Source organism: Sarcophilus harrisii, chromosome 2 (genome assembly GCF_902635505.1).
Source record: "Sarcophilus harrisii chromosome 2, mSarHar1.11, whole genome shotgun sequence".
Classification (NCBI taxonomy): domain Eukaryota; kingdom Metazoa; phylum Chordata; class Mammalia; order Dasyuromorphia; family Dasyuridae; genus Sarcophilus; species Sarcophilus harrisii.
In genome coordinates this window covers 238,605,612-238,677,700 of record NC_045427.1, presented here as the reverse complement: position 1 = coordinate 238,677,700, position 72,089 = coordinate 238,605,612, and positions in this window count along the sequence as shown.

Genomic DNA, 72,089 nt, shown 5'->3' with positions numbered 1-72,089 from the left:
TTTCAGATGATGAAATTGAAACTATTACCACTCATATGAAAGAGTGTTCCAAATCATTATTAATCAGAGAAATGCATTAAGACAACTCTGAGATACTACTACACACCTGTCAGATTGGCTAAGATGACAGGAAAAAATGATGAGGATTGTTGGAGGGGATGCGGAAAAACTGGGACACTGATACATTGTTGGTGGAGTTGTGAATGAATCCAAACATTCTGGAGAACAATCTGGAATTATGCCCAAAAAGTTATCAAACTGTGCATACCCTTTGATCCAGCAGTGCTACTATTGGGCTTATACCCCAAGGAGATACTAAAGAAGGGAAAGGGACCTGTATGTGCCAAAATGTTTGTGGCAGCCCTGTTTGTAGTGGCTAGAAACTGGAAAATGAATGGATGCCCATCAATTGGAGAATGGTTGGCTAAATTGTGGTATATGAATGTTATGGAATATTATTGTTTTGTAAGAAATGACCAGCAGGATGAATACAGAGAGGCTTGGAGAGACTTACATGAGCTGATACTAAGTGAAATGAGCAGAAACAAGAGATCATTATATACGTCAGCAACGATACTATATGAAGATGTATTCTGATGGAAGTGAATTTCTTTGACAAAGAGACCTAATTCAGTTTCAATTGATCAGTGATGGACAGAAGCAGCTACACCCAAAGAAAGAACACTGGGAAATGAACTGCTTGCATTTTTTTTTCTTCCCAGGTTATTTTTACCTTCTGAATCCAATTCTCCCCGTGCAACAAGAAAACTGTTTGGTTCTGCACACATATATTGCATCTAGGATATACTATGACATATTCAACATATATAGGACTGCTTGCCATCTAGGGGAGGGGGTGGAGAGAGAGAGAGGGGAAAAATCGGAATAGAAGTGAGTGCAAGGGATAATGTAAAAAATTACCCTAGCATGGGTTCTGTCAATAAAAAGTTATTATAATAAATAAAAATAAATAAATTTTTAAAAAATGTATGCTGAAAACTGTTTTACATATAATTGGAAAATAACACAAAATATTATTTACAAAAAACAAACAAACAAACTAATAAATCAAGTGGAAGAGGGAGGGAGAGAACTTTACCTGACTACTTAACTGAAAGGGTAAAAAAAAAAAAAAAAAAGACGATAAGTAAAAAGGGGAAAAAAAAGGAAAAATGAGTTAATGAATTAAACAGAAATTCAAAGCTAGAAAAAGTTATCAAATAAGATTTTTCATTGCCTTTTGATTGCCTTTGAGCATAGTGCCAAAATGCTCTCTTGAATGACAATCAATTCACAACTCCAACAATACATTCTGTTAAAGCTTAACTTGAGGATGAGAACAAGAGACCTAGAGAGAATACCTTTTTTTAAAAGAACCTACAGAGAGGATTCTGAAAAGATCGTTGAATAGGTTTAAAAAAGTCAAAGATCTTTAGATTCTTCCCATATATATGATAAAATTGCTAATCAGTGTGAATGTAGAGCAATAAAAAACAAATACTAGTTTGGGCAGAACAGTGGTTTTGGAACAATAACAACAAAAAAAAAAAAAACTGGAAAAAAAATAGCATGATGGAGGTTTGGTCATGTGAATATAGTATCACCAAGCTAGTTCCCCTGAAATAGCAAACTCTGGGTTTAGCTTGGATAAGAGGTAGCCTTGGCCAAGTCACAGGAATTACTCTCCCAGACAGTGTGAGGAGTCTGGTATCTCAGTCATAAAAGACTAAGGGAACTTCTACTGATAAAGAACACCAGCCTTGGTGGTACTGCTAAAATGGTACCCCAGGAGATATGGAAGTAGCACAACTGGTGCTACCAGTACAAAAATGCAGAAGCAGTGGTGTAGAGATGCTGCTGTCTGTGGGTACTCATAAAAGGAGGAAGTTGTTTTTTTATTTTAGGTTCCAGGACAAAGGGGAGACCTGAAGGAAGAACTAAGGCCAGAGGCACCATCCTCCAAACCTTAGAGGGTGATTACACCAACAATTTACTATAATTTTTTTTAAGCAGGCAAATGAGCAATAACCCAACTATAATAAATTACTATGATAAATAAGGAAGATCGACATTCATCTTCAAGGGAAGATACTGAACTAAAAATTAATCTCTCCTACCCCAAAGAGTAATATCAAATAAATACCTGATCAAAAAGAATTCATGGAAAAACAAAAAAAAAAGTACTTTAAAAATCTAATGAGAGATTGAGGAAAAGCTAAAAAAAACTAAGAAAAACAAGATTTTCAAAATAAAGTCAACCAAATAGAAAAGGATACTGAAAACCTTAAAGAATAAAATGACTTATTGAAAAATTGAATTGGACAAGGGAATACCAGAAAATTTATGACTGAAAAATAATAAAACAAAATATAAAAAATGAAAAAAATTGAACAGAATGTGAGATGTCTCATAAGAAAAAGAATTGATCTGAAAAACAAATCGAGAAGAGAAAACATAAGAATAATTGGACTACCTAAAGGCTATGAATGGAAAAAAAATGAAATATATAAATATATATATGCATGTGTATATGTATGAATATATATATTTATTTAAATTGTACTCAACTATTAGAACAGGAAGGGAAAGTAGAAATAGATAAAACCCATCATTTCTCTAAGAGCCTCCTGCTAAATTCCCTGTGCTGCATTGCATTCCCCTCCCTTCACACTTCTGCCCAAGGGATACAGACCTTTACTGAAGTCCTTCCAACACAGATTAAGGTGGAAAATTGTTTTACTTCAAATGTTTGTGAGTTCTGTCACTCCAGAATACATTCAGAGACTTGATCTGCATTAATTCCTTTTTTAAAGCTTTTTTTTTTTAATTTTCAAAACATATGAATGGATAATTTTTCAACATTGACTCTTGCATAGTCTTGAGTTTCAGATTTTCCTCTTCTTCCCCATCTCTCTCCTCCCCTAGAAGACAAGCAATCCAATATATGTTATATGTGTTAAAATATACATTAAATCCAATGTGTGTAAACATATTTATGCAATTCTTTTGCTGCACAAAAAGGAAAAAGAAATGAATAATAAAACAAAATGCAAGGGAACAACATCAATTAAAGTGAGTTATGTTGTGATCCACATTCATTTCCCACAGTCCTCTCTCTGGGTGTAGATGGCTCTCTTCATCATAAAATCATGGGAACTGGCATCAATCATCTCATTGTTGGAATGAGTCAGGTTCATCAGAATGGATCATCATATAATATTGATGTAGCCATGTGCAATGATGTCCTGATTATGCTCAATTCACTTCATATCATTCATATAAGTCTGTCCAGGCCTCTATAGAATAATCCTCCTCATTTCCTGTAGAAAAATAACATTCCATGATATAAATATACCATAATTTATTCAGTCATTCTCCAGTTGATGGGCATCCACTCACTTTGAAGTTTTTTGCCAGTACAGAAAAGGCTGCCACATTTTTTTTTTTTGCATATGTGGTTCCCTTTCCTTTCTTTAGGATCTTTTTGGGATATAGGCCCAGGAGAAACACTACTGGATCAAATAGTGGGCACATTTTGATGAATTTTTTAGCATAATTCCAAATTGCTCTGCAGAATGTTTGGAGGCACTCACAGCTCTACCAACAATGTATTAGTGTCCCAGTTTTCCCACACCCCCTCCAACATTCTTCATTATCTTTTTCTGTCACCTTAGCCAATCTCAGAGGTATGTAGTGGTGTCTCAAAGTTGTCTTAATTTGCATTTCTCTGATCAATAGTGATTTGGAGTACCTTTTGATATGACTACAAATAGTTTCAATTTCTTCATCTGAAAGTTGTCTGTTCATATCAATTGACCATTTATCAATTGGAGAATGGCTCAAATTGTTATAAATTTGAGTCAATTCTCAATATATTTTAGAAATGAAGCCTTTACCAGAAGTTTTAAATGTAAAAAAAAAAAAAAAAAAGTTTTCCCAAATTGTTGCTTTCCTTTTGATCTTGTCTGCATTGGTTTGCTTGTACAAAAACTTTTTGACTTAATATAATCAAAATTATGAATTTGTTGTTCAATTATGAGTTCCAGGTCTTCTTTGGACACAAATTTCTTCCTTAGCAGATTTGAGAGGTAAACTGTACTATGTTCTTCTAATTTGCTTATAATATCATTCTTTATGTTTAAATCTGAATCCATTTTGACCTTATCTTGGTATGTTGGGTTAGGTGTGGGTTAATACCTACTTTCTTCCATATGAATTTCCAATTTTCCCAGAAGTTTTTATCAAATAGTGAGTTCTTAGGCCAAAAGCTGGGGTCTTTAGGTTTGTCAAACAGTATATTGCTATAGTTAATGACTATTTTGTCTTGTGATCCTAACCTATTCCACTTATTGACCATTCTTTTTCTTAGCCAGTATGGTTTTGATGACAACTGCTTTATAATATAGTTTTAGGACTTGAACATTTAGGATAACTTCATTGGCATTTTTTTTTCATTAATCCTCTTGAAATTCTTGACTTTTTTTTCTTCCAGATGAACTTAGGATGATTTTTGTCAAAATAAAATAGTAATATTCTCATTTTTATTATATTCACTCAATAAAGCCATGAGCACTTGATATTTTTCCAACTGATTAGATCTGACTTTGTGTGGAAAGTGTTTTGCACTATGTTCATATAGTTTCTGTGTTGGCACAGGATAGATAGATTGGCAGATAGATTCCCAAATTTTTTATACTATTGAGAGTTACTTTGAATGGAATTTCTTTTTGTATCTCTTGCTGCTACACTTTATTTTTAATATATAAAAATGTTTATGATTTATGTGGATTTATTTTATATCCTGCAACTTTGCTAAAGTGAGAATTGTTTTAGCAGTTTTTAGTTTGATTCTCTAGAATTCTCTAAGTATACCATGATATCATCTGCAAAGAGAGATATTTTGCTTTTCTCATTAATTGCTCTAATTCCTTTAACCTCTTTTTTATCTCTAATTGCCAAAGCTAACATTTCTAATATAATATTGAATAGTAATAATGATAGTGGGCAGGCTTGTGTCACTCCTGATCTTATTGAGAATGGTTCTAGTTTTACCCCATTACATATGCTGTTTGCTGATGGCTTTATATAGATGCTACTTATCATTTAAAGGAAAAGGTCATTTATTCCTATACTTCCTAGCGTTTTTAGAAGGAATGGGTGTTGAATTTTATCAAATGTTTTTTCTGCATCTATTGAGATAATCATATGATTTTTGTTAGTTTGCTTATTGACATAGTCAATTATGCTAATAGTTTTCCTAATATTGAACCAGCCCTGCATTCCTGGTATAAATCTTTTTTGATCATAGGGTATTATCATGGGGATAACTTTATGTAATCTCTTTGCTAATGTTTTTTTTAACATTTTTGCATGAATATTCATTAGGGAAATTGTTTTATATTTTTTTTCTCAGTTGTTGCCCTGTCTGGTTTAGCTATCAACGCCATATCTGTGTCATAAAAAGACATTGGTAAGACTCCTTCTTTCCCTGTTTTTTTCAAATAGTTTATATAGTATTGTAAATAATTGGTTTTTTTAAAAATGTTTGGTAGAATTTACATGTAAATCCATTTAGCCTTGGAGATTTTTCCTTAGGGAATTGATTAATAAAATGTTTTATTTCTTTTTCTTAAATGGGACTATTTAAATAATTTATTTTCTCTTCTGTAACATGGGCAATCTATATTTCTGTATATATTCATGCATTTCATTTAGATTATCAAATTCATTGGCATATATTTGGGCAAAACAACTTCTAATTATTGCTTTAATTTTCTCTTCATTGATAAAAAGCTTTCCTTTTTAATTTTTGAGACTAACAATTTGATTTTCTCATTTCCTTTTTCTAATCAAATTAACTAAAGGTTTACCTATTTTGTTGGTTTTTCCATAAAACCAACCCTTAGTTTTATGTATTAATTCAATAATTTTCTTATTTTAAATATTATTATTCTCCCCTTTTATTTTTAGAATTTCAAATTGGTATTTAATTGAGGATTTTTAATTTGTTCCTTTTCTAGATTTTTTAGTTGTTAGCTCAATTCATTGATCTTCTCTTTCTCTATTTTTGCAAGTAAGCATCCAGAACTATAAAATTTCCCCCAAGAACTGCTTTGGTTGCATGCCACAAATTTTGATTATGCTGTTTCATTATTGTAATTCTCTTGGATGAACTTCATGATTGTGTCTTTGATTTGTTGTTTCATCATGCATTCTTTAGGATTAGATTATTTAATTTCCAATTAATTTTTGGTCTGTTTTCTCTTGGCTTTTTATTGCAAGTTATTTTTATTGTATCATGATCTAAAAAATGTATTTATTATTTCTGCCTTTCTGCATTTTATTTTGAGGTCCTTATGCCATAATACATGGATAATTTTGATAATAATTTCATGAACTGCTGAGAAAAAAGTAAACTCCTATCTCTCTCCTTTCAATTTTCTCCAAAGATTTTTATGCCTAATTTTTTTTATTTAATAGCCTTTTATTTACAGGTTATATGTATGGGTAACTTTACAGCATTAACAATTGCCAAACCTCTTGTTCCAATTTTTCACCTCTTACCCCCCACCACCTCCCCCAGATGGCAGGATGACCAGTAGATGTTAAATATATTAAAATATAAATTAGATACACAATAAGTATACATGACCAAACCGTTATTTTGCTGTACAAAAAGAATCATACTCTAAAATATTGTACAATTAGCTTGCGAAGGAAATACAAAATGCAGGTGGGCATAAATATAGGGATTGGGAATTCAATGTAATCGTTTTTAGTCATCTCCCAGAGTTCTTTCTCTGGGCGTAGCTGGTTCAGTTCATTACTGCTCCATTAGAAATGATTTGGTTGATCTCATTGCTGAGGATGGCCAGGTCCATTAGAACTGGTCATCATATAGTATTGTTGTTGAAATATATAATGATCTCCTGGTCCTGCTCATTTCACTCAGCACCAGTTCGTGTAAGTCTCTCCAGGCCTTTCTGAAATCATCCTGCTGATTGTTTCTTATAGAACAATAATATTCCATAATATTCATATACCACAATTTATTCAGCCATTCTCCAACTGATGGGCATCCACTCAGTTTCCAGTTTCTAGCCACTACAAAGAGGGCTGCCACAAACATTCATGCACATACCGGTCCCTTTCCCTTCTTTATGATCTCTTTGGGGTATAAGCCCAGTAGTAACACTGCTGGATCAAAGGGTATGCACAGTTTGATAACTTTTTGAGCATAATTCCAAACTGCTCTCCAGAATGGTTGGATTCGTTCACAACTCCACCAACAATGCATCAATGTCCCAGTTTTCCTGCATCCCCTCCAACAATCATCATTATTTTTTCCTGTATTTGGAGATAAATTTTTTTCCAGATCTGCTCTTTTCTTCAGAAATAAATGAAATTCATCTATATCATTGTATGCCCATCTTCTTTCCTGAAAAATAATGCTCATTTTAGTTGGATAGCTTATTCTTGGCTATAATCCAAGTTTCATTGTCTTTCAGAATATCAGATTCCTGGCCCTTCCATCCTTTATGGTGGAAACTGCTAGGTCCTGGGTAATTGTGATTGTGGCTCCTTGGTATTTATTATTTCTTTCTGGCTGCTTGGAATAACTTTTCCTTGGTGAGACACTTCTCAAATTTATCCATGATATTTCCTAGAGTTTTCTTTTTGGAGTCTCTTTTAAGAGGTGATTGATGAATGCTTTCAATTTCTTTTTTACCTTCTGATTGTAAGATAGTAAAGTAGTTTTCCTTCATGATTTCTTGTAAGATAATTTATAGGTTCTTTTTTTTCCCCCATGGCTTTCAGGAAGTACAATAAACCTTAGATTTTTCTCTCCTAGTTTTATTTCCTATGTTCAGTTGTATTTCCTTTTTTTTTTTTAATAGCCTTTTATTTACAGGATATATACATGGATAACTTTACAGGATTAACAATTGCCAAACCTCTTGTTCCAATTTTTCACCTCTTACCCCCCCCACCCCCTCCCCTAGATGGCAGGATGACCAGTAGATGTTAAATATATTAAAATATAACTTAGATACACAATAAGTATACATGACCAAAACATTATTTTGCTGTACAAAAAGAATCAGACTCTGAATTATTGTACAATTAGTTTGTGAAGGAAATCAAAAATGCATGTGTGCATAAATATAGGGATTGGGAATTCAATGTAATGGTTTTAGTCATCTCCAGAGTTCTTTTTCTGGGCATAGCTAGTTCAGTTCATTACTGCTCCATTAGAAATGATTTGGTTGATCTCGTTGCTGAGGATGGCCTGATCCATCAGAACTGGTCATCATCTAGTATTGTTGTTGAAGTATATAATGATCTCCTGGTCCTGCTCATTTCACTCAGCATCAGTTCGTGTAAGTCTCTCCAGGCCTTTCTGAAATCATCCTGTTGGTCATTTCTTACAGAACAGTAATATTCCATAATTTTCATATACCACAATTTATTCAGCCATTCTCCAACTGATGGACATCCATTCAGTTTCCAGTTTCTAGCCACTACAAAAAGGGCTGCCACAAACATTCGTGCACATACAGGTCCCTTTCCCTTCTTTATAATCTCTTTGGGATATAAGCCCAGTAGTAACACTGCTGGATCAAAGGGTATGCACAGTTTGATAACTTTTTGAGCATAGTTCCAACCTACTCTCCAAAATGGTTGGATTCGTTCACAACTCCACCAACAATGCATCAATGTCCCAGTTTTCCCGCATCCTCTCCAACAATCATCATTATTTTTTCCTGTCATCTTAGCCAATCTGACAGGTGTGTGGTGGTATCTTAGAGTTGTGTTAATTTGCATTTCTCTGATTAATAATGACTTGGAGCATCTTTTCATATGACTAGAAATAGTTTCAATTTCTTCATCTGAGAATTGTCTGTTCATATCCTTTGACCATTTTTCAATTGGAGAATGACTTGATTTTTTATAAATTAGAGTTAATTCTCTATATATTTTGGAAATGAGGCCTTTATCAGAACCTTTGACTGTAAAAATATTTTCCCAGTTTATTGCTTCCCTTCTAATCTTGTCTGCATTAGTTTTGTTTGTGCAAAAACTTTTCAGTTTGGTTAATCGAAATTTTCTATTTTGTGATCAGTAATGATCTCTAGTTCTGCTTTGGTCATAAAGACCTTCCCCTTCCACAGGTCTGAGAGGTAAACTATCCTATGTTCCTCTAATTTATTAATAATTTCATTCTTTATGCCTAGGTCTTGAATCCATTTTGACCTTATCTTGGTGTACGGCGTTAAGTATGGATCAATGCCTTGTTTCTGCCATATTAGTTTCCAATTTTCCCAGCAATTTTTATCAAACAGTAAGTTCTTATCCCAAAAGCTGGGATCTTTGGGTTTGTCAAAGACTAGGTTGCTATATTTGTTGACTGTTTTATCCCTTGAACCTAATCTATTCCACTGATCAACTAATCTATTCCTTAGCCAATACCAAATAGTTTTGGTAACTGCTGCTCTATAATATAATTTTAGATCTGGTACAGCTAAGCCACCATCATTTGATTTTTTTTTTCATTAATTCCCTTGAAATTCTTGACCTTTTGTTTTCCATATGAACTTTGTTGTTATTTTTTCTAAGTCATTAAAATAGTTTTTTGGGAGTCTGATTGGTATAGCGCTAAATAAATAGATTAGTTTAGGTAATATTGTCATCTTTATTATATTTGCTCGCCCTATCCAAGAGCATTTAGTATTTTCAATAAGGTTAGATCAGACTTAATTTGTGTGAAAAGTGGTCTGTAATTTTGCTCATAAAGTTTCTGATTTTCCCTTGGCAGATAGATTCCTAAATATTTTATATTATCAGTAGTTACTTTAAATGGAATTTCTCTTTGTAACTCTGACTGTTGGATTTTGTTAGTGATATATAAGAATGCTGATGACTTATGTGGGTTTATTTTATAACCAGCAACTTTGCTAAAGTTGTGAATTATTTCTAATAACTTTTTAGCAGAATCTCTGGGGTTCTCTAAGTATACCATCATGTCATCAGCAAAGAGTGATAATTTGGCTTCCTCATTGCCTATTCTTATTCCTTTAATCTCTTTCTCAGCTCTTATTGCTATAGCTAGCGTTTCTAATACAATATTAAATAGTAAAGGTGATAGTGGGCAACCTTGTTTCACTCCAGATCTTATTGGGAATGGTTGCAGTTTGTCTCCATTACATATGATGCTTACTGATGGTTTTAAATAGATGCTGCTGATTATTTTAAGGAAAAGTCCATTTATTCCTATACTCTCAAGTGTTTTTAATAGGAATGGATGTTGGATTTTATCAAATGCTTTTTCTGCATCTATTGAGATGATCATATGGTTTTTGTTAATTTGGTTATTAACATGGCCAATTATATTGATAGTTTTCCTAATATTGAACCAGCCCTGCATTCCTGGTATAAATCCTACTTGATCATAGTGTATTATCTTGGAGATGATTTTCTGTAGTCTTTTTGCTAATATCTTATTTAAGATTTTAGCCAGTTGTATTTCCTATAAGGCATTTCATATTTTCTTCTATTTTTTTCTTTTTTTTTCTGATTTTGTTTCATGGATTCTTGAAGTTTTATTGAGTCATTCACTTACATTTGTTAAATTCTAATTTTTAGTGTATTATTTTCTTCAGTTACCTTTTTAGCTCCTTTTGTATTTGTCCATTTGAATTGTTTTGTTCAATGCATTTTTTCCCCCATTTTTCTGGACTCCTTGTGCTGTGGTCTGTATTTGGTAGACTGTCTCCCTGCCTGTTTGAAACATGTTTCAAACTGTCCTGAAGTTTGTTCAAGGTATCTTCTTCTGGTAATGTGTTATACTCCAAATATTTGTGGGTTCTGTTAATCCAAAACCATTTTAAAGGCTTAATCTACTGTTGACTTAAGAGAAGGTCAGAGGGGATCACAGAAACCCATGTCTATTCTCTGTTATCTTGGCTCCTCTCCAATCTGCATTAATTCCAAAGGAAAGGGGGGAGAGCTTAGGAATTTTCATGTCTTCTTTCCACCATTTTGGTTCCATCTGTCTGAATAATTGTTAAATTAGGACATATAAAGGAGAAATTTTTGAAATGTTAATTTCAAAAATGAAACATTATTCAAGTAAATACCAAGAAAAAGTTCCTCTCTAATTTAATTTAATTTAGCAAACATTTCTTAAGCATTGAGATTGCTTCTCTGGAGACAATGAAGAAGCAATATCTTTATTGAGCTTATAATCTATTATGGAATATCAGGAAAATCTGTAAATAAAGAAAATTTGAATTGTTAGATATGATCATGTATGTTTTAAATTGTGGTAAGAAATTTTAGTAAGGAAAGATCATAGCAGAAAAGACCATAAATGGCTTCTGGTAGGAATTACCATTTTAACCTTGAAAGAAGACATGATGCCTACCAGTAGAGATAGAGGAAAAGATCATGCTAGGCATGACTGTGATAACACGCAAAAAGGTAAGAAGAAACATCATTACTGCAATGTGTTTCTGTAATGAGGCATAGCACATCTTTTGTTTTTCTTTGACATTAATCATATTTGCCACAATGGATTCTAAAACACCTATAAAACTTAATACTTTTATTATGTCAGCAATTTTTCTATGTCTAGACTTTTAAATGCATATTTTACATGAAAACAACAACCTCTACAAATCAAAAAAGGTAGATATTGGAAAAGAGAAACTAGGAAGAGGAAACATTATATCATAAAACTAAAAGAAAACAAAACAAAATAAATCAAAACAAAAAACATTTGATGTGTCAAAATACTGAGCAGCTTTATAATCCTGAATAAGTAAATTAACCTGATCTTGAATAATTACATTATAAAAGGAAAAGGTTGAATTATATAATCTGTAAAATTTCTTCCTTTGAGAATGGAGCAAAGATGATATTTAATGATGCTGATGTGATTTGAAAATTCACAACAAATGGCTTCATTTTTTCAGTGAATTATGAAGGAAGTACTCTACTAACAGAAAAAGGTAAGGTGGTAGTATATGTGGCTTGAGAAGAAAAGGGTTTTTTGGGGGGTTTTTTGTTTGTTTTTTTTGGAACAGCTGCTATAAGAAGAGGGATAGAGATTGTTAATAAATTGTTGCTAATAAATATTTTTTAGAATACAAAGATGAGTCCATTGAGCCCTTTCCATATCATAAACCTAAACAAAAAATCCAAGACAAATTAATGTTGGAGTGGGATTCTTGAAATAAAAATTGACTTTGAGGGCAGAAAAACAAAAGGAGATAATTCTTATAAGAATGGATCTTCTATGAAGAAAGTTAATTTCCAGAGATTTCAGGTTTCTATGTACAGAGTTCCTTACCTACTGAAAAATGACACTGAATTTCAGATATGGAAAAAGCACATTTGGAAGATGGTGGAGAGGACTCACATTTCTTTCTGAACTTTCCCCACAACCCTCACACTAATTACTAAATCCAGCCTCTGAATTAGTTCTGGACTGGCAGAATCCATGAATATTGATAATGTAACAAATTACCAGCAGAAGATAATTTTGAAGATCACCAGAAAAGGTCTGTTTTAATTGGGCATGGAAGGAAGTGGGACGAGCATTATCTGGCTGAGCACGGATATTGGGAAATGCAGGCAATGAAGAGTTCTGTGGTGGTGTGTGCTGGAGAAATTACACAGATGAATCTACAGCAGTGGTGGCTACTGTGCCCTACTACAAGCCAGTAGATCAATTTGGAAGATATAAAACATCCAACACAAACGCAAAAAGGAAATAGTTAACCCCCAAAAGCCAGAATTTTAAGAAACTTGGACATGCCCACCCAGCACCAGAGATGAATCAGCTCAGATTCAGTGTAGCCGCTGCCACTTGTACAGGAAGCTTGGAAAATCTCCCTTGCCTAAAACCAGATCACAACTTTTTTTTTTTTTATGAGTAAAAAAAGCAAAAGATCTCTGACCATAGATAGTTTTTATGATGAAAAGAGAAGAACAGATGTCAAAGCCAGAAGAAAATAAAAGCAGATAATCTCCAGATGAATATCCAAAAGGAGATATAAATTGGTCACCACAACACAAAGCTCTCCTAGAAGAAATTAAAAAGAGTCTTACAAGTGAGCTAGAAGAAAAAGGGGGAGAGGAAATGAAAACTTTGAAAGAGGGTTTGGAAAAGGCATATAACTCATTAAAATATAGGTTTGATAAAATGGAAAAGGAAAACAACTCCCTGAAAAACAGAATTTGTGAAATGGGGAAAAAATCAATATAACAATAAAAATTTTAATATCCAATTGGACAAAAAGAAGTTAAAAAAGTAAATGAAAGTAATTCATTAAAAATCAGAACTGAAAAAATGGAAAGAATGACTCAATGAAACATCAAGGATCAGTCAAACAAAATGAAAACTAAATAAATAAATAAGTAAAATAGTTACTTGGGAATACAACTGACCTGGAAAATAGATCTAGAAGAGAGAATCTAAAGACTATCGGACTTCTTGAAATTATGATGAAAAAAAAAAGGTAGACACTATTTTTCAGGAAATCATCAAAGAAAACTGTCCTGACTTCATAAAATCAGAAAGTAAAACAGCCATTGAAAGAATTCACTGAACTCTGAAAGAGACCCCAAAATTAAAACACCAAGGAATATCATAGCTAAATTTCAGAACTATTAGACCAAGGAAAAAATATTACAAGCAGCCAGAAAAAATTCAAATACTGAGGAGCCATAATAAGGATTACACAAGACCTAGCAGCTTCCACCTTAAAGGATCAAAGGGCCTGGAATCCGATATTTCAAAAGGCAAAGGAACTTAAAATGCATACATGGAAAAACTGAGCATTTTATTTCAGGGAAGAAGATGAGCATTCAATGAAAGAGATGAATTTCAATTATTTATGATGAAAAGACCAGAGCTAAACAAAAAAAAAATTGCCCTCCAAATATTGAACTGAATAGAAGCATGAAAAGGTAAAATAATAATAATAATAACTCTTCAGAACTATATTAGTGCTATGGGTATACATAGAAAGTGCATGTATAACTTGATTTTACTTCTATAACATAAAAAAAGAAACTAGAGGTGGAAAAGGGATTGTATGAAAAAAAGGCAAAAATAGAGACAAAATGGACAAAATTGCATTTCATGAAGAGGCAAAGAAAATCTATTATAACTGAGAGAAAGAAGGGAGGGAGATTCACACACTGTGTGAATCTTACTTCCATCAGGTTTGGCTCAAAGAGAAAATATTAGACATATTTGGTTTCACATAGAATCTTCTCTCACATTATAGAAAAGTGGGAGGGATATGGGGAAAAGGGAAGGGTTAGACTAAATGGAAGAGAAGACGGAAATAGTAAGGGAAAGACATAAGAAAGGGAAAAGGACTCTAAAAAAGGAGGGCTACTTGAGGCAAATTTTGCTCATAAGTAAAATAGTAGGGAAGAGGGAAAGGGGAAGAGAGAAAAGAAAAGTGTAATTTGGGGTTAATAAGATGGCAGGAAATTCAGAATTAGTAGTTTTATTTATTCATCTTATTATAGATTTTTATTTACAAAACATATGTGAGTAATTTTTCAACATTGACGCTTGTAAAATCTTCTGTACCAACTTTTCCCCTCCTTCCCTCCACCTTCTCCCCTAGGTGGCAGATAGTCAAATACATGTTAAATATGTTAAAGTATATGTTAAACAATATATGTACACATATTTATATATTTTTCTTGCTACAGAAGAAAAATCAAATTTAGAAAGAAGGTAAAAATAACCTGGGGAAGAAAAACAAAAATGCAAGCAAAAAATAACAGAAAGAGTAAAAATGCTATGTTGTTGTCCACATTTTGTTCTCATAGTTCTCTGTCTGTCAGAATTGATCATTGTATAAGTCTTCTTGTTGCAGTGTATAATGATCTCCTGGTTCTGCTCATTTCACTTAGCATTAGTTCATGTAATTCTCTGCGTGCCTTTCTGAAATCATCCTGTTGGTCATTTTTTACAGAATAATATATTCCATAACATTCGGATACCATAATTTACTCAGACATTCTCCAATGGGCATCCATTCAGTTTCCAAGGTCTAGCCACTGCAAATAGGACTGCCACAAACATTACTACACATGGGGGTCTCTTTCCCTCCTTTCAGATCTCTTTGGGATGTAAGTCCAGTAGTAACACTGCTGGGTCAAAGGATATTCACAGTTTGATAACTTTTTGAGCATAGTTCCAAATTGCTCTCCAGAATGGTTGGATTCATTCACATTTCCACCAAAAATATATCAGTGCCCCAATTTCCCCACATCCCTTCCAACATTCATCATTATCTTTTCCTGGCATCTTAGCCAATCTCACATTTATGTAACAGTATCTCAGAGTTGTCTTAATTTTCATTTCTCTGATCAACAACTATTGGGAGCATGACTAGAAATAGTTTCCATCTGACTAGAAATAGTTTCAATTTCTTCATCTGAAAATTTTCTGTTCATATCTTTGACTATCAGTTGGAGAATGGCTTTATTTATTGTAAATTTGAGTCAATTATCTAAATATTTTGGAAATTAGGCTTTTATCAGATCCTTTGGATGCAAAAATGTTTTCCCAGTTCATTGCTTCCCTTCTAATCTTGTCTGCATTAGTTTTGTTTGTACAAAATTATTTAACTTGTCAACTTTGTGATTAATAATGATCTCTAGTTCTTCTTTGGTCAGAAGTTCCTTCCTCTTCCATAGGTCTGAGAAATAATCTATCCTATGTTCTGCTAATGTATTTATAATCTCATTCTTTATGCCTAGATCATGGACCCATTAAGACCTTGTCTTGGTATACAATGTTAGATGTCTATCAATGACTACTTTCTGCCATACTGGTTTCCAATTTTCCCAGAAGTTTTTGTAAAATAGTGAATTCTTATCCCAAAAGCTGTGGTCTTTGGATTTGTCAAAAACTAGATTGTTATAGTTATTAACTATTTTATCCTATGAACCTAATCTATTCCACTGATCAACTAGTCTATTTCTTAGCCAGTACCAAATGGATTTGGTGACCGGCTGCTTTATAATATAGTTTCAGATCTGGTACAGCTAGGGAACCTTTATTTATTTTTTTTTTCATTAGTTCCCTTGAAAGTCTTGACCTTTTATTCTTCAAGATGAATTTTGTTATTATGAGGTCAGTAAAATAGTTTCTTGGGAGTTAGATTGGTGTAGCATTAAACAAATAGATTAGTTTAGGTAGTATTGTCATCTTTATTATATTCACTCTACCTATCCAAGAGTACTTGATATTTTCCAATTGTTTAGATCTGACTTTATTTATGTGGAAAGTGTTTTATAGTTTTGCTCCTATAGTTTCTGACTTTCCCTTGGCAGATTTATTTCCAAATATTTTATACTATCAACAGTTATTTTAAATGGAATTTCTCTTTGTATCTATTGCTTTTGGATTTTTGTTATTGATGTATAAAAAATGATGATGATTTATGTGGATTTATTGTATATCCTGCAACTTTGCTAAAATTGTGGATTTTTTCCAATAGCTTTTTAGTTGATTCACTAGGATTCTCTAAGTATACCATCATATCATCTACAAAGAGGATAATTTTATTTCCTCATTACCTACTCTAATTCCTTTAATCTCTTTTTCATCTCATTGCCAAAGCTAGCATTTCTAATGCAATATTGAGTAGTAATGGTGATAGTAGGCAACTTTATTTCACTCCTGATCTTATTGTGAGTGGTTCCAGTTTATTCCCATTACATATGATGCTTACAGATGGTTTGAAATAGATGCTGCTGACTATTGTAAGGAAAAATCCATTTATTCCTATACTCTGTAGTATTTTTAATAGAAATGCGTGTTAGATTTTATCAATTACTTTTTCTGTATCTATTAAGATGATCATATTGTTTTTTGTTAATTTGGTTATTGATATCGTCACTTACGGTAATAGTTTTCCTAATATTGAACCAGCTCTGCATTCCTGGTATAAATTCTACTTGGTTATGGTGTATTATAGTGGGGATGATTTTCTGTAATCTCTTTGCTAATATTTTATTTAAGATTTTTGCATCAATATTCATTCTAGGATATTGGTCTATAATTGTCTTTCTCTGTTTTTTTTTCCTACCTAGTTTAGGTACTATGACTGTGTCATAAAAGGAATTTAATAGGACTCCTTCATTCCCTATTTATTCAAATAGTTTATATAGTATTTGACTTTCTTGTTTGTTAAATGTTGAGTAGAATTCATTGTAATTCCATCTGGTCCTGGGGATTTTTTCTTAGGGAGTTCTTTGATAGTTTGTTCTATTTCTTTTTCTAAAATTGGATTGCTTACATAGATTATTTCCTTTTCTTTTAATCTGGGCAATTTATATTTTTGTAGGTTGTAATGGGCTGAGTCTTGAGTTGATGCACCGAGGTCTCAAGCACGTGAGGCTAAATAGTAATTGGACTATACTCTATTAATATACATGCTTGGATAAAGAATGGCCCCTGCCCACTCTCTGTGCAAGTCCTGATGTGTTGTATAGGAAAAGATGATTTTGGTGGGTGGAGACAGAAAGACAGGAAGAGAGGCTGGGGGAGATTGGGCCGGGGTTCTATTCTGGTAGCTGCTGGTCATGTGGCTTCTGGTCTAGCTAGCTTCTTGACTCAGCTGCTGACATTGCTATTGCTGATTCCCTTCTTCCTCTGATCTTTCTTCATCTCTGCTAAGAATAAAGATTGACAATTTCCCCCTAACCTAAATTCCTGACTCCGGCTGATTTTAAAATACACAGTCATCACATTTGGCACCCAAGTGTGGGAACCAAGGACCCTACCTTCACTGAAGAAGTCTCTGGTGACCAGGAACTTGGGTGAGTATTGTTAATAGACAAACAGGGAACTGATTTTCTTAAAAACTAAACTAGTAATCTTTTTTTGGCTGAAATGGGACAAATGTTAGCTAAAGACTCTCCATCCCTCCCCCAACCCCTTCAACCCCACCCAGGAGTGGCGCTATAGAAAGCATGCTTAAGCTGATAGAAGGACAAGGGCTACTTATAACTTGGGAACGGGTAGCTAGACTTCTGGGTTCATTAAACCGCATCTCCCCTTGGTTCGTAGAGGAAGAACAAATCTCTCAAGCAATGATAAGACTGTTAAAGGACTTCAAAATCTGCTGGAATCATTGGATTCCCTAACACATAAAAAGACTTTTGCAGGACTTCAAAAACTCAGGGGGATCATTGGATTCCCTGACATGTGAAGCAATGGACAATAGATTGGTTTGGGACTATCTCTTGGCTGCTGAAGAAGGCATATGCGTGACTGTTATTTGCATACCCTCCTTCTAGGACTTCTGGCAATCTTTTACACCATTTTGATTTATATTGTTTGCTATTCCACTACTTACATGTACAATTCATGTTTGTTACACCACATCAAGCCTGCACTGACTGAGGGGAGGATCATCCCTAATAGCCTCTGCATTATTGCTATGTGCTTGTGTAATACCTCCCATGCTGATGGGTTTGTGCATAATAAGACCCTTCAGCCCAGAAACCCACTAGCAACCCCCACTTCCCCTTGGTGCTTTTCATCTCCCTTCCTGAGATGTCAGGGAGGGCATGATCATCTCCTTTTTAGTGCTTTCACCTCCCTTCCTGAGAAGTCAGGGAGGGTGTGATCTCCTGTGTTCTAAAACAAAAGAAAGCAGGAGATGTAATGGGCTGAGGCTTGAGTTGATGCACTGAGGTCCCAAGCACATGAGGCTAAATACTAATTGGACTATGCTCTATTAATATACATGCTTGGATAAAGAATGGCCCCCGCCCACTCTCTGTGAAGTCCTGATGTGTTGTAGGAAATGATGATTTTGATGGGTGGAGGCAGAGAGACAGGAAGAGAAGCTGGGGAAGATTGGGCTGGGGTTCTATTCTAGTAGCTGCTGGTTGTGTGGCTTCTGGTTTAGCAAGCTTCTTGACTCAGCTGCTGACATTGCAATTGCTGATTCCCTTCTTCCTCTGATCTTTCTTCATCTCTGCTAAGAATAAAGATTGATGATTTCCTCCTAACCTGAATTCTTGACTCTGGCTGATTTTAAAATATGCGGTCATCACAATAAGTATTCCTCCATTTCACTTCATTTAACAAATTTATTGGCATAAAGTTGGGCAAACTATCTTCTAATTGTTGCCCGAATTTCCTCTTCATTGATAGAAAGTTCTCCCTTTTCATTTTTAAGACTAACCATTTAATATTCCTCTTTCCTTTATCTAATCAAATTTGCCAAAAGTTTATCTATTTTGCTTGTCTTTCCATAAAACCTACTCTTAGTTTTATTTATTAAATCAATATTCTATTTTTTTTTACTTTCAATTTTATTGATCTCTCCTTTTAGTTTTAGAATTTCAAGTTTGGTATTTCATTGGGGTTTTTTAATTTGTTCTTATTCTAGCTTTTTTAGTTGCAAGTGCAATTCATTGATCTTTTATTTCTCTATTTTATGCAAGTAAGCATTGAGAGATATAAAATTTCCCCATCTTACCACTTTAGCTTTATCCCACAAATTATTTTGGATGAAATCATTAATTGTGTCCATGACTTGGTATTTCACTCATTCATTCTTTAAGATGAAATTATTTAGTTTCCAATTATTTTTGGGTCTATTTTGCCCTGGATTTTTTTGAATGTAATTTTTGTTGTATCAAGATCTGAAAAAAATGCATTTACTATTTCTGCCTTTGTGACTTTGATTTTGAGGTCTTTATGTCCTAATATATGGTTAATTTTTTGTATAGGTTGTAATGGGCTGAGGTTTGAATTGATGCATTGAGGTCCCAAGTACGTGAGGCTAAATAGTAATTGGACTATACCCTATTAATATACATGATTGGATAAAGAATGGCCCCGCCCACTCTCTGTGCAACTCCTGATGTGTTGTAGAGGAAATGACGATTTTGGTGAGTGGAGGCAGAGAGAGAGACAGGAAGAGAAGGTGGGGAGAGATTGAGCCTGGGTTCCATACTCCTAGCTGCTGGTTTGGCTGCTAGTCTAACTAGCTTCTTGACTCAGCTGCACATATCACTATTGCCCATTCTCTTCCATCTCCGATCTTTCTTCACTGAGAATAAAGACTGATGATTTTCCCCTAACCAGAATTCCTGACTCCGGCTGATTTTAAAATATGCGGTCTTCACAATAGGTTCCATCAATTGCTGAGAAGAAACTGTACTCATTTCTGTCTCCATTGAATTTTCTCAAAAGATCTGTCATATCTAGCTTTTCCATTATTCTGTTTATCTCTTTAACTTGTTTCTTATTTATTTTGTGGTGTGATTTATCTAGTTCTGAGACAGCAAGATTGAGATCCCTCAGTATTATATTTTTGCTTTCTATTTCTTCTTGCTGCTTTCTTAACTTCTTTAGGAATTTGGATGCTATACCACTTGGCGCATAGATGTGTAGTACTGATACTGCTTCATTATCTATGGTACCCTTTAGCAAGATATAGTTTCCTTCCATATTTCTTTTAATTAAATCGATTTTTGCTTTTGCTTGATCTGAGATCAGGATGGCTAGCCCTGTGTTTTTTTATTTAACCTGAAGCATAATAGATCATGCTCCAGTCTTTTATCTTTATTCTGTAGGTATTGCTCTACTTTAAATGTGTTTCTTGTAAACAACAAATTGTAAGATTATGACTTTTAAGTCAGTCTGCTAGACCTGGGGAAGAGGAAGAAATTTATGAACAAAGAAGTAGAGATCATTATTGATTGCAAAATAGAAAATTTTGATTATATCAAATTGAAAAAGTTTTTGATCAAACAAAACTATTGAAGACAAGATTAGGAGGGTAAACCATAAACTGGGAAAGCATTTTTACAGCCAAAGGCTCTGATAAAAGTCTCATTTCCAAAATATATAAAGAATTGACTCTAATTTATAAGAAATCAAGCCATTCTCCAACTGATAAATGGTCAAAGGATATGAACAGACAATTCTCAGACAAAGAATTTGAAACTATTTCTAGCCATATGAAAATATGCTCCAAATCATTATTAATCAGAGAAATGAAAATTAAGACAACTCTAAGATACCACTACACACTGGTCAGATTGGCTAGAATGACAGGGAAAGATAATGAAGAATGTTGGAGGGGATGTGGGAAAACAGGGGCATATATTGTTGTTGGAATTGTGAATACATCCAGCCATTCTGGAGAGCAGTTGGGAACTATGCTCAAAAAGTTATCAAACTGTGCATACCCTTTGATCCAGCAGTGTTTCTACTGGGCTTATTTCCCAAAGAGATTTTAAAGAAGGGAAAGGGATCTGTATGTGCATGAATGTTTGTGCAAGGTCTCTTTGTAGTGTCCGGAAACTGGAAACTGAGTGGATGTCCATCAATTGGAGAATGACTGAATAAATTGTGGTATATGAATATTATGGAATATTATTGTTCTGTAAGAAATTACCAGCAGTATGATTTCAGAATGGCCTGGAGAGACTTACATGAACTGATGCTGAGTGAAATGAGCAGAACCAGGAGATCATTATATACTTCAACAACAATACTATATGATGATCAATTCTGATGGATGTGTCCCTCTTCAACAATGAGATGAACCAAATCAGTTCCAATAGAGCAGTAATGAACTGAACTAGCTACATCCAGTGAAAGAACTCTGGGAGATGACTAAGAACCACTACATATAATTCCCAATCCCTCTATTTTTGTCCACCTACATTTTTGATTTTCTTTACAGGCTAATTGCACACTATTTCAAAGTCCGATTCTTTTTGTAAAGCAAAATAACTGTATGGACATGTATACATATATTGTATTTAACTTATACTTTAATATATTTAGCATGTATTGGTCCACCTGCCATCTGGGGGAAGAGGTGCGGGGTAAAAGGGGAAAGGTTGGAACAAAAGCCTTTGCAATTATCAATGTTGGAAAGTTACCCATGCATATATCTTTTTTTTAATATTGTAACTTTTTATTGACAGTACATATGCGTGGGTAATTTTTTACAACATTATCCCTTGCACTCATTTCTGTTCCAACTTTTCCCCTCCCTCCCTCCACTCCCTCCCCCAGATGGTAAGCAGTCTTATACCTGTTAAATATGACACAGTATATCCTAGATACAAGATACGTGTTCAAAACTGAACAGTTCTCTTGTTGCACAGGAAGAACTGGATTCAGAAGATAAAAATACTGTGAAGAAAAACAAAAATGCAAACAATTTACATTCATTTCCCAGTGTTCTTTCTTTGGGTGTAGCTGCTTCTGTCCATCATTGATCAATTGAAACTGAGTTAGATCTTTCTGTCGAAGAAATCCACTTCCATCAGAATACATCTTCATACAGTATTGTTGTTGAAGTATATAATGATCTCCTGGTTCTGCTCATTTCACTTAGCATCAGTTCATGTAAGTCTCTCCAATCCTCTCTGTATTCATGCTGCTGGTCATTTCTTACAAAACAATAATATTCCATAACATTCATATACTACAATTTATTCAATATTCTCCAATTAATGGGCATCCATTCATTTTCCAGATTCTAGCCACTACAAACAGGGCTGCCCTAAACATTTTGGCACATACAGGTCCTTTTCCCTTCTTTAGTATCTCTTTGGGGTATAAGCCCAGTCGTAGCATTGCTGGATCAAAGGGTATGCATAGTTTGATAACTTTTGGGGCATAATTCCAGATTGCTCTCCAGTTTTCCCGCATCCTCTCCAACATTCATCATTATTTTTTCCTGTGAAGCTAAACCAAAAAATGAAACAATGGGAAAAAAATGTCATGTACCTTCTTGAGAAAACAACAGACCTGAAAAATAGATCTAGGAGAGACAATCTGAGAATTATTGGACTCCCTGAAAAATATGATGAAAAAAAGAGCCTGAACACTATTTTCCAGGAAATTATCAAAGAGAACTTCCCAGAAGTCATAGAAACAGAGGGTAAAATAGAAATTGAAAGAATTCATCGATCACCTACTGAAAGGGATCCTAAATCAAAACACCAAGAAATATAGTGGCCAAATGAGAGAACTATCAGACAAAGAAAAAAATACTGCAAGTGGCTAGAAAAAAACAATTCACATATAGAGGAGCCATAATAAGGATTACCCAGGATCTAGCAGCATCCACATTAAAGGATCGAAGGACCTGGAATATGATATTCCAAAAGATTAAGGAACTTGGTATGCAACCAAAAATAATTTACCCAGCCAAAATGAACATCTTTTTTCCCGGGAAGAAGATGGACATTCAATGAAATAAGTGAATTTCATTTATTTTTGATGAACAAAACAGAACTTAACAAAAAGTTTGATCTACAAATATATAATTCAAGAGAAACCTAAAAAGGTAAAAAGAAATCTTGGGAACTATATTTCTGCTATAAAGATATATAAAGAATACATGTATACCTTGTTCTAGAAACTAGAGGTGGAAAGGAAAATGTACCAGAAAAAGGGTAAAGTGGGGGTATTACATCCCAGAGGCAAAGGAAACCTATTATATCTGAGAGAAAGAATTGAGGGGGATGAATATAGTGTGTATCTTACTGCCATCAGAATTGGCTTAAAGAGAAAAATTTTAGACATATTTGATTTATGGTGAAACTTCTCCCACTTCATTGAAAAGTTGAAAGGGAAAAGGATAGGAATAAGCTAAGTGGAAGGAATACAGAAATTGTGAGGAAAAAGAGTAAGATGGGGGAGGAATTGTAAGGTGGAGGAAGGGATATTAAAAAGGGAGGGTTGTGAGAAGCAAGTGGTGCTCACAAGTTTAATAATGGGGAGGGTGGTAAGGGGCAAGGAAGGGAGAAAAATATAAAGAGGGGTTAACAAGATGGCAAGTAATACAGAATTGGTAATTTTAACCTTAAATGTGAATGGGGTAAACTCCCAAAAAGGGAATGGTTAAGAATGGTTGCCGAATCCTACAATATTTGTTTAAGGAAACACACATGATGTAAATCTAAGAAAAAGGTAAAAAGGTTAAGAATCTACTAGCTTAGGTGAAAGTCAAAAAGCAGGGTAGTCATCCGTCTCAATCAACAAACAAAATTGATCTAAATAAAAGAGATAGTGAAGGGCATTATATCTTGCTAAAGGGTAGCATAGATAATGAAGCAATATCAGTATTAAACATATATGCACCAAGTGATGTAGCATCTAAATTCTTAAAATAGAAATTAAGAGAGCTGCAGAAAAATAACAACAAAACATAATAGGGAGATCCCGCCTTCCCTTCAGAATTAGATAAATCAAACCACAAAATAAATAAGAAAGAAGTCAAAGAGGTAAATAGAATACTAGAAAAGTTGGATATGATAGATCTCTGGAGAAAACTAAATGGAGACAGAAAGGAGTATACTTTCAGCAGTTCATGGAACCTATACAAAAATTGACCACATATTAGGACATAAAAACCTCAAACTCAAATGCAGTAAAGCAGAAATAGTAAATGCATCCTTTTCAGACCACGATGCAATGAAAATTACATTACAGGGGAAAATAGACCAAAAAATAATTGGAAACTAAATAATCTCATATTAAAGAATGATTGGGTGAAATAGCAAATCATAGACATAATTAATAACTTCACCCAAGAAAAGGACGATAATGAGACATCATACCAAAATGTGTGGGATGCAGCCAAAGTGGTAATAGGGGGAATTTCCATGCATATATCTTGTAAAATAAAAGCTATTTAAAAAATTCAATCTGCTATCCACTTAAGTTTTATGGGATAGTTCAGCCCATTCACATTTATGGTTAAAACTACTAATTCTGTATTTTCTGCCATCTTATTATCCCCAGATTATATTTTAATCTTTTCTTTTCCCCTTTCTCTCTTCCCCAATATTTTACTTATGAGCACTACTTGGATCAAGCAATCCTCCCCCTCCCCCTCTCTTATACCTTTCCCCTACATTTGTTTTCCATTCTATTTCATCTTCCCCTTCCATTTTTGCCTTTTCCCTCCCACTTTTCAATAAGCTCAATGAAGTTTCTCTGTAAACCAAATATGTCTAATATTTTTTTTGAGCCAAACCTGATGAAAGTAAGCTTCATACAATGTTCATCATCCTCCCTTTCCCCCCTCAAATTTAATAGCTTTCCTTTGCTTCTTCATGAGATGTCATTTCCCTCATTTTACCTGCCTTTTCCCTTTCCACCTTTAGTTGCTTTTTTATATTATAACAGTAAAATCAAATTGTAATGTACTCTCTATGTATACCCATAACAGAAATACAGTTCCCAAGCATTTTTGTTTTTGTTTGTTTCTTTGTTTGTTTGTTTTACCTTTTTATACTTCTCTTCAATTCTATATTTGGAGGTTAAATTTTTTGTTTAGCTCTGGTCTTTTCATCAGAAATAATGGGAACTCATCTGTTTCATAGAATGCCCTTCTTTTTCTCTGAAAGAAAATGCTTAGTTTAGTGGGGTAGTTTATTCTTGGCTACATTCTAAGTTACTTTGCCTTTTGAAATATCAGATTCCAGATTCTTTGATTCTTTAAGAGGGAAGCTACTAAGTCCTGGGTAATCCTTATTGTAGCTCCTTGGTATATGAATTGTTTTTTTTCCATCTGCTTGTAATTTTTTTCCCTTCCTTCTGAAATTTAGCCACAACATTCCTTGGGATTTTAATTTTGGGGTCTCTTTCAGGAAGTGTTCAATGAATTCTTTCAATGGCTATTTTACCTTCTGATTCTATGACATCAGGGCAGTTCTCTTTGATGATTTCCTGAAAAATATTGTCTAAGCTCTTTTTTCCCTCATGGTTTTCAGGGAGTTCAATAATCCTTAGATTGTCTCTCCTATATCTGTTTTTCCAGGTCACTTTTTTCCCAAGTAGGTATTTTACATTTTTTCTATTTTTATTTCTTTTGTTTTGCTTGACTGATTTTTGATGTCTCATTTATTCAATTCTCTTTGTTCAGTTCTGATTTTTTAGTGAATTATTTTCTTCATTTACTTTTTAAACTTCTTTTTGTATTTGTCCAAATGAGTTTTTAAATGAGTTGTTTTGTTCTATGCAATTTTTTTTTCCATTTCACAAATTGTGTTTTTAAGGAGTTTTTTTTTTCTTTTTTCATTTCACAAATTCTGTTTTTCATGGAGTTGTTTTCTTTTTCCATTTTGTCGAATCTATCTTTTAATGAGTCATATGCATTTTCCAAATCCTCTTGCAAAGTTTTCACTTCCTTTCCCCATTTTTCTTCTAGCTCTCTTTTAAGATTTTTAAAAATTTATTCTAGGAGATCCTTAAGTGATGGGGACACGGTTATACCTCCTTTGTCATCTGGAGACAATCTGCTTTTAGTCTCCTCATGCTTTGAAATCTGTTTTCTTTCACCATAAACAGTGTCTATGGTCAGAGTTCTTCCCTTTTTACTCATTTTTTTTGAAAAAGTTGGTGTCTGCCTTTAGGTCAAGGGAGGTTTTTCAAGCTTCTTCTACAAGCAGCACCAAAGTGGCAAAGGCTGCACTGGCTTTGTGCTAATTCACTTCTTTTTTTTTTTTGCTGATGGCATTGTTTTTTAATTTAATAGCCTTTTATTTTACAGGATATATACATGGGTAACTTTACAGCATTAACAATTGCCAAACCTCTTGTTCCAATTTTCACCTCTTACCCCCCACTCCCTAAATGGCAGGATGACCAGTAGATGTTAAATATATTAAAATATAACTTAGATACATAATAAGTTATAATGACCAAAACATTATTTTGCTGTACAAAAAGAATCAGACTCTGAATTATTGTACAATTAGCTTGTGAAGGAAATCAAAAATGCAGGTGTTGCATAAATATAGGGATTGGGAATTCAATGTAATGGTTTTTTAGTCATCCCCAGAGTTCTTTTTCTGAGGTATAGCTGGTTCAGTTCATTACTGCTCCATTAGAAATGATTTGGTTGATCTTGTTGCTGAGGATGGCCTGATCCATCAGAACTAGGTCATCATCTAGTATTGCTGTTGAAGTATATAATGATCTCCTGGTCCTGCTCATTTCACTCAGCATCAGTTCGTGTAAAGTCTCTCCAGGCCTTTCTGGAAATCATCCTGTTGGTCATTTCTTACAGAACAGTAATATTCCATAATTTTCATATACCACAATTTATTCAGCCATTCTCCAACTGATGGACATCCATTCAGTTTCCAGTTTCTAGCCACATACAAAAGGGCTGCCACAAACATTCGTGCACATACAGGTCCCTTTCCCTTCTTTATAATCTCTTTGGGATATAATCCCAGTAGTAACACTGCTGGATCAAAGGGTATGCACAGTTTGATAACTTTTTGAGCATAGTTCAAACTACTCTCAAAATGGTTGGATTCGTTCACAACTCCACCAACAATGAATCAATGTCCCAGATTTTCCCACATCCCCTCAACAATCATCATTATTTTTTTTTCCTGTCATTTTAGCCAATCTGACAGGTGTGTGAGTATATCTTAGAGTTGTCTTAATTTGCATTTCTCTGATTAATAATGACTTGGAGCATCTTTTCATATGACTAGAAATAGTTTCAATTTCTTCATCTGAAGAATTGTCTGTTCATATCCTTTGACCATTTTCAATTGGAGAATGGCTTGATTTTTATAAATTAGAGTTAATTCTCTATATATTTTGGAAATGAGGCCTTTATCAGAACCTTTGACTGTAAAAATATTTTCCCAGTTTATTGCTTCCTTGTAATCTTGTCTGCATTAGATTTGTTTGTACAAAAACTTTTCAGTTTGAGTATAATCAAAATTTTTCTATTTTGTGGTCAGTAATGATCTCTAGTTCTGCTTTGGTCATAAAGACCTTCCCTTCCACAGGTCTGAGATGTAAACTATCCTATGTTCCTCTAATTTATTAATGATTTCATTCTTTATGCCTAGGTCATGAACCCATTTTGACCTTATCTTGGTATGCGCGTTAAGTATGGATCAATGCCTAGTTTCTGCCATATTGGTTTCCAATTTTCCCAGCAATTTTTATCAAACAGGTAAGTTCTTATCCCAAAAGCTGGGATCTTTGGGTTGTCAAAGACTAGGTTGCTATATTTGTTGACTGTTTTATCCCTTGAACCTCAATCTATTCCACTGATCAACTAATCTATTCCTTAGCCAATACCAAATAGTTTTGGTACTGCTGCTCTATAATATAATTTTAGATCTGGTACAGCTAAGCCACCATCATTTGATTTTTTTCATTAATTCCTTGAAATTCTTGACCTTTTGTTTTCCATATGAACTTTGTTGTTATTTTTCTAGGTCATTAAAATAGTTTTTGGAGTCTGATTGGTATAGCGTTAAATAATGATTAGTTTAGGTAATATTGTCATCTTTTTATATTTGCTCGCCCTATCCAAGAGCATTTAATATTTTCAATTGGTTAGATCAGACTTAATTTGTGTGAAAAGTGGTCTGTAATTTTGCTCATAAAGTTTCTGATTTTCCCTTGGCAGATAGATTCCTAAATATTTTATATTATCAGTAGTTACTTTAAATGGAATTTCTCTTTGTAACTCTGACTGTTGGATTTGTTAGTGATATATAAGAATGCTGATGACTTATGTGGGTTTATTTTATAACCAGCAACTTTGCTAAAGTTGTGGATTATTTCTAATAACTTTTTAGCAGAATCTCTGGGGTTCTCTAAGTATACCATCATGTCATCGGCAAAGAGTGATAATTTGGCTTCCTCATTGCCTATTCTTATTCCTTTAATCTCTTTCTCAGCTCTTATTGCTATAGCTAGCGTTTCTAATACAATATTAAATAGTAACGGTGATAGTGGGCAACCTTGTTTCCTCCAGATCTTATTGGGAATGGTTGCCGTTTGTCTCCATTACATATGATGCTTACTGATGGTTTTAAATAGATGCTGCTGATTATTTTAAGGAAAAGTCCATTTATTCCTATACTCTCAAGTGTTTTTAATAGGAATGGATGTTGGATTTTATCAAATGCTTTTTCTGCATCTATTGAGATGATCATATGGTTTTGTTAATTTGGTTATTAACATGGCCAATTATATTGATAGTTTTTCCTAATATTGAACCAGCCCTGCATTCCTGGTATAAATCCTACTTGATCATAGTGTATTATCTTGGAGATGATTTTCTGTAGTCTTTTGCTAATATCTTATTTAAGATTTTAGCATCAATATTCATTAGGGGATTGGTCTATAATTTTCTTTCTCTGTTTCAGCCTACCTGGTTTAGGTATCAGTACCATGTCTGTGTCATAGAAGGAATTTGGTAGGACTCCTTCATTCCCTATTTTATCAAATAATTTATATAGCATTGGGGCCAATTGTTCTTTAAATGTTTGGTAAAATTCACATGTAAATCCATCTGGTCCTGGGGATTTTCTCTTATGGAGTTGTTTAATTGCCTGTTCTATTTCTTTTTCTGAAATGGGACTATTCAACAATTTACTTCCTCCTCTGTTAGTCTGAGGAAGTCTATATTTTTGGAGGTAGTCATCCATTTCATTTAGGTTATCAAATTTATTGGCATAAAGTTGAGCAAAATAACTCCTTATTATTTCTCTAATTTCCTCTTCCTTGGTGGAAAGTTCTCCCTTTTCATTTTTAAGACTACTAATTTCATTTTCCTCCCTCCTTTTTCTAATCAGATTTACCAAAGGCTTATCTATTTTATTGGCTTTTTCATAGAACCAACTCTTAGTTTTATTAATTAGTTCAATAGATTTTTTACTTTCAATATTTTTAATTTCTCCTTTTAATTTTAGATTTCCAATTTAGTATTTTATTGGGGGTTTTTAATTTGGTCTTTTTTTAGTTTTTTTTAGTTGCAAGCCCAATTCATTAATCTTTTCTTTCTCTGTTTTATTCAAGTAAGCCTCTAAGGATATAAAATTCCCTCTTATTACCGCTTTGGCTGCATCCCACAAATTTTGGTATGATGTCTCATCATTGTCATTATCTTGAGTGAAATTATTAATTGTATCTATAATTTGCTGCTTCACCCAATCATTCTTTAAGATGAGATTGTTTAGTTTCCAATTACTTTTGGTCTATTTCCCCCTAATTTTTGTTGAATGTAGTTTTTATTGCATCATGATCTGAAAAGAAAGCATTTACTATTTCTGCTTTCTTGCATTTAATTTGAGGTCTTTATGTCCTAATATATGGTCAATTTTGAATAGGTTCCATGAACTGCTGAGAAGAAAGTATATTCCCTTCTATCTCCATTCAATTTTCTCCAAAGATCCAACATACCTAATTTTTCTAATATTCTGTTTACTTCTTAATTTCTTTCTTATTTGTTTGTGGTTTGATTTGTCTAATTCTGAGGTGCAGGTTGGATCTCCTACTATTACAGTTTTGTTGTCTATTTCTTCTTGCAACTCTCTTAACTTCTCCTTTAGGAAGCTGAGTGCCATACCACTTGGTGCATATATGTTTAATATTGATATTGCTTCGTTGTTTATGCTACCCTTTAGCAGGATGTAGTTTCCTTCCTTATCTCTTTTAATTAGATCAATTTTTCTTTTGCTTGATCTGAGATAAGGATGGCTACCCCTGTTTTGACTTCACCTGAAGCATAATAGATTTTGCTCCAGCCTTTTACCTTTACTCTATATGTATCCCCCTGCTTTAAATGTGTTTCTTGTAAACAACATATTGTAGGGTTCTGACTTTTGATCCAGTCTGCTATCTGCCTCCTCTTTATGGGGAGTTCATCCCATTCACATTTACGGTTAGAATTACTAAATCTGTATTTCTGCCATCCTAATAACTCCCAGATTGTGCTTTACTGTATTCTTCCTCCCCAACCCTCTCTTTCCCCTTTTAAACTTATGTACCCCTCTTGTATCACGATACTTATCCTCTTTATAATCCCTCCCTCCCCCCCTTTGAGTCTTTCCCCCTTCCTTCCCTTATTACCCTTTTCTTTTCCCTTTTCCTCTCCCCTTTTTAATGAGGCAAGAGAAAATTTTTCTCTAAAACAAATGTCAATTATTTTTCCTTTGAGCCAACTCTGATGAGAGTAAGATTCACACAATGTTCCTCCCCCTCTCTAAATTCCCTCAGATATGATAAGTTTCCTTAGCCTCTTTGTGGGATGTGGTTTCCCTCTTTTTATCCCTCCTTCCCACTTATTCTGCCATCATCCCTTTTCCATATCTACTTCCCTTTTTTATGTTATATCAGTACAATCAAATTTTACATGTATTTTTTGTATATCCACAACAGAAATACAATTCTCAAGAGATTATTTTTACCTTTTTACTGCATCTCTTGAGTTCTATTCTTGAGATCAAATTTTTGTTTAATTCTGGTTTTTTCTTCAGAAACAAATGGAATTCATTTGTTTCATTAAATGTCCATCTTCTTCCCTGGAAGAAAATGCTCAGCTTAGCTGGGTAGTTTATTCTTGGCTGCATCCCAAGTTCTTGTGCCTTTCGGAATATCATATTCCAGGCCCTTCTTTCCTTTAATGTAGAGGCAGCCAGATCCTGGGTGATCCTTATTGGTGGCACCTCGGTATTTAAATGGTTTTTTGGCTGCTTGTAAAATTTTTCCTTTATCTGATAGTTCTGAAATTTTGCCACAATATTCCTCAGTGTTTTATTTTAGGGTTTCTTTCAGAAGGTGTTCGATGAATTCTTTCAATGCCTATTTTACCTTCTGATTCTATTACATCTAGGCAGTTCTCTTTGATGATTTCTTGTAAAATAGTATCTAGGCTCTTATTTTCATCATAGTTTTCGGAAAGGTCAATAATCCTCAGATTATCTCTCCTAGATATATTTTCCAAGTCTGTCATTTTACAAGTAGATAATTCATGGTTTTTCCAGTTTGTCATTTTTGGTTTTGCTTGACTGATTCTTGCTGTCTCAATGCATCATTAGTTTCAATTTGTTCAGTTCTAATTTTTAAAGAATTATTTTCTTCATTAGCTTTTTTACTTCTTTCTGTATATGTCCAATTGAGTTTTGAATGTATTGTTTTGGTCTGTGGAATTTTTTCCATTTCACTAATTTTTTTAGTGAATTATTTTCTTTTTCAATTCACCGATCCTCTTTCTTGCGTGTTCTTTGTCTTTTCCAATTCACGGATCCTACTTTCTAGTGAATTCTTTATTTTTCAATTCACAATTCTTACTTTCCTGTGATTTTTTATTTTCCAATTCACCAATTTGCACTTCCTAGGAATTCTTTAACTTTTCAATTCGTATTTCAGGAAGTTGTTGCTCTCTTGTAAGGCTTCTCTTTCCTTTCCCCATTTATCTTCTAACTCTCTTTTGAGACTTTTAATGGTCTCTTCTATGAGGAACATTATGTAAAGGAGGACAGTCTGATGCATTTTTGCTGTTTGAGGTCTCTTCAGGTTTGCTGACCTGCTCTTTTTCTGCATAGAAGCTGTCAGATTGTTCTTTTCATCTTTTTATTCATGTTTGAAAGCCTTTAGGGTGGTCTCCTAGGCAAGGGGTTACAGCTTCCTCTGCAGAGCAGGGAAAGATTTAAAAGCGATTTCCGGCTCCGAGGTATGGGAGTGCTCTGGGTGAGAGTTTTCCCTTCCCCCAACAGGAAGTGGATTCAGCACTGGCCGAGCTATCAAACGGCTTAGTAGGGCTGAGTAGATTATCGATTGCCCTAGGCTAGAGACTAAGTGGTGAAAGTGTCACTGCCCAGGCCGGAGCCTCTTGTGGGACTGTGAGTATTAGGCAGCTGGCGCAGACCGCAGACCTGCGAACTCTGCCCAGTGTCTCTGCCCAATGCAAATCGGCCCTGGAAAAGCTCTATGGCCCCTAAGCCGAGCTCCCACTGTGCAGATTGGAGGCTAACCGGGCTGCGTCCTCCTGCCGTGCAGGATCACAACTGCCCCAAGGAAAAGCCCTTACTGCGGGTTGGGGCTGCGTGCTTGTGCTGAGATCTGTGCTTTCACCCTCGGTTTGAGACTCTCCTCGGAACCTAATTTCTCTCCCAGTCTGCGCCGATCTCCCCCCTGGCCCCGTAACCAACCTTTTTTGGCGAGACTGCAGATTTTCTTTTGCAGGTGAGTTGTTCTACTTCTTATCTTTCCGAATTGTAGCAGTCAAGACTATTTTTGAGGCTCGATATAATATTGGTAATGAGGGTAAGAGAAGAGCTTAGAAAGTAGCGTGTGTCTTCTCCGCCATCTTGGCTCCGCCCCATCGCTAATTCACTTCTGCTGCTGGATAGGCATGACCTGGTCCAGTGAGACTGGTGCTTTGGGTTCTCTACTTACTTTTGTGTTTGTATTGGATGTTTTATAACTTCACTGCTGATCTACTTGCTTGCAACCAGGCCAGAGTAGCCTATGATGCTGTAGAATCCTCCCCCTATATTCTCTGCCATGTGAAGTCTGCACCACCCTGTGAAGACCATATCACACTCTGGGTCTGTACAGTGTGCACTGTGTACAAACGTACTTGGCCTGCTTGTGCCTGGCCACCTCCCTTTGTGCCTGACCAAAACAGACTTTTTATAGTGATCTTAGAAATTATCTTCTGCTAGTAATTTGTTGCACTCCCATATTCATGTGTTCTGCCAGTCCAGTACTAATTCAGAGGTTGGATCAATTTCCCTGGGACTCAGTTTCTTCACATACAAAATGAAGAGGTTGGACTAGATGAACTCAAAGATCCTTTCTCACTTTATTCTTCTATGATCATAATAGGAAGAATGATCCAGAGACCATAGCTGGTTATTAAATAAATCTGACCTGATCATCTCTTCAGGTAATTTAATCAGCTGCCAACTTATATTACCTTAACCAAATACCAAGGAAGGCAGATTACCCTGAGATCAGACACTTGACAGAATTTGCAAATTGACTTGTATGTACTAGAGAAAGATATATATATAGTCTTTCATATTAAAAAATAACTTCCTACTTTCCTCAGAGGTTTTGAAAACTTCCCTTACTTTAAATTGATCAATTTGTTTTTTTTTTTCTTTTTGTTTTAAAATGAAGAACATGAAAAATAGCAATAAGAATCATTTTCATAAAAAGGATAGTAAGAGAATATTGTATATGAAGCCACAAATCTGTTACATTTAGTTAATTTTTGTTAAATAGAGCAATTTAATTCCAAGCCTGTTCTTTTTACCTGTTTCTTTCTAACTTTCCCTTATTATCCCTTCTATGTATTTCAAAATGTTTTATTTAAACTAGTTTCTTTTTATATTTTATTTTCTTTTTTATATAGCTTTTTATTTACAAGACATAGACAGGTAATTTTTCAGCATTGACCCTTGCAAAACTTTTTGTTGCAACTTTTCTCCTCCTTCTCCCCACTCCTCCTAGATGGCAGTTATCCAATACATGTTAAATATTTTAAAGTATAAGTTAAATACAATATATGTATACATATTTAAACCATTATCTTGCAGCACAAGAAAAATCGGATTTAGAAATAAGAAAAAATAATCTGAGAAGGAAAACAAGCAGTTTAAACAATGCAATCAGATAATAGAAGTGGAAATGCTATGTTGTGGTTTACACTCATTTCCCATAATTCTTTAGCTGGGTATAGCTGGTTCTCTTCATTAAGTAATAATTGTAACTCATTTGAATCATCTCATTGTTGAAGAGAGCTATGTCTATCAGGATTGATCATCATATAGCATTGTTGTTAAAGTGTATAATGATCTCCTGGTTCTGCTCATTTCACTTATTATCAGTTCATATAAGTCTCTCCAGGCCTTTCTGAAAACATCCTGCTGGTCATTTCTTACAGAACAATAATATTCCATAATATTTATAAACCACAATTTATTCAGCCATTCTCCAATTGAGTCATCCATTTAAATTCTAGTTTCTAGCCACTACAAGAAGGGCTACCACAAACATTTTTGTATAAATGAGTTCCTTTTACTTCTTTAAGATCTATTTGCGATATAAGCCCAGTAGTAACACTGCTGGATCAAAAAGTATGAACAGTTTGATAACTTTTTGAGTAGAGTTCTAAATTGCTCTCCACAATGGTTGGATGCATTCACAATTCCAGAAATAATATATCAATGTCCCAGTTTTCCCACATACCCCCCAACATTCAGCATTATCTTTTCCTATCATTCTAGACAATCTGACAGCTGTGTAGTGATATTTCAGAGTTGTCTTAATTTGCATTTCTCTGATCAATAATGATTTGGAGCACCTTTTCATATGACGAGAAATAGTTTCAAATTCTTCATCTGAAAATTGTCTATTCATACCCTTTGAACATTTATCAATTGGAGAATGGCTTGGTTTCCTATAAATTTGAGTCAATTCTCTATAAATTTTGGAGATGAGAACTTTATTAGTACCTTTAGCTGTAAAAAATGTTTTCCCAGTTTATTGCTTCCCTTCTAATTTTGTCTGCATTATTTGTTTGTACAAAACCTTTTTAATTTGAAATAATTAAAAATTTCTATTTTGTGATCCATAATGATCTCTAGTTTTTCTTTGGTCACAAATTCCTTCTTCCTCCCCAGGACTGAGAGGTAAAGTATCCGATCTTCTTCTAATTTATTTATAATCTCATTCTTTATGTGTAGTTCATGAACCCATTTTGATCTTATCTTGATGTACACTGTTAAGTGTGGGTCAAAGCCTAGTTTCTGCCATATTAATTTCTAATTTTCCCAGCAGTTTTTGTCAAACAGTAAATTCGTATCCCAAAAGCTGGGGTCTTTGTGTTTGTCAAATACTAGGTTGTTGTAGTTATTGACTATTTTGTCCTATAAATCTAATCTATTCCACTGAACAACTAGTCTTTTTCTTAGCAAATACCAAATGGTTTTGGTGACTGGCTGCTTTATAATATAATTTTACATCTGGTATAGCTAGGCCACCTTCATTTGATTTTTTTTTTCATTAGTTCCCTTGAAAATCTTGACCTTTCTTCTTCCAGATAATTTCTGTTGTTATTTTTCCTAGGAATTTAAAATAGTTTCTTGGGAATCTGATTGGCATAGCACTAAATAAATAGATTAGTTTAGGGAGTATTGTCATCTTTATTATATTTGCTCGGCCTATCCAAGAGCATTTAATATTTTTCCAGTTGTTTACATCTGGCTTTATTTGTGTGGAAAGTGTTTTATAGTTTTGCTCATATCTTTTTTGACTTTCCCTTGGCAGATAGATTCCTAAATATTTTATTCTATCAACAGTTATTTTAAATGGAATTTCTCTTTATATCTCTTGCTGTTGGATTTTGTTAGTGATGTATAAATATGCTGATGATTGATTTGCATTTATTTTGTATCCTGCAACTTTGCTAAAGTTGTAGATCATTTCTAATAGCTTTTTAGTAGAATCTCTGGAGTTCTTTAAGTATACCATCATATCATCGGCAAAGAGTGATAATTTGTTTTCCTCATTACCTACTTTAATTTCTTTAATCTCTTCCTCAACTCTTATTGTCAAAGCTAGCATTTTTAATGCAACATTGAATAGGAATGGTGATTGTGGGCAACCTTGTTTCATTCCTGATCTTATTGAGAATGGTTCCAGTTTAACCCCATTACATATGATGCTTACTGATGGTTTGAAATAGATACTACTGACTATTTTATGGAAAATTCCATTTATTCCTATACTCTCAATTGTTTTTAATAGGAATGGCAGTTGGATTTTATCTCTGCATTATTGAGATGATCATATGGCTTTTGTTAATTTAGTTATTGATATATTCAATTATATTAATAGTTATCCTAATATTGAACCAGCCCTGCATTCCTGGTATAAATCCTATTTGGTCATGGCGCATTATCCTGGGAATGATTTTCTGTAATCTTTTTGCTAATAGTTTATTTAAAAATTTTGCATCAATATTCTTTAGGGAGATTGGTATTTAAGATCGTTTCAATTGTTTTTAGCATCAATATCATTACTTCCCTCTCTCCTGTTAACTCTTCCTATCTTTTGGTTCTACTAATATTACCATCTGGAAAATTTTCCTTGCCTTATGAATCCAAGAATTTCATAAAGAAATAACAATTAAGGTTGTTTCCAATTGTATATTATTTCAGTTTGAAATTGAATACACTTACTAAAGATATTTCTTATGAAAATAATAATCTCTATCTCTAAGAGTTATAGGGAGCACAAACATGAAACAACATTGCATTTGTAAAAAAAGCTTTTTTACAAAATTTAAACACTATATAAATGCTAGAAATTATTGTAATAATGATGAAGATGATGACCATAATACATAGTTATGTCTCATTAATCAAATCCATACATAGTTTAAGATATTACCTTCATAATACTATTGGTTATCTTTTAGAGTGAAAAATCATCATCATCAACAATAATAATTTCCAAAAATATCTCATGAATATAAGAGAAAATGAATTCTGCACTTGTATTATTCTAGCATTTTAGAATTCTGGAATGGGTTCTATATGAGTCTTCCATGATCTCAAATCTACAAAACTGGCAAGGTAGGCTTTATTTTTTGTTTTGTTTTCATAAAGTGTTTTATAATAATAACGATAATTGAATAGGTTAGTCCCTTCTTTGGCTAGGATAAATGATTCTGAGAATAAAGAGGTAAAGAATAAAATAAAGATCCTGTTAGTTATCATAGTTGTTAATGAATCATGATCTTTAAAAAAATGATGATCATATCTATGAGCTCTGAAACTCCCACTCTACTTTTTCGCATATCTTCTATTAGCTACTTAAGAGCAGAGCTTCCCTACACCATGTACCATGCATAATTGTGTGGCTTCCTGGTGTCATAAAGCTCATTCTCTCCAATTATCCAACAAAAGGATGTAGGTTGGAACTTGTACATAGGGTGTGGGATTGATTCCAGATGGTGCTCACTTTATATTGTATTTATTACTGGGAATACTTCTGTGTCATATCTTTTTTATCTCTGACATTCTATCTACACATTCTATCTAACCCAGACCTCTCAATTATGCATATGGCAATGTTATGTATATGAATCAATGTCAATATGCGCCACCTCCCAAATCTTATCCCTGACATGTGTTTCTGAAGTGTGAATCACTCTAACTCAATTATCTTGGGATGATTTACTTTTCTCTTTATGTCATTTCACCAAATCAGTCATATTGAGGACAGGAGAAAAATGTTCCCTCCTGGGCCATAAGTGGAAACTACTTACCATGGTTCATTTTAAGTCCCATGAGGAATATGATGTACTGATTCATAAGTTGAAACTCCAGAGGTTAATTCCCATGAGGTATCATGTCATGAACTGCATCTGCACTCTCCCCATGAATTATCTTTCTTGTTTCAATGATCTGAGACAAGTTTGGAGACATTAAAGATAAAGTTGCAAATCATTGTTAATATAATTATCCAGGATTGGGATTGTTAGTCATGCTTAGTGAAAAAAAAAAAAGAATCAGTGAATGCATATGTAAGCACCTTGATGACAGGGAAGAATTGTTTAATTTCTATGTCTTTCATCCAGTACTTAGCTTAGTACCTAGAATATAATTTTTTCCTCCCTGGATGCATTTGAGTGAATAGACAATATCAATTATTATTCTTTCCATGGAGATGGCACCATCCTGGCAGTCAATTCTTTCCATCTATGGCAACTTGAAACTATAAGCATATTGTCCTCCTTTCTATTTTTTTCTTATGAGTCTATTCTTTTCTGCTTTATATGGAAGAATGTTAGAAATGAAAAGTTTTAGGCTGTGATTTGTGAGCTTCAAAAAGCATGCAAGCTCTAGGACCTATATTGCATGCCATTTTTTCCTTGGCAACCAAGCACTACAAGATATAGCCCTTGGAATCTATGTCAGGAAGTGAGTTGGAACTGGCAAACAAGATGCTATTTTCTTGAGCAATTTCATCCATGGCTCTGCTAAGTTTAAAGTGATTTTGGTTAGGGAGTGGTTTTCTAGAAACCACTTTAAGTTTTAGCCCATTCTCCCCAGTGATCAAGGTAGTTTGGGGGGGGGGGGAGTGGCTCAATTTGGAAGGATATTTTGTTATTTCTTCTTTAAAAGAATAGTTTACATTAATATTGGGACATTAATCAGTTCTATTGATAACACCAAAGAGATATTAAATCTTGCTTTTGATTGATATTGGAGAAACACATCAAAGGGACTGTCAAACTGATATTAAAGATATATCCTAAATCCCTTAGTAAACCTTGTTTTGTGAGACTAAATATTTCAGTTCAAATGGGAGTTTGTATAAATATCATACAACAGAACTTATATATGCTACCTGCATAAGAGAATGAAGTTGGGAAGCCTTTTTGGGAACTACCAAACCAGTACTCCAATCTGGATATTTTCTTGGATGAAGATATCTTTCCTAACTTCAGATTGTTATAGGGAATATCCATTAATAAGTTTAATTTGGAACACTTCATTGTTTACTTAGTGCTCATTTCTTTTTTGTTATGATTAATAGGGGGAAAGAAGAATTTTTGATTAATAAGCTATAAATGATTATAGTATATATTATGCTACTAAAATGCTTATTACATTTGGGTTAAATTGTGTCCAGGGATTCTGTGCTGTTTGCGCTGGCATCTGTCCTCAGCCTGCTTGCCTTGGGCTGCCTCCCTCCCATTTTCAATTGAAACAGACCTTTTCTGGTGATTTTCAAAATTATCTTCTGCTGTTAATTTGCTGGATTTTGACAGTCTAGAGCAAATTCAGAGGTTGGATTTGCTAACTGGTCTGAGGGTTGAAGGAGAAGATAAGAAAGTAATGTGTGTTCTCACTGTCATCTTGGAACCACTGGTGGAGAATTTCATTTGTTATTATAGCCTCTGGTTAAGGCAGTTTCCCTTGATGATTTCTTTAAATATATTGTCTAGGCTTTTTTTCCTCTCATCATGGTATTCAGGGGAGTCTGATAATTCTTAGATTGTCACTTTTGGATCTATTTTCAAAGTAAGTTGTTTTTCTTATGAAACTGTTTACATTTTCTTCCATATTTTTTTTCACTTTTTTGACTTTGTTTGACTGATTCTTGATGTCTCATGGAGTCATTTGCTTCCATTTATTCAATTCTACATTTTAGTAAATAATTTTCTTCAGTTAATGCCTTTTTATCTCCTTTTCATTTGCCCAAGTAAACTTTTAAATGAGTTGTTTTGTTCACTGGCATTTCAGGAATTCTCTTTTTCAATGAGTTGTTTACTTTTTTTCATTTTGCCAAGATTATTTTTAAGGACTGATTTTCTTCATAAAATTATTGTGTTTCCTTTTCCAGAGAATTTATTTCCTTTCCCCATTTTTCTTTTCTCTTTGAGGACCCTTTTTTGATTTCTTCTAAGAGGGCATTGTGAGTTGGAGACCAATTTACAGAATTTTCTGAGACGATCTAATATGTTTTACCTTTAGTATCTTCACAGTTTGATGCCTATTCTTTCCTGTCTCCACAAGTTATTTATAGTCAGAGCTCTTTTGGCTAATTTTTGCTCATTTTAACAAGTTGAAGTCTGCTCTTACAGTAAAATTAATCTTTCTCTACAGGCTACAGTGGCTTGATACTACTCTGGAACTAATGATGCCAGTTTCCTTCTCATGCTGGGTGGACATAGCCATTCCCCATATTATGATAGGGTTTTGGGGCTCATTATTTGCCTTCTGTGGTTGCATTAGAAGTCTCCCAGATACTCTGCTGATCCACTGGCTTCTGAACCAAGATAGAGTCACAAATGTTGGTGTATTTGGGTTATGAGCCTCACACTAGATTCCCCCAGCATATGGAAACCTCTCCATCCTGGAACTCCCTACACTATACTGTGCTGCACTATGCCTGAGCTGGCCTGCAATTCCATCCCCTCCTCACTGCCCAATTGAGACAGATCTTTCCAAGTTCTTCCAAAATATCTACTGCTGGAAATTAGTTACACTCAAAATATCTGTCTGTCCTGTCACTCCAAAACCCATTTAGGGGCTTGATTTGGTGTTCATCTGAGGGAAATCAGGAATATATCTGGTAAAAACCTATTGACTCTCTGCCATCTTGTCTCTGCCCCCTGTAATCTGTTCTGTTTATGTGAAGATACTTTGGGGAGATCTTCCAGAGTGAGAAAATAACAAATGTGCAATTTTTCATTGTTAGAGATGAGGCTACTAACTCCTTTCAGGAGAACCTATATTTGGGATAGTATTTTTTTTCCCGTGATCCTAAGGATTGATTAAAAATAAGAGTAAGTTAGTTATAATTTATTATTTATAATGTATCAGATCTTGTGAACATTGCAGCTAGAGCAGAAAAAAGATAACCCTTGTCCTTGAAGTTCTCATATTCTAATGTAGAAGAAAACATGGAAATAATAATTTATATAAAGGATATATAAAGAGTACATGGGAAGGAATCTCAGTAGTGAAGTAACTAGAAATGACTTTTAACTTCAATAAACTTGTTAATTACATACTTCATGAATATCATTGTGTTGGGACTGAGGTATATAAGAAAATTAAATGAAGTATTGCTTACATAATTGCTGTTCCCAAAGTAGAGGTCTGATCATATCATTCCCTATGGCAAGAAGCTTCATCTCTTTATTGTCTCTAAGGTAAAACTAATATATATATATATATATATATATATATATATATATATATATATATATATATCCATTTGTTATTCAAAGCCCTTAATGGTTTCTCTTCAGACTTTCATTCTGTACAGATTTTCAATTATTTTCCTCCTATAGACTGCATTCTGAATAAACTAACCTACATTTTGTTATCATCGCATAATATCATCTTCTTGTCTATCTTTTGCTCAGGTTGCCCCTCATTCTAGGAAGTATTTCATTCTCTCTCTCTCATCTCTACTTCTTGGAATCATTCGTGCCATTCAAGGCTAAGGTCAAATGTAAGAAGTTTTTTTGAATTGCCCTGGTTACTGTTTTTCCCTCTTTTTTTGAAATAATTTTGTGTTTTATTTGTATATGTTTTGCATTTATTTCTCTGCACTTCTTTTAGATTGCCTCCCCTAATAAAATGTAAATCCTTTGAAAGCATGATTATTTTTCTACTTTTCTTTCTTCCTACTTTCCTTCTTTTCTTCCTTCCTTCCTTCCCTTTCTCTCCTTCATTCTTCCCTCCCTCCTTTCCTCCTTTCCTTCTTTCTTCCCTCTCCCTCTTCCTGTCCCTCCCCCTTTTCCTCTCCCTCAACTTCTTCCTCTTCCTCTTTCTCCCTTTCCTTCTCCCTTCCCTTCTCTCTCTCCCTCTTTCTCTCTCTCTGTCTCTCTTTGTCTCTCTCTCTCTCTGTCTCTCTCTCTGTGTCTTTCTCTCTCTATCTCATACACACACACATACACATACACACACAAACACACACAGAGAACTCTATCATTTAGCACAGTATTTGGCACAGAGTAGACATAATCTGAATGCTTGTTGAATTGAATTATATAAGGCTTATAACTTCTTAAAGTGAAATGATAAGACAGTGATCTGATCTCCTAATCACCAGTGACACATTTTCCAAAATGGCTGGCATGATTTAGGGACATAGACGCATACATGATCCTGATAGTAAATTTTACTCTATTGGAAAGTAACTGGTCTGCCCAGGGATTGAACTCCAAACTTTATTTCATTAGCACCATATTCTAACCAACTGAGCTAAAAAAAATAGACAAAATTGGAAACAATAAGAAAACATAAGTTTCAAGAGATAAACAGGTTGCAAGAAAAAATCATTATTGATTCCTTCTTGGCCTCCTTTTAAAGTATGAGATGTATGTGCCAGAGGATCCCCCATAGCTTCTTGGATAATTACTCAAATTTGGATCTGTTTGCTTTAAGGTATTTTTTTTTCTAGTAAACTCTGGAGAAAAGCAAGTTGCCACAGATTTTTTTTTTCATTGCAAAATGATGAATTTTTTAGGATTATAGTTAACTCTTTTATAGTCATTAACTCTCTTTGGTTCAGAACCACAAGACCATAGAATATTTGAAACCCTAGAGATCATCTTGTGCGACTCCTGCAATTGACAGATCTTTTAAGTACAGCATAAAGGTTCAATAACTTTCTCAAAGTCAAGGTCACACAAAAAATGAACAGCAAAACACACTGGAAGGAATGGAATGACTCCTAATTTCATGTTCTTTACACTATGAATCAACATAGCAGTTAATGGGAAGAGAAATCAAATTTCAACTTTTCTTTGGTTTATTACTCCTTGGATAAAGCAATTCAAAGTCTGTGTAATGCAGAAGACAGGACACTGATTTTAGAATCTCAGAAACTTTCAAAACTCATGAGTTTTCATCATGATTCTGTTACTTCATTGCTTGAACAGATCTACTTCCCTGAATCTAAATTTCTTTATCTGTAAAATGAGGGATTTGAACTACATAATCTTTAGGATACTTCCCAGCTCTAAATTCTATGACTATCATGGCTCATGCAGATGAAAAAGTAATATAATGCAATAAATGCCATATTAAAGTGAACTCAGAATTAGAATACCTGATATTTTAAAATCTGAACTCTGACATTTCCTAACTATGTGAGCATAAGCAAACAAATTTACTTTGTGAAACCTGGATCCCTCATTTGTAAGAAATGAAACAAGTATTTATTAAGCACCTACTATAAGACAGACTATTTTTAAGTTCTTTACAAATGATATATCATTTGATCCTCACAACAACTTTTTGAGTTACATAGGTTCAATATGTAGTTATATTCATTTTAGTAGAATTTCCTTGATGGCCATAACCAACTCACTACATATTGAACTAAATGTCTTTAAAGTTCCTTACAAGTCTCATTCTAGTCTATTTTGATGATTTGAAGTTCTAACTTGAACCTATATAGTCATAACAGAATTAAAAGTGAGCCTCATTAGATTGAAAAAGAAAGGAGAAGGAAAACTACAAAGAAATCATAGCAAAATTAAGTGTCAGCAAGTTAGGTTTAATACAAAGCCATTTTACAGTTGGAGAAACTTTACATAGAATTTAAAGTATTTGTTCAGGGTCATGCAACTATTAAGTATCTAAAATTAGACGATCTCAGGTATTCACAGCTTCAGGATCACTATTCTTTGTGGAAAATACTGTTGTACCTAAAGCTTGTAGTAGGAAAAGTGTTTTGTAAATCTTTGTAAACCTATGACAATGTAAATTATTTTTATTTTAAAAGAGTACTGCAAGGATAGATAATATCTTTAGCTCTTCCTTTCAGCAGTAACTACAATCTTATTCATAATGTTTCTGATTGTACTAAAAGAATAAATAAAGAAGTAGTAGAAAGTTTGAGTCAGCAATAAGTAGGGCTGATGGTCCTTTGGGAAGAATCTGGAGTTTAGAGTAAAAGGCCTTGGATTCTTGGCTCTGTATCTTAAATTTTTGTGTCCTTGGGCAATTTATTTAATCTCACTGGACATCAAATTCCTAATCTTATAGAATGAGGGGTATATAGCAGATGATCCTAAACTTATAGTAGTCTGTGAACAACTTTTCTTTCATCTGTACTAATACCATAAAATAGACCTTTTCAAATTGAAAGACCAAGTGGTATTGACAGGCAGTTTGGCTCCTAAATTCCATATGCAAAAATAGAAGTCCATCATCAATTAAGTGTCTACTTGTAGCCAGTTCTGTGCTGGGTGCTATGTGAGAGAGAAAAATTGATGAAAATATATTCATTTTAGTAGACTTTCCTTGATGGCCATAACCAACTCACTACATGTTGAACTAAATGCTTTTAAAGTTCCTTATAAGTTTCATTCTAGTCTATTTTGATAATTTGAAGTACATCCAAAGAGTGAAAAGCTAGTTAATAAAGGACCTCAAGACCTTGTCTAATCAATTTATCAATGATTTTTCAGTTATCTGCATTATAATGGGAATATAAAGAAAAAAAGTAAAATAGTCCCTGCCCCCTAGGAGCTTACAATCCAATGGGGGAGATGATAATGATAATAATAGAATTTAAATAAGGTTTATAAATATTTAAAGTTAACAAATATTATTTCATTTTAATCTCACAATAACTCTGGAAGGCAGGTGCTTTTATTATTCTAATTTTACATATCAGATAAAGGCAGGCTAAATTACTTGCCCAGGATCACAATGTGGTGTCAAAGGCTGCATTTCAACTCAGGTTTTCTATTTCCAAGTCCAATACTTTATCCATTGTGCCAAACACACACATACACATACACACATCCATATAATATAAAATCATGTAGTCATAGGATTTCAAAATTTAAGGTGACCTTGACTATTTAGGATAGGACTGCTAAAAGAACACCCTCTATAAACAAATGGTCATCCAGGTTTTGCTTGAAGACATATAAGGAGGGGGCACTCACAACATCTCAAACCATTCATTCTACATTTGTATTGTTAGCAATTTTAGGAAACCTAAATAACATCCAATCATTTGGCCTTGTTCTACATATATGAATATATGATGTATGTATTACATGGTTATATGTCATTATGCATATGTATATATTTATATAGTGTACATGTATATGTTTATGCACATAGTTTGAGAGAAAAAAGAAATGGAGAGAGAGCTATAGTTACAGTTATGTACAAAACACATGCAAATTAGGTATAAAATACATCTTGGAGGAGAGGCTTTGGCAATTGGGAATGTTGATTTGAGGTAAAAAGAGGTCAGAGCAGGTGGTGCAAAGGTGAAAACATTTAAGCCTAAGAATATTAAAGGAATGAGGGATGTTTAGTGTGGAAAAAAGAAAACATATGGAAAATATGACAGCCATGTTTGACTACTTGAGAGCCAGTAAACTGTAAAAGAAATTACATATCTTCTATTTGGTGTCAGAATACAAACCAGGAACAATGGACGGCTGTTGAAAAGAAGCAAATTTAAATTTTCTAAACTTCCTAACAACACAAATGTGGAGTATCTTCAGCAAAGACTGGATAAACCCATATTTATACAGAATGTTCTTTTAGGAGTATGGATTAGTCTAACTGCCAAAGGCTTCTACAACTTTGAAATCTTATGGTTAGATGAGTCTGCTGATAGAATTGGAAGTTGTTGAAATGACAATGGTTCAAATCATGACAAGGATCAATAAAATATTTTAAAGCAACTGTTAACTATAGCTTCCATAGAGAAATTATAAGACAAAATGTTACAGTGAGAGACTAGTTATCAGAAGGAAAAAAATAAAATGGGGAACTTTGGAGATTTGTGGCTTTAGTTTCTGTGCTTCTCTGAACATCCTGCCAATTAGTACTTAGCCCTTGCTACCAATAAGGTATCCCTGAATTGCTCTTTAATATCTGGAGCTGCCTGCAGCCTTCTAACTTGAACCTATAAAGTCATAACAGAATTAAAAGGTGAGCCTCACTAGATTGAAAAAGAAAGGAGAAGGAAAACAACAAAGAAATCATAGCAAAATTAAGTGCCAGCAAGTTAGGTTTAATACAAAGCCATATTAAAACAATATAAAAATGTGAAAACTGATTTATTATTTATGTACCACACTGGAAGTTATCAATAAAGGAAATTGTGTAATATGGAGTAAATTAAGCAAAGCTGTATTATAAATTTAGTTTAAACCTTAAATTGATTTTAATATTTAATATATTATCATGGCTCAACATTTTCCTAATGACTGCTAGACATGTAAAAAAAAAACGCTTATAGGGAAATGTTAGTGGGTTTTTTTCCTTTACTATGTCTAATTAACACTTATAATCAGTACCATTTTCTGCTTCAAAAGCAGAAAATACAGTGAAAATGCACTGACTATTTATATATTTTCAATAAGTCCAAAGCATAAGGTACCATTCTGGTTAGTAACTTCCCCAGATACTCAAATTATTTTCTAAGGAGAATAAAATGTGCCCATTCCTATTTGATTTATTTTGTGATTTGAAACAAAACTGCCTAGAAGTATGTGGTTGATAATAAAATCTGATATGGCACATGAGATAGGTCTGTATCACCAAATGTTCATAGACTAGAATGGGAAATAGCTTTAAAACCTTTCTATTTGATAACACATATAAATAACTATATGCTGTGAACCCACAAAGACACATTTTCAAGCTAGGATCTAGTGTACTTTTTGTGTCTTTTCTTGAATCATTAAAAATATACATGCTTTTGAGATTCATAACAAAACAATTAACAATGTCCCTCCAATTTGGAAGACAAATATTTTTGAGTGTCTACTATGTTAAACTATACTGAAATGTAAGCTTCCCCTCAAAAAACAGAATTTATATTTTATCTCTGAAGTGTTAGTGTAGTGACAGCATTAAGGCTGGAAGATGTGGATACAGAAAGAAGTAGAGATAGGATGACAGGGATGAGAATGCCACATGAGATTTCTACTGGCCAGCAGTTATTGAAAGCTGCTGCTAAAAAGCTGCCTGATGCAATAAGTAGATCCCACTAGGGTAACCACAGCCAAAATATTTAAGGAACACTTACAGTAGGAATAGATCTGGTGTATTCTTGAAGAAATTGTGACTTTCCCCATTGCAATTTTGATATTTAATGGGTAAACATAATATGTTAAATAGAAATTTTGAGGGAGTTTTGCAGAAGCTGTAGATGATTCCAAAAAACCAGTAGATGATACAGATAAAATTTAGAAACTCAGAAATGCATATATATATATATATATATATAATATATACATATATAGTATTATATGACATCATCATGTATCTTTTAATGACAGAAATATATCCAAATTTTACAATAAGGTATCATAATTATCCCATAAAAGAAAAAGAAGAGAAAAAAGAAAAATAAGATTTCTCTGGTATGAAGGAAGGGTCAAAAAAAATTTAAATGAGTTTTTCAGCTCAGGCTGGCTCACACCTCCAACTGCCATGATGTAGAAGGGATAACATTACTACCATTTTTATAATTCTCTCTTCTGAGTCATCAGAAGTAGTAGTTTATACTACTCATTTTAGGGTGATATAGATTATAAATAAGTTCACATAGGATGTGATTACAATAGAATCACAAGGGGTAACAATAAGAATAACAGCTAAGTTAAATATGATTACTAAGATAAAAAAAAATAGTAAGTATCTGGGATTAGTTTTTATACTCAGATCTTCCTATGCCACCCAGATCCCTGGACCTGATATTTTCATTTTAAAATTCTATCCCTGATAAATAGTTGCTAAATTTAGCTATTTCTTAATGTGAAAGGATTGTACTTGGTGTCAGTAACCTATTAATTTTAAAAAGAAAGAAAAAATGATGCCAAAGATAGTTACAAGATTATACAATTCTGTGATGAAGGATGAGATCAATGTGTTGGAAGGGACATCATTGGGCATATTGAAATACTGAAGGAGAAAGTGATAAGAGTGACTTTGGAATCCAAAAGTCTACAGCAGTAAGGTTATAATTCATTGATAATGATAATAGATTAAGCATTAAAGAAAAAATGATTGTACATTGACGACACAAAAGAGATAGAGGCTTGGGAATTGGTCAGACAGCAAGGAATATACTTTCTCTTCTCAGTGCATTGTGTTAGGAATATTACAGAAGGAGTATCTAACATTGGATAAGATCACCATGTATGATATGTATTTTGAAGAGAAAACTAGTTTTTGATAAGTTCAAAAGGATGGAATGTAAGAGAGGAAGATGTTCAGGGAGAAGAACTTTTAATTATGATGTAATTGTTCGAAAGTGCACACTAGACAAAATGAGACGAGGAAGAAAAAGAATAAGAGAGTGATCTAGAGTTATATGAATTATATGGAGAGCAAGCAAGGAAAACAGGTCGTGTCTCAATTGATAACAACTACAAATTGTTGAGACAAGGGAAATAGGAAGTAAACATTTTCCAGCTATAGAAGTAATTGATAAGTCATTTACCCTTAGCACAGGTGTGAAAATAGAAAGCAGGAGCGGGGTAAGGGCTACAATTTAAGATGTATTAAAACATTGACATTCTCATTCCAAAAATAAAGAATCTTATGTTTGGGTAGGGGAGGTAATAGGGTATTCCAGAAAACATCTGGGTCAATCAGTTCCATCAGGAATGGATCCCAAGAAACTATACTCTTCTCATAGTAATAGATTTTCCATAAAGGCTAATGGGGAGCACATAGTAATAATCTCTAAATGACAAATTAAAAATGTAAAGTACTCATAAAAAGTGATTCTAACATGGATTTAGAGGAAAGAGAGATCAGAAAATATTTGAAACATGACTCTGATAGATCCAGCATTTTGATTCTGGAGGATTTGATAAAATTCTCTGTGCCCCAGTTTTCTCATCTATGAAAAGGATGATAATATCATCTACTTTACTAAGTTGTTAAAAGGAAATCACTTTGTAAATCTTTAAACATTATTTAAATAAATTCAATATTGATTTAGATAGATAAATGTAGATGGAAAAAGTTAAGTTATCAGATGTGCATTTCAAATTTCAGAAGAATTCACTTCAAAGGAATCAGGAAGAAAAAGATAGTCTAAAGACCATTGTCTAAAATTCTTGATGGAGAAATATCTCAGTAGGGATGAAAACATAAATCTAATGAGAGACATAAACAATTTACATGAAGAATAAAAGTTATGTGAAATGGCATATTAAAGGAAGCCACACAACTATTCCCCTCAAAACAACTTTAAAAACTTCTTAAATGTGTCATAATCAGGATTTCACAGGATTTGGCAGCTGTAACATTAAAGGACTGGAGTTCATGGAACTTGATGTACCAGAAGGCAAAAGAGCTATGAAAACTACTACCTACTCAGCAAAATTAAGAATAATACTTCAAGGGAAAAATAGCCATTCAATAAAATGAAAGAATTTTAAGGTTTCATAAGGAGACCATAACTAAATTAAATATTTCACCTTCAATATCAAGATGCAAGAGAAATATAAAATAGGGAAGAAGAAAACAGAAAATAAAAAAGCTAAGGAAGTAAACATAATATTAGAAAAGTTAAGTATGACAGATGTCTGGAGAAAATTGAATGGAGGCAGAAAGAAGTATGCTTTTTTCTCAATGGTTCATGGAACCTATACAAAGATTGACCATGTATTAGGTATAAAAACCTCAAAATCAATAGCAGAAAGACAGAAATAATAAATATATTTACTTTCAGATCATGTTACAATAAAAATCACATGCCATAAAAGGCCAGGGGAAAATAGATTGGGAAATAAATAATCTAATCTTAAAGAATGAATGGGCAAAAAACAATAAATCATAGACGCAATCAATAACATCATCCAAGAGAATGACAGCAATGAGACAATATACCAAAAAATTTGTGGGATTCAGGAAAAGCAGTTATTAGAGGAAATTTTATATCTCTGGATGCTTACTTGCAAAGATAGAGAAAGAAAAGATCAATGAATTGGGCTTACAATTACAAAAGCTAGGAAAAAAAACAAATTAGGAACCCTCAATTAAATACAAAATTTAAAATTCTGAAAATAAAATGGAAGATTAATAAAATGGAAAATAAGAAAACTATTGAATTAACTAATAAAAAGAAGAGTTGGTTTTATGAAAAAAAAGCAACAAAATAGATGAACCTTTAGTTAATTTGATTAGAAAAAAGAAAGAAGAAAATCAAATTGTTAGTCTCAAAAATGAAGAGGGAGAACTTATCACCAATGAAGAGGAAATTAGAACAATAATTAGGAGTTATTTTACCCAACCATATATCAATAAATTTGGTAATCTAAATGAAATGGAGGGAGGAATATCTAGAGAAATATAGATTGCCCAGGTTAACAGAAAAGGAAGTAAATTATTTAAATAGTCTGATTTTAGAAAAAGAAATTGAACAATGTATTATTAATCAATGTCCTAAAAAAATCTCCAGATCCAAATGGATTTACATGTGAATTCTACCAAACATTTAAAGAACCCAATACTATATAAACTATTTGAAAAATAGGGGAAAATGAGTCCTAACAAAAATATTAGCATAATTGGCTATATCAATAACTAAACTAACAAAAATCATATCATTATCTCAATAAATGCAGAAAAAAACATTTGATAAAATCCATCACCCATTCCTATTAGTAACACTAGAAAGTATAGGGATAAAATGACTTTTCCTTAAAATGAATATTAGTATCTATTTAAAATCCTCAGCAAACATCATATGTAATGGGAACAAACTAGAACCATTCCCAATAAGATCAGGAGTGAAACAAGGCTGCCCACTATCATCATTCATTTTCAATATTGTTTTAGAAACATTAGCTTTGACAATAAGAAAAGAAAAAGAGGTTAAAGGAAATAGAGTAGGTAATGAGGAAACCAAATTATTTGTCTTTTCAGATGACATGATGGTATTCTTAGAGAAACCTAGAGAACAAATTACAACACAACTAGAAACAATTCACATCTTTAGTAAAGTTACAGGATACAAAATAAATTCACATAAATCATCAGCATTTTTATATATTACCAACAAAGTCCAGCAGCAAGAGATAAAAAGAGAAATGTCATTCAAAAAACCTGTCAATAATATAAAATATATAGAAATCTATTTGCCAAGGGAAAGGCAAGAACTATTTGAACACAACTACAAAACACTTGCCACACAAATAAAGTCAGATCTAATAAAATGGAAAAATATCAAGTGCATATAAGTAGACTGAGCAAATATAATAAAAATGACAATACTACCTAACTTAATCTATGTATTTAATGCCATACCAATCAAATTCCCCCCCAATTTTTACAAATAATACCAAAATTCCTCAAGAAGAACAAAAGGTCAAGAATTTCAAGGAAATTAATGAAAAAAATGCAAATGAAGATGCCCTAACTATGCCAGTACTAAAACTATATGATAAAGCAGTGGTCATCAAAACCATTTGGTACTGGCTAAAAAAATAATTATTTATTTTTTTAAGAAATATTTTGTGTGGACACAAATATATGTGTGGACAATTCTTCAACACTAACCCTTGCAAACCCCAGTATTCCAATTTTCCTGCCCTTCCTCCACACTCTCCCATAGTTGGAAAGTAGTCCAATATATGTTAAACATAGTAGAAATGTATGTTAAATCTAATATATTTATACATATTTATACAATTATTATGCTGCACAAGAAAAAAAAGAGAAGCAAAGTAAAATGCAAGCAAACAACAACAAAAAGAGTGAAAATGCTGTGTTGTTAACCACACTCAGTTTTCACAATGCTCACTCTGGGTGTAGATGGCTCTCTTCATCACTAACCAATTGGAAATGGTTTGAATCATCTCATTGTTGAAGAGAGCCATATCCATCAGAATTGATCGACAATAAGTCTTGTTGGTGCCATGTATAATGATCTCCTGGTTCTGCTCATTTCACTTAGCATCAGTTCATGTAAGTCTCTCCAGCCCTCTCTGAAATCAAACTTTTGGTCATTTCTTACAGAACAATAATATCCCATAACATTAACCTATCAAAATTTATTCAGCCATTCTTCAATTGATGGGTATTTATTCAGCTTCTAATTTCTTGACACTACAAAAAAGACTGTCAGAAAACATTTCTGCACATGTGGATCCCTTTCCATCCTTTAAGACTGATTTGGCATATAAGCCCAGTAGGAACACTGTTAAATCAAAGGGTAAGCATAGTTGATATCTTTCTGAGCATAATTCCAAATTACTCTCCAGAATGGTTGGAGCTCTTTGCAGTTTCACCAACAATGTATTAGTGTCTCAGTTTTCTTATATTCCCTCCAACATGTGTCATTATGTTTTCCTGTCATCTCAGCCAATCTGAGAGGTGTATAGTGGTATCTCAGAGTTGTGGTAATTTTCATTTCGCTGAATAATAGTGATTTGTAATACCTTTTCATGTAGCTACAAATAGTTTCAATTTCTTAATCTGAAAATTTTCTGTTCATATCCTTTGAACATTTATCAATTGGAGAATGGCTTGAATTCTTAGAAATTTGACTCAATTCTCTCTATATTTTAGAAATTAAGCCTTTATCAGAAGCTTTGACTGTAAAAATGTTTTCCCAGTTTATTGTTTCTCTGCTAATCTTGTCTGAATTAGTTGTTTGTACAAAAACTTTTTAACTTAATATAATCAAAATGATCTCTTTTGTGATCAGTAATGTACACCAGTTCTTCTTTAGTCACAATTTGTTTTTCCCTTCCACTTATCTTAGAGGTAAACTATCCTATGTTCTTCTAATTTATTTATAATATCATTCTTTATGTCTAGATCATGAACCCATTTTGACCTTATCTTGATATATGGTGCTATGTATGGGTCAATGCCTAGTTTCTGCCATTCTAGTTTTAAATTTAAGGATTTCAAGTTTGATATTTTATTGGCTGTTTTTAATTTATTCTTTGTTCTAGCTTTTTTATTTGCAAGCCCCATTCATTGACCTTCTCCTAGAGACATGAAATTCCCCCTTTTTTAAACTTTGGCTGCATCCCACAAATTTTTGTAAGTCTTGTCATTCACTTGGATGAAACTATTGATTGTGTCTATAATTTGCTGTTTCCCCCATTCATTCTCTCTCTCTTTTTTCTTTATTATAGTTTTTTATTTACAAGATATATGTATGGGTAATTTTTTAGCACTGACAATTACAAAACCTTTTGTTCCAATTTTTCCCCTTCTTCCCTCCACCCACTCCCCCAGATGGCAGGTAGACCAATAAATGTTAAATATGTTAAAGTATATGTTAAATACAATATATGTATACATATCCACATAGTTATTTTGCTGCACAAGAATCAGACTTTGAAATAATATAAAATTAACCTGAGAAAGAAATCAAAAATGCAAATGGAAAAAATAGAGCAATCAGGAATTTTATATAGTAGTTCACACTCATTTCCCATAGTTATTTTATTGGATGTAGCTGGTTCTATTCATTATTGAACAAATAGAGCTGATTTGGTTCATCTCATTGTTGAAGAGATCCATGTCCATCACAAATGATCATCAAATAGTATTGTTATTGAGGTATATAATGATATCCTGGCCCTGCTCATTTCACTCAGCATCACTTCATGTAAGTCTCTCTAGGCCTTTCTGAAATCATCCTGCTGGTCATTTCTTACAGAACAATAATATTCCATAACATTCATATAAAACAATTTATTCAGCCATTCTCCAATTGATGGGCATCTACTCAGTTTCCAGTTTCTGGCCACTACAAAGAAGGCTTCTACAAATATTTTTGCACATACAAGTCCCTTTCCCTTTGTTAAGATCTCTTTGGGATATAAGCCCAGTAGTAACACTGATCAAAGGGTATGCACAGTTTGATAACTTTTTGAGCATAGTTCCAAATCACTCTCCAGAATGGCTGGATGTATTAACAATTCCATCAACAATGTATCAGTGTCCCAGTTTTCCCACATCCCCTCCATCATTCACCATTATCTTTTCCTGTCATCCTAGCCAATCTGACAGGTGTGGTAGTGGTATCTCAGAGTTGTCTTCATTTGAATTTCTCTGATTAATAATGACTTAGAGCATCTTTTCATATAGCTAGAAATAGTTTCAAGTTCTTTGTCTGAAAATTGTCTGTTCATATCCTTTAACCATTTATCAACTGGACAATAGATTGATTTCTTATAAATTTAATTCTCTATATATTTTGGAAATGAGGCCTTTATCAGAACCTTTATTTTCCCAGTTTATTGCTTCCCTTTTAATCTTTTGTCTGCATTCGTTTTGTTTGTACAAAAGCATTTCAATTTGATATAATCAAAATTTTCTTTTTTGTGATCAGTAATGATCTCTAGTTCTCTTTGATCACAAATTCCTTATTCCCTCACAGGTCTGAGAGGTAAATTATCCTATGTTCTTCTAATTTATTTATAATCTCATTCTTTATGCCTAGATCATGAACCCATTTTTGACCTTATCTTGGTGTACAATATTAAATGTGGGTCAATGCCCAGTTTCTACCATACTAATTTCCAAATTTCCCAGCAGTTTTTGTCAAACAGGGAATTCTTATGCCAAAAGCTGGGGTCTTTGGGTTTGTCACACAATAAATTATTAAAGTTACTGACTATTTTGTTCTGTGAACCTAACCTATTAATGGTTATTTTCTTCATTAGCCTTTTTTTTTACTTCTTTTTTGTATATGTCCAACTGAATTTTTAAATGATTTGTTTTTCTCTATAGAATTTTTTTCCATTTCACTAATTTTTTTTAACTAAGTTATTTTCTTTTTGCAATTCACAAATCCTACTTTCCCAGGAGTTCTTTATCTTTTCCAATTCACAAATTCTGTTTCCCTGGGAGCTGTTTACATTTTCCAATTCACATTTCAGGAAGTTGTTTTCTTTTTCCACTTTATCAAATTTTACTTTATGTGAGTTATATGCCTTTTCTATATTCTCTTGTAGAGCTTTTCTTTCCTTTCCCCAATTTTCTTCTAGCTCTCTTTTAAGATTTTTTTTATAATTTTTTCTAGGAGAGCCTTGTGTGATGGGGATCAGATTACATCTGCCTTAGTGGGTTTTGTCTGGAGACTAGCTGCTATTAGTCTCCTCTGGGTGGAAAGCCTGCTCTCTTTCTGTATAGAAGCTATCGATGTTTAGCATACTCTTGGCTTTTTTTACTCATTTTTTAAAGCCCTTGGCAGTCTCCTTTCAGAGCAAAGAGGTTACCAGCTTCCTCTGCAGAGCAGTGATAAATAGATCAACAGTAGCTGTTCTGCTGAAGGGCTGCTAAGAGCAATGGAGCTGTGGAAGTGCTCTGGAAAGCTCACCATTGTGCGGATTAGCCACTGCCCTGGGACCAGTGGCTGAGTAGCAAAAGTGTCCCCTCTGTGTAGAACAGCAGCTGCCCTGGGAAGAGCACCACATTGGAAATGTCTCTGCCCTGGGAAGCAGAAGACCTATTGTGCCAGGCAGAGCCCTCCTGCTGGGCAGATTTGTGGCTGCCCTGGTTAGAGGAGACCCCCCGGCTGTGCAGATTTGTGACTGCTCCACTTGCTGCCTATGTATTTAGTATTGATATTCTTTCATTATCTATGGTACCCTTTGGCAACATATAGTTTCTTCCTTATCTCTTTTAATTAGCTCTTTTTTTTTTTTTTTTTTTTTTTTTTTTTTTTGCTTTTGCTTAATCTGAGATCAGTGTGGCTACCCAGTTTTGTTTGGTTTTGTTTTGTTTTTTTACTTCACTGAAGCATAATAGATTCTGCTCCAGTCCTTTACCTTTACCTTTACTCTGTATTTATCATTCTTATCAAATAGGTTTCTTTTTCTGTAAACAACATATTTTAGGGTTGTATCATTTAATCCAGTGTGATAACCACTTTTGCTTCATGGGACAGTTCACCTCATTCACCTTTACAGTTAAAACTAATAATTTTGCATTTACTGCCATCTTATTTACCCCAAATTATACTTTTCTCTTTCCTTTTTCCCTTTTTCTACTCCCTAGAATTTTACTTATGAGCACCACTTTTCTCAAACAGCCCTCCCTCTTTAGAACTCCTCTCCCTTTCTTATACTTTCCCCCTACTATTTCTGTTTTCTATTAACATACTCCTTCCCTTTTCCCCTTTCCCTTCCCACTTTCCTATAAGGTGGGAGAAGTTTCTTTGTGAAACCAAATATGTCTTACATTCTCTCTTTGAGCTAACTCTGATGAGAGTAAGATTCACACAATGTTCATCACCCTCGCTTCTTTCCCTCAACTATAATAGGTTTTTTTCCCTTTAATGAGATGTCATTCTCCTCATTTCATCTCCATTTTCCCCTTCTTCCAGTATAATTCCCTTTCCCCCTCTAGTTTCTTTTTTATAACAGCAAAATCAAATTGTACATGTACTCTGTATGTATAACCATAATAGTGTTACAATTCTCAAGAGTTCTTTTTCTTTTTTTATGCTTCTCTTCATTTCTAAATTTGGATGTCAAATTTTTTTGTTCAGGTTATTTTCATCAGAAATAAATGGAATTCACCTGTTTCAGTGAATATCCACTTTCTTCCCTGAAAGAAAATGTTCATTTTAGCAGGATAGTTTATTCTTGGCTGCATTCCAAGTTCCTTGGCCTTTAGGAATATCAGATTCCAGGCCCTTTGATCCTTTAAGGTGGAAGCTGATAAGTCCTGGGTAATTCTTATTGTGGCTCCTCGGTATGTGAATTGTTTCTTTCTGGCTACTTGCAATATTTTTTCCTTGGTCCAATAGTTCTGAAATTTAGCCATGATATGCCTTGGAGTTTTAATTTTGGGTTCTCTTTAAGCAGGTGTTTGGTGTACTCTTTCAATGGCTATTTTACCTCTGGTTCTAGGACATCAGGGCAGTTCTCTTGGATGATTTCTTGAAAAATAATGCTTAGGCTCTTTTTTTCATAATGGTTTTCAGGAAGTCCAATAATCCTTAGATTGTCTCTCCTAGATCTGTTTTTCAGGTCAATTGTTTTCCCAAGTAGGTATTTTATATTTTCTTCTATTTTTTTTTTTTTTTTTTTTGGTTTTGCTTGACTAATTCTTGATGTCTCCTTGAGCCATTCATTTTCATTTGCTCAGTTTTGATTTTTAGTGAATCATTTTCTTCGATTAATTTTTAGTTCTTTTTTTTTATTTACCCAATTGAATTTTTAAATGAGTTGTATTGTTCTATGGATTTTTTTCCCAATTTCACAAATTCTGTTTTTTAAGGAGGTATTTTCTTTTTCCATTTCACAAATTCCGTTTTTCAGGAGGTTGTTTTGTTTTTCCATTTCACAAATTTTGTTTTTCAGGGAGGTGTTTTCCTTTTACATTTTGTCAAATCTATTTTTTAAGGATGTGTATGATTTTTCCATTTCACCAAGTCTATTTTGTAATGACTTTTCTTTATATAATTTCTTTCCTTTTCCAAACCCTCTTGCAAAGTTCTCACCCCCTCTATTTTTCTTCTAGCTCTTTTTTAAGATCCTTAATTTCTTCTAGGAGAGCCTTGTGTGATGGAGATCAATTCACATCACCTTTTGGTTCTTCTTCTGGAGATGATCTGCTTTTAGTCTCCTCAGCGTTGAGATCAGTTCTCTTTCACCATAAAAAGTATCTATGGTGAGAGTTCTTTTTTTCCTTTTTTATTCATTTTTTTAAAATTGATGCCTGCTTTTAGGGCAAGGGAGACTGTCCAAACTTCCTCTACAAGAGTGGGCAGCAGCTGCACTGGATCAGTGCTGACTGATTTCTAGTGTTGGGTGGGCATGTCCAGGTATCATGAAATTCTGGCATTTTGGGATTCACTATTTACTTTTTCTGTTTGTGTTGGATGTTTTATAACTTTTCTGTTGATCTACTTGCTTGCAACCAGGGCAAAATATCCAACACTGTTGTAGATTTCTTCCTTTCCTTTGATGCATGGAGCCCACATCACCCTGGGACTGTGCACTGTCAGCACTCCAAGTCTGTGCTTAGCCTGTTTGCACTTGGATTGCTTCCCTCTGTGCCTGATTGAAACAGACCTTTTCTAGAGATTTTAGAAATTATATTCTGCTGATAATTTGTTACACTCCCAATACCTGTGGTTTCTGCCATTCCAGAACTTATTTAATAGATGGATTTGCTAATTAGTCTGAGGTTCATGGGAAGAGGTTAGACAAAAATAATGTGTGTCCTCTCTGCTATCTTGGCTCCACCCCTCCAGATTTTTTTTTTAATTTTAGTTTTTTTAATTTAATTTTAAATAATTCTGAGGACAGTTGTTTTTGAAAAGAAGGAAGTTTTTCAAAACCCTGCTATAGGAATAGTATAAGGAATTGGAGTGTTTGGGACTGAGGAAAAGATTTGGATAATAAAAATGATAGTCATGTAAAAACAGGAATAGATTTTTTTTTGTTAGTTAGCATGATCTAGTAAATAAAGCATCAACCTAAGAATTAGTAAGAGTAATCTTATGTCTTTTCTAGACACATAATATATGTAAAACTATGACAAAAAACTTCTCATTTCTGTAGATAGCTTTCAGAGGCTATAACTTATAAATGATTTGCATAAATGGAGTTCACTTTACAGAGAATCAGATCTTGACTCAATATGATGATGAGAATCCACCAGTGGAATAGGTAATCTCCAGAAGTACTAAATATGACAGATCTGGTGATATTTAAAAATAAATTGAACGTTTGTGAGAGAAGAATCTTGTTCAAAAATGAGTTATATTATAAGATATCTAAGAATCTTGCCAATACTACAATTTTATGATGCTTGGTAACTAGATGGTATCCTCTAAATTCCAGTACAATTTTAAAATTCCTTGAATCTGACAACACTGTACTGGTTAATTATCTAGAGTAATATTTTCAATTCTTAGCATTGTATTTTACATAAGGTAGTGCCAATATGGAGTGTGTTCAGGAGAGGGTCTTTCTAGAATGTTGGGTGAACTTTAAAACTTATTACTTGAAGATTTCCAAGGGAACCAGAGCAATGGGGAAAGAAAAAAATGAAGGAAAGAACTTAATAGTTGTCTTCTAAGACTTGAAAGATTATCTCTTTCATTGCTTTATGAAAGGATTTGCTTTATTCTGCTTAATTTAAGAGAAAAAAATTAGAGCTAATGTAGGGAAATTATTTATCTATTTTCAGATAACACCACTACATGAGCTTTCAAGTTGAGAATTTGACAATCCCTGACAAGCCTTCTATCCAACCTATTATCTTCTTTAAAAATGCTTCTTTTTTTCCCCTGAGGCAATTGAGGTTAAGTGACTTGCCCAGGGTCACATAGCCAGGACATATTAAGTGTCTGAGGTCAGATTCGAACTCAGGTTCTCCTGACTTCAGGGCTGGTGCTTATTTAGGAATTTCTTATAGCTTCCTTAAGAAACTTTTCAGATCTTAAGTTTTATGACAATGGCAAATTTATCTTGGGTATAGCAATTGCTAATACTCTCTTCAAACTACATATAGGAAGCTCTTCAGATTTGAGAAAAAAAAATCCTGAAATGATATGTTCTGAGTTCCCCTTACTCCTTATTCTCATTTTCTGTGTAACAGGCCTGCTATTGCTGGGTGCCTTGGTAAGCAGGAACTTTTCTAAGAACCAGTTCCCTGACTTTGTTATTGGAATGCCTGCTGGGAGAGAATACTGCTCAAAATGGATTTTAGTTTGTATATCATGATAAGAGCTACTTTTCACATTGTATTTTAGTGCAGCACTGAGTAACTTTCTTTTGAGAGTCTAAAATAGCCTCTTGTACACACTCACACAGAAATTCTGCTCTCTTGTCTTTATGCAGCTGCTGTGGGAATTGAGGGTGATCTGAAGTATGCATCCATCAGGAATGGGACTTGAGTTCCCCAGTCACCTGGGCTATTGGATGTATTTATCTTCTCAGGCAAGAAATGTGCATGATTTTTCCGGAACTAATTATGACCTGATGCTCTAGCAAAAACACATTACAGTTTGTATAATAGTGGCATGTCATTACTGCTGTTGTTTTACAAATTCTCAGGGATGATTGGTTGGTTTCAGAGTGGCCCTTTTGTAAGTGCATGGTTGAAAAAACACTTTTTCCTCTTTAGGGAACACAGTTGGGGAGGTAAGAGTAACCTCATTCTCCAAGAAATGTCAAGTGATTCTTTTGGAAGAAAGCTAAAGCAAACTTAACTACTCAGAATATGATACACACATACCCAAGTCCATATTTTCTTGAAAATTTGAGCTGTTCCACAGGGTACTTTCAAGCACCTTATTCCATTTATGTATTAGCAACAGAATGAGATTGTTGGGTAAAAGATTATTGAACTGGAAGGGACACTACATACCCTCTAGGCTGAGTAGGTTATTTTCAGATGGTAAAACTGATTGCCTGAGAAATTAATTAATTATCTAATTCCAGTTATATAATAAATAGCAGAGGAAGGAAATATTTTATTCCAAATCCATAATTTTTCACTGCTCCACACTGCCTCTGAAGTAGTATTTGAGTACTTGCAACCATGATAATTAGTACGTGCAATGAGTTGCAATGAGACAGCAAAGGCTGGCTTCCATACTTGGAATGTTTTTCCTTCTCACCTTTGTCTCTGGGATATAGCTATTCAAAACTCAACTCAAGTACTCCCCTCAAAACCTTTGTAGCATCTTTATATTTTTTTCTCTATTTATATAGATGCCACTTTAGTTTGTTTCTCATTAAGACATAGATTGGCTTCTTGTTCTTATTTCTCTCTTAAGTCCAGTTCATCCTACATACTCTTGCCAAAATAACTTATTTTTACATTCAGATCTCACCATTTGAATCCCCTACTCAAATTGGAGTACTTCACTATTGCCCCTAGCATAAAACATGAACTATTCTTTTTTTAGATTCTTAAGCTCTTTTCAACTTGACCCAATCTATATTTCTAGTCTTTTTGGACATTGCTTTTCCTCCCATACTCTTCAATCAAGTCAAAATGACCCTTCTGTTCCTTTTGACAATCCATTTCTTTTCTCTCTGACTTTTTATCGTTTATCCTTCTTGCCTGAAATATACTTACTCCTTAATTTATACTTCCTAGAATTCCTCTCTTTCTTTAAGATAAAGCTCTAGCATTATCTTTGGCATGAAACCTTTTTAACAATTAGTGACCTCCTTCACCAAATTACTTTGTATTCAGCTATTGTGTGTATATATGTATGCATGTATACATGTGTGTGTAGAAATTTTATGTTGTATATGTTTTGACAAATAATTGTTGTCTTCCCCACTAAAAGGTGATTATCATCATGTATAATGTGATATTCCTTGTATTTGTATTCCCATTGCCTAGCACATTTCCTGTAGATATTTTATAAGTAATTTTTTGGAGGTGATAGAAATTGGACACAATAAATGCTTGTTAATTATTCAAGATTATTTTGCCTTTTCTTCTCTGATAGTCTTAAATAAAAGACTATGAAAAAGCCATAGAATGGATTTTAATGTATTTTCTGGTCACTCTTCAATCTATAGACAAACAACTATAACTACTAAAATTATCTCATTTTCAATTACACCTTAAAAATGCATAAGTATGGGTATTTATAAATGCACACACACATACACACACACACACACACACACACACACATATATATATATATATATATACTGCATTTAAGTGTATACATGTGCATGCATGAACACACACATATGCACAACACATGCTTACCAGAATCTAATCCTGAACTCTAGTGGATCATTCACTTTAAAAACTGATTCCCCTATGACTGATCTTGGTAGCATTATTGCTTAGATCTGAGGACTCTGTGACAGTTATATCAGATAAAAGAGAGATAGATGCAATGTGAAAAGTCACATTTCTCTTCCTTAGAAGAAACACTAAAGTTGACAGAACCATTCTTTTATTTCTCCATTAAGATCTCCAGAGCATTCTTATTTAGGTAGAAATCTCTTAGAAAAGATACAGTTTTCAGCAAAACACACAAACACCTAATTCACTAGAGTGATATTTGCTGTGATGATTTTGTGTATGAAGAACTATTTCATGGTGTTTTGTGCAAAGAGGCATTTTTAATGGTTTCTTGCTGATCCCCTTTTCCTGGAATAGTTCCCCTGGAAATTGACAATAGAGCCAGCCTGCTGCTATATTATCCAAAAGGCCTTAGGGCTGGAATTCCTATCCCTTTGTTTTGGCTGTAGGTGTATGGAGGCATACATAGAACAGCAAGCTGAGTGGCCAATCATGGTCAGTCCATGGATGTATTTGATGACAGAAATAAAAATTAGATCTAAGAGTGGCACAGATCATGTTGGGAAAAAGTGGATGCCCTCCTCTCCACCAAATGTCCAAGTAATGGTTGTATGACCTAGAATTTCTTTAAATTGTTGCAGAGAGGATTCTTGGTTAGGTATAAGTTAAACTACAAGAAATTTAAGGACTATAAATTCCTTTATAATTCTGAGTTCTGTGCTTTAAAAATGACTTTAAAAATCACCTAGAGCAACTCATTTATTTTAAATATCCAAAAAATTAGAGTCCAAGGAGGTTAAATTATTTGTAAAAGACTACACAGGTATCAAGTTGGGCAGGTAATATTTGAAATCTATGTCTTTTACTGTCTATTCCATTGATCCTTCTTTGATACTACAGTGTTTTGTTGTCTGTACTTCAGGCCTCAAATAGTGGTTATAGCTTAGGAAGTTGTTTGGGGACATTTTTTACCCAGTGAAAGACAATAATCATTATATATTTTTGATGTAAGTTCTCATATGACCAAATTGTCACCCCTGAAAAAACTTAACTTGTATTTTTAAATCCTCTCTAAAATTTTTCTACTCTTTGTAGCAATTCTTTCATATGCACTTTGATTGTTCATTATCAAGACTTTCTTTCCTATCAAAACCTCTTCTCTACACATCTGAAAGGCATTCACTCTTAAGGTGCTAAGAATTGATCATGATGTAAAAACAAAACAAATGAACTCCCTGAGAGAGGTTATTTCATCCTGGATAAAACTTTAGACATGCAATTTATAGCAGCAAATAAATATAATAACCTTGTATTTGACAAGGGCAAAGACAGGATTTTGGTATAAAAATTCAATACTTGGTAAAAATTGTTGGGGAAAGTAAAGCAGAAACTGGGCCAGGACCAATATCTTATAAAATTGCAAAATAATTTCGACATAGATACATGACTTAGATATAAAGAGAGATATAAGAAAATTAGAAAAACATATTACTTATCAGACTTATGGATAACCAAAAAAAATTATGAGTAAGGAAATAGAGAGCAAAGTTATGTATAGATTGGATAATGTTGATTACATTAAAAAAGGTTTTGTACAAATAATGCAAATGAACCAAGAAAAAAGAAAAGGAAAGCAGAAAATTAGGGGTAATGTTAAATTGCAAATAACTTCTCAAAGTCTCATATTTCAAATATATAAAGAACTTTGTCATATCAATAAGAATATAAATAATTTCCCAATTGAAAAATGGTTAAGGAACATGAAAAGCACTTTTTCCAATGAAGAATTCAGTACAATTCATAATCATATTAAAATGCTCTAAAATCAGTATTGAGCAGAAAAATGCAAATGAAAATAACCTTAACATATCATTTTACAGTTATCAGATTTCCTAAAATGACTGAAGGAGGAAGCAACAAATGTCAGATGCGATCTGGAAAAATTGGAACACTAATTCATTATTAATGAACTTATGAACTCATCCATCCATTTTGGAGAGCAATCTAGAATTATGTCCCAAAAGTTATTAAACTAGCTATACTCTTTAACTCAACAAACCAATAATAGGTCTATTTCTAAAGATGATTAGAGCAAAAAAGAAAAAGAACCTATATGTTCTAAAATTTTTATGGCCGCTTTTTGGAGGTCAAAAACCAGGAAATTATAGAAATATCCATCAATTGAAGAATGATTCAACAAGTGCTGATATATGGTTTTGATGAAATATTATATAAGAAATTAGGAGATGATTGATCTTTAAAAAATTATAGAAAGACTTGAATGAAATATGAAAAGCAAAATGAGCAGGAACAAGAGAACATTGTATGTAGTAACAACAATGTTGTTTTAAGAATACCTTTGAAAGAATGTCATTTTGATTATTATAAATACCAAAATTAACTAAAAAGGAGATCTGGAGAAGGTAGTGTGTGTATATGTGTGTATATATATGTGTGTGTGTGTGTGTGTGTGTTTAATCTGAAATAATTATAGCTGGTAACAATGCATGGGTGGATATTACAGTTGGTCTCAGGAGAAAAATCCAACTTTTAATGTGAAATAGAAATAAATAAGAGGATGAAATAATTTACTTCCAGGAATTTGTGGCATTGTGCATTTGGGTGGTACATCGGTCTAGAATTATGGAAAAGATTGCTCTCAGCAATAATCACATCCACACAAACATTGCCTGTCAGACCTGAAGAGTTGTTTATACCACATCTTCTCAGTAAGCATTTGAAATATCTTGGGTCCAATCAGGAAGTCCTGTAACAGGCTAGACTCATTTAAACTATTATCCATTTCATTAGCTGCACACAATCTGTGTCCATTGGATTTGAAGTTTCTGACTCTCAGTATTATAGCTCTATCCTTTTCTTTATCTTCACTCTCTATAGAAGGATTAGGCAGGTGCAGTATGATTCTATTCCTCTATTAGTAAAACCAGTATTTTCCATTGATACTAGCTCTATTTCTTCTAATTTAGGTTCCAAATTCAGAGGTTGGTAGCAATAATCTGTTGCATCTGACTAAGATTTCATTGTCTTCATCAAGCTTTTAAATGTTGCACTCACCTGTTCAATCTGTGAGTCCCCTGATGCTGCTCCACCTGCACCATTTCTGAAAATAATTTTTGGAGTTAGAGCCAAGATGGTGGAGAATAGAAACATCTGTATATGAGTTCCTCTTAGTGTCCTTCAGATCAACAGCAGATCAAGACTCTGAACTGGTTTTGGAGTAACAGAACCCACAAATATTTGGAATGTAACAAATTTCCAGCAGAATATAATTTAGAAGAACTTCAGAAAAGGTCTGTTTTAATTGGGCAGGGAGAAGACAGTCAAATGCAGACACAGCTTAGGGAACCATAGCAGTACAGCTTCTGTCCACCAGGAAATCTACTGGGAGGCTCTTAGGCTATTTTGTCCTGGTTACAAGCCAGTGGATCAGGATATTAGCTGTGATACATCCAACAAAAATACAAAAGTCAAATATCGAGCCTCTGAAATCCAGAAAAATCCAAGACCTGACCTTGTCTATGCAGCACTGGAAGTCAGTCAGCAACACTGGCACCAGGGCAACCCAAAGTGGTTGTCATCACAGGAGGAAGCTTGGGACAATTTCCCCTTTGCTTTAAGAGCATACCCCAACCTTTAAAATGAGCAAAAAAAAAAAAAACCCAAAAAGAACTCTGACCATAGATAGTTTTGTTTTTGTTTTTTTTATGGAGATAAGAAGAACAGACTTCAAACTCTGAAAATCCTAAAGGCAAATCATCTCCAAATGAAACCCCAAAAGATCATTTGAGTTGGTCCCCTTTGCTCAAGGCTCTCTTGGATGAATTCAAAAGAATCTTAAAAGAAAGTTAAAAATGGGGAAATGGAATGAGAACAAGATCTCTCTCTCTCTTTTTTTTTTTTTTTTTGCAAGATCTCTTTTTTTCAAGAGAGGTTTGAAAAGGAAAAACAGATATTGTCTGAAGAAAACTCCTTAACATAGATTTGATGAAATGGACAAAGCATGTAACTCCTTACAAAATAGATATGAAAAATAAAACTATTCATTGCAAATCAGAAATTGGAAAATGGAAAAAATGCAATGAACAAAATATTTCATTTAAAAGTTCAATTGCCCAAATGTAAAAAGAGATAAAAAAGCTAACTAAAGAAAATAATTCATTAAAAATTAGAACTGAACAAATGAAAGTGAATGACTCAATAAAACTTCAAGAATCAGTCAAACAAAACTTTTTTTAAATGACAAAATAGATGAAAATATAAAATACATCATTGAATAAATAAGAATGAAGTTAAGGTGTAAATAGAATTCTAGAAAAGTTTGCTATAATAGACTTTTGGAGAAATGAATATACTTTTATTCTCAGCAGTATATAGAAGTTATACAAAAATTGACCATTTGTTAGGGCATAAAAACCTCAAAATCATATTCAGAAAGCCAGGAATATTAAATTATTTTTTTCAGATCATAATGCAATAAAAGTTACATAGAAAAATAAAACACTTGCAAAATAGATCTAGCAAGGACAATCTGATTGAAAAAAGAGCCTAGACATCATCTTTCAAGAAATCATCAAGAAAACTATACTAATGTCCTAGAACCAGAGAGTAAAATAGGCATTGAAAGAATTCACCAATCAACTCCTGAAGGAGACCTCCAAATGAAAACTGCAAGGAACATCATAGCTAAATTTCAGAATTATTAGACAAAGGAGAAAAGATTGCAAGCATTCAAAAGAAAACAATTCAAATATCAAGGAGTCACAATCAGAATTACCCAAGAACTAATAACTTCCACTTTTAAGAGTTGAAGGGTATAGAATCTGATATTCGGAAAGGCAAGCCAAGAATCTACTATGCAGTAAAGTGAGCATTATCTTTCAGGAGAAAAAAAATAGATATTCAATGAAAGACATGAATTTCATTTATTTCTCATGAAAAGACTAGATATAAATATAAATTTTGATCTTCAAATACAGAACTCAAAAAAGCATAAAAATTATAAGAAGTATAACTTTCTTTTAAACTTTCCTTTAAAAGTTCAAAAGTTTATATATCTATATGGGAAAGTGATATGTTTAACTCTTGAGATCTGTATCCCTGTTATGAATATACTTGGAGGGTGTGGTTATAATTTGATTTTATTATGATATAAAAAGAGGAGGAAAGGTGATTCTACTGGAAGGAGTAGAAAATGGAATTAAAATATCATAAATTACATCTCATGATGAGGCAAAAAGACTGTTACAATTGAGGGAAAGAAGAAAGAGAGATGAACATTGTGTGACTACTACTCTCATCAGATTTGATTCAAAGTGAAAATACCACATACACTTAGCTTCACAGATAAACTTGTCTCATTATATAGAGAAATGGAAGGGGGAAAAGGAAAGGAGACGGGGAGGCTAATAGAAGGGAAAACAGAGGTATAAGGAGAAAAGCATAAGAAAATGAAAGAGGCTGTAAAAGGGGAGGACTGTTTGAGTAAGGGGCTGGTCAGAAGCTAAATAATGGGAAGGAGGGAAGAAAAAAAAGGAAAGAGAAAACTATAACTAAGAAAAAACAAGATGGCCAGCAATACAGTTAGTAATTTAGTTGTGAATGTGAATGAGATGAACTCTCCTATAAAACAGAAGCAATAGCAGACTGGATTAAAAGCCATAATCCTACAAGTTGTTGTTTACAAGAAACACATTTAAAGCAGAGGGATACACATGCAGTAAAGCTAAAAGGCTGGAGCACAATCTTTATGCTTCAGATTAAATAGAAAAGCAGAGGTTGTGATCCTGACCTCAAATCAGGCAATAGCAAAAATTAATCTAATAAAAGAGATGGGGAAGGAAACTACATCCTACTAAGGGTACCATAGATAATGAAGTAATGTCAATGCAAAACATATATACTCCAAATGGTATAGCATCCAAATTCTTATAGGAGAAGTTAAGAGAACTGAAAGAAGAATTAGATAGAAAACTATACTACTTAGGGATCTCAAAATTTCTTTCTCAGAAATAGATAGATTGAACCACAAAATAAATAAGAATGAAGTTAAGGGGGGGTAAATAAAATTCTAGAAAAGTTAACTATGATAGACTTTTAGAGAAAATCAAATGGAGACATAAATGATAGACATTTTTTTTTCTCAGCAGTATATGGAAGTTATACAAAAATTGACTATTCGTTAGGGCATATAAACCTCAAAATCAAATGCAGAAAGGCAGGAACATTAAAAGTATTTTTTCAGATCATGATGCAATAAAAATTACATGGTAAAAAAAGGCAAGGGTAAAATATGCCACTGTGTACTTCTCAGATTGACTAAGATGACAGGAAAAGATAAGGACAAATCTTGGAAGTGATGTAGGAAAACTAGGTCACTAATAGATTGTTGGTGAAGATATGAACTGATTCAACCATGCTGGAGAACAATTTGGAACGATGCTAAATAAGCAATCCAACTTTGCATACCCTTTAATCTATAAAAATTGACCATTCGTTAGAGCATATAAACCTCAAAATCAAATGCAGAAAGGCAGGAACGTTAAATGAATTTTTTTTCAGATCATGATGCAATAAAAATTACATGGTAAAAAAAGGCAAGGGTAAAATGGGTCACTATGTACTTCTCAAATTGACTAAGATGACAGGAAAAGATAAGGACAAATCTTGGAAGTGATGTAGGAAAATTAGGACACTAATAGATTGTTGGTGAAGATGTGAACTGATTCAACCATGCTGGAGAACAATTTGGAACAATGCTAAATAAGCAATCCAATCTTTGCATACCCTTGTACTGGGTTAGGGATCCACATGTGTGAAAATGTTTGTGGCAGCCCTTTTTGTCATGACAAGAAAGTGGAAACTTAGTGGATGCCCTTCAGTTGGAGAATGCCTGAATAGGTATGGTATATGAATGTGATAGAATATTATTCTATAAAAAATGATCAACAGAATGATTTCAGAGAGGCCTGGAGAGACTTACATGAACTGATGTCAGGTAAAATAAGCAGAACCAGGAAATCATTGCACATGGCAACAACAGATTATATGAAGATCAATTCTGATAGGCGTGGCTTTTTCAACAATGAGATGATTGAGACCAGTTCCAATGATCTTGTGATGAAAAGAGACATCTATCTCTAGAGAGAGACAGAGGACTGTGGGTACTGAGTGTGGATCACAGCAAAGCATTTTCTCTTTTTGTTGTTGTTTGCTTGCCTTTTACTTTCTTTCTCATTTTTCCCTTTTTCATCTGATTTTTCTTGTGCACCATAATAATTGTAAAAATATGTATAGAAGAATTGCACCTGTTTAACATATATTGGATTACTTGCCATCTAGACCAGGGGGTTGGGGAAGGAGTGGAAATATTTGGAACACAAGGTTTTGCAAGGGTTAGTGATAAAAATTATCCATGCATATGGTTTGAATATAAAAAGCTTTAATAAAATAAAAAAGAAAATAATTGTAAATGCCTTCTGCTTTTCTTCTGTTTTCTTTATTTTTTTTATTTCATTATAGTAATTCCAAGTATACCAATACTATGTGCATGTTGAGCAGTATCATATAATTAGAAAATGCAATAGCCATTCCATGGTTAATGAAACATTTGTAAAAAGCACTTAATATCTGGCACTCAAGCAGTGCTATATAAGTGCTTATTTCCTTCCCTTAAGACTTAGGAAGAATATTGGATTAGGTAATTTTTTAATAACCAATAGTATTTTAAACACCAAAAAATAGAGAAAGAAATCTTCACCATAGATCAATGAGCTTTTTTTTAAGTCTGAAAACATATAGACTATTCAACAATTGTTGAGCTTTCACATCCCTGAAAGGATGGATTGTGGCTTCCCCAATTATATCTTCAAGTCATGTTTGATTTTTACATTTTTTTTACATTCACTTTTGATATGTGTATGGGAGGGGTAGGGTATATTTTCTGTTTGCTTTTGCTTTTGTGTGTATTGTATCTTGCAAGGTTCTTCATTCTCCATCAGTTCATATAGAGCATTTTCTGGTTTTATGTGTTTATTACATTAATTATTTCTTTTTTCACTATGGGAGAATTCATTTAATTAAAAAAGAATAGATTAATGTATCATTGCTGTATGGATGGTACATAACTAAGTGAAGATGTTTATAAATTTAAGGCAATAAATGAAAAACTTTGGGTGTTCCAAATTTTTGTTTTCCCACCTTTCCCCCACCTCCTCTCCTAGATGCCAAGTAATCCAATATATGTTTTATATATATGTATATATATATATATATATATATATACATATATATATATATTTCAACAATTATCATGCAGCAAAAGAAAAAATTCATATCAAAAAAGGAAAAGTGAGAAAGAAAACAAAATTCAAGCAGACAACAACAAAAAGAAAGGAAAATACTATGTTGTGATCCATACACAATCCCCACAATTCTATATGTTAATTCTTTCCTTTTTTCTTTCTTTCTTTTTTTTTGGCTGAGTCAATTGGGGTTATGACTTACTTTACTCAGAGTCACACAACTAGGAAGTGTTAAGTGTCTTGAGACCAGATTTGAATTTAGGTCCTCCTGCTGTCAGAGCTGGCAATCTATCCACTGCACCACCTAGCTACCTCCATTAATTATTTCTTAAAAAACAATAATGCTCCATTGATTTCAAGTACTAAAATTTGTTAAACCATTTCCCAATTAATGGATGTCTCCTTTTTCAGCCAAATTGATGATAGGAATCAATTGTTTTAGTACCACAAAAGTGCTTTAAATAGTTTGATGCATATGAAAACTTTCCTCATTATTAAAATTTTATTAATACTTTTTTTATTTTCAAAATAAATGAAAAAATAGTTTTCAGCATTCACACTCACAAAAATCTGTATTCCAGATTTTTCTCCCTGCCTTCCCTACAATTCCATCCCTTAGACAGCAAATAATCCAGTATAACTTACTCAGTTCTTCTAAACATATTTCCACATTCATCATGCTGCAAAAGAAAAATCATATCAAAAAGGGGGGAAATCAGAAATTAAAAAGCAAGCAAACAACAACAAAAAGTGAAAATACTATTCTGTGATCCACATTCAATTCCCATTGTCCTCTTTCTGGAAGCAGATGACTCTTTCTGTATATTACAAGTCTATTGGAATTGGCCTGAATCACCTTATTACTGAAAAGAGTCAAGTTCATTAGAATTGATTATCATATAATGTTGTTGCTTTGTATAGTGTTCTCTTGGTTCTACTCACTTCACTTAACATTACTTCATATAAGTCTTTCTAAGCCTTTTTGAAATCATCCGGCTGACCATTTCTTACAGAACTATTGCTATCCCTTTACATTCATATGTGATAATTTATTCAGCCAGTAGCCAATTTATGGGCATCCATTTGATTTCCAATTCTTTGCTAGTACAAAAGGGCTACAGACCCACTATATACACTGCTGGATCAAAAGTTATGCATAGTCTGATAGCTCTTTGGGCATAATTGCAAAATGCTCTCCAGAATAGGTGAATCCGTTCATAACTCCACCAACAAAGCATTACTGTACCAGTTTTTCCACATTCCTGCCAACTCTTATCATCATCTTTTCTTTGCATCTTAGCCAATTTGAGATGTATGTAGTGATAGCTCAGAGTTATTTTAATTTGCATTTCTTTAATCAACAGTGATTTAGAGCATTTTTTCATATAACTAGAAATGACTTTAATTTCTTCATCTGAAAATCCTCTGTTCATATTTTTTGATTATTTATCTTTTTTTCTTTTTATCTTATTTTATTTTTTTTGTATTTTTTAATAATAACTTTTTATTTACAAGTTATATGTACGGGTAATTTTACAGCATTGACAATTGCCAAACCTTTTGTTCCAATTTTTCCCCTTCTTCCCCCCAGATCCTCCCCTAGATGGCAGGATGACCAGTAGATGTTAAATATATTAAAGTATAAATTAGATACAACATAAG